Consider the following 72,089-nt stretch of genomic DNA (forward strand, 5'->3'; position numbering starts at 1 on the left):
GTAATGAGGTTATTGAGGATAGAGTTGTGCTTGACCATAGTATATTGTTAATCCCTTTTGTATGTACATGATCTTATGTTATGATGCTTATGTAAACTAACTCAACACAGGTTGTTTTGCCTTTAAGGCTTGATGAGATCCCATAGAGGGACTATGTTATGTATATGTTCAGAGTATGCACAGGTTGAGTTAGTTGGTGACGGTATGTGTGAAGAAAAGTTTTAATTTTTATGTATGTTGTTGATCATGTATGGGATTATACAGGTTTACAGGTTGTATGTTTGGCTTGCTACGGGTCCCGGCGGCCTTAAGTCGACCCGGATCCTAGCGCCGGTAGCGGTCCGATTTTCGGGTCGTTACAGAATGGTATCAGAGCCCTAGGTTCATATGGTCGGACCTAGAGTGTCGGGCTCATAGAGGTTATAGAAGGTCAAGCACAATAGGAAAGATCATGTCCACTAGGATAGGGTGTGGAGTCCTGTCTTGCATGATGATGTGAAATGCCATGATTATATGCATGTGCATTAATGATATGCTATGATATGTGATGTATGTGATGCGGGTTCATGTGTGCTCACATGAACCATATGATGTTAATGTTTGTGCTATGTGTACTGTTTTTCAGAAAACAGGATGAGGGGAACTCGTCGATCAGCAAGATTGACTGGAGTACCACCTGAGGATGAGGGCATGAGCGCCCGTCCTCCAGCATTGCCTAGGGCAATGTCTAGTAGGTCTAACAGAGAAAGAGCAGCAAGAGACCCTAGAAGGTCGTTGGATCTGGGTAGAAGCAGATCAGTCAGAGGAACAGTTCAGGGAGGAGCGTCAGAGGATATGGGGGATGATATGGACGTAGAACAGAGGAGGGATGGCAGTTTGGGAGTCAATATGGCAGAAGAAGGAATGGGAGAGTCCCAAGGAGGCACTCAGGCCTCGGGATTCGTACAGTCACCTCACTACCCACACTTCTCATAACACCCCGGGTATTCGATGGGAGGTACATCGGATTACCCTAGTTTCACCCCTTATCCCACACAGATGCCATACCCACCATACTACCCACCCTACTCTCAGTACCCAATGTATCCACCTCCACCCTACTGTCCAAGTCCAGCAAACCCTACCTCAGAAAATGTTGCACCACCTCCACCACCTGCAGAACCAGCAGCCCCAGTTGTTCAGCCACCTAGATCTAGATCAGCCAGTGGGGGCAAAGTCAAGATGACAGACTATATGAAGCTGGGTGCTCCCCAGTTCGAAACCGGTGATGATCCGTTCGTGTACTTGGAGCGGGTCAAGGCAATTACAGATGAGATTGGGGCTGATGACAGTAGAGCCATTCAAATGGCCGGGTTCACACTCAAGTGCAAGAAGGCACGGGAGTGGTTCAAAAATTATGTGAACCCGAGAGTGGACAGCATGACTTGGGAGGAGTTTTCTAATGAATTTGCAGGATGGGCTTTCCCTGATAGTTCAAGGGAATTGAAGATGATAGAATTCGAGCAGTTGAGGCAAACTGATGACATGAGTGTAGACGAATATACTGACAGGTTTATGGAGTTGCTGCCATTTACTGGGCAGGACCTTAGCACAGACCAGAAGAAGTCGAGGAGGTATATCATGAAGCTCCATCCCAGGTATTCCTCCTTGGTACAGTCAGCAGATAGAGAGAGTTTTCATGCCATAGTAGACATGGCTAGGAGAATGGAGGCTAGTGCCATCGTTCAGGGGACAATTAAGCAGACAGTGGCACAAGCTTCTGGTTCCAAAACTCCGGGTGGGGGAAGGTTAGATCCCTCTACCCTGAGTGCAGCAGCTTCAGGCAGCAAGAGATGGGTTAAGCCCAAGGGTAAGAAGAATAAGTTCTGGAATAAAGTCAAGTCCAGTCTGGGATTTGGGAGTGGCTCAAGCTCTGGCGCGGATAATGTAGTTTGTGCGAGGTGTAGTAGACCACACAAGGGAGTATGTCGGTTTGGGACGAACGCCTGTTTCAGATGTGGTCAGGAGGGGCATATAGCTCGAGACTGTCCAAGAGCGGCCCCAATGGCTCAGTCCCAGCAGACAGCTTCAGGCAGTGTAGCGCAGCCAGCAGCTCCAGCCATGACTCAGGCCAGTGGCAGAGGCAGAGGGAGAGGGGCAGCCTCTTCTTCAGCGGGTTTCAGAGGTGAAGGTCCATCAGCTCCAGCACGGATCTTCACAATGACACAGCAGGAGGCAGACGCATCCAACACCGTGGTGGCAGGTTATCTCGTCATAGGTTGTTCGGATGTTTATGCATTGATGGACCCTGGTGCATCTCATTCTTTTATTGCTCCGAGAGCCGTGGGGAGGTTAGGTCTGATGACTTCTGGGTTAGAGTGTCCTCTCTGGGTCAGTGGACCCAAGTGTGATCCATCAGTGGCAGAGTCAGTCTGTCAGTGTAGTCCAGTTTTTGTTGAGGGGAGATGCATGTCCGCCGACCTAGTGGTTCTAGATTTGACAGATTTTGATGTCATTCTAGGGATGGACTGGTTATCTACCCATGGTGCTACCTTGGACTGCAGGGACAAGGTAGTCAGGTTCAGAGGTCAGGATGGGTCTGAGGTTGTCTTCAGAGGAGACAGGAGGGGTACACCTAGAGGTATGATCTCAGCTCTTCAGGCTCGTAGGTTGCTTAGGAAGGGATGTCAGGGGTATTTGGCTCATGTGAGAGAGCTTAGTAGTCAGGTTAGAGATCCCGCCTCAGTGCCAGTGGTGAGAGAGTTCGCAGATGTGTTCCCAGACGAACTGCCAGGTTTACCACCTGCTAGGGAGATAGAATTCGAGATAGAACTGATGCCTGGAACCCGACCGATCTCTATCCCTCCCTACAGGATGGCGCCAGCAGAATTGAAAGAGTTGAAGGAGCAATTACAGGAGCTGGTAGACAAGGGCTTCATCCGACCGAGTACCTCACCCTGGGGTGCTCCAGTTTTGTTTGTGAGAAAGAAGGATGGATCTCTTAGACTTTGTATCGACTACAGGCAGTTGAACAAAGTCACTACCAAGAACAAGTACCCATTGCCAAGGATCGACGATCTATTCGACCAGCTAGCAGGAGCGGGTTGTTTCTCCAAAATAGATCTGAGGTCCAGGTATCATCAGTTGAGGATTAGGGAAGAGGATGTGCCAAAGACGGCTTTCAGGATCAGATATGGGCATTTTGAGTTCCTTGTAATGCCGTTCGGGTTAACTAACGCCCCTGCAGCATTCATGGATCTCATGAACAGAGTGTTTAGCCAGTACCTGGATCACTTTGTTATTGTCTTCATAGATGATATCTTAGTGTATTCCAGGGATGCAGAGGAGCATGCCCATCATCTGAGGTTGGTTCTACAGACCTTGAGGGAACATGGCTTGTATGCCAAGTTCTCTAAATGTGAGTTCTGGCTGAGGAGCATTTCGTTCTTGGGGCATGTAGTGTCAGAGAATGGGATAGAGGTGGACCCCAAGAAGACAGAGACTGTGGCTAACTGGCCTAGACCCACTTCAGTGACAGAGATCAGGAGTTTCTTGGGTTTGGCAGGTTACTACAGGAGGTTCGTACAGGACGTCTCAAAAATTGCAGCTCCTCTGACCAGACTAACCAGGAATGTAACAGCCCGGAAACCGGTACCCCTCTTGTAACGGCCCCAAACTGCTCGGCACTAGGATCCAGATCGGCTTAAGGCCGCCGGGACCCGTAGTAAGCCTCTAAACATCCTGAACTCTAGGTATAATCCCTTGCATGATCAAGCTTTTTCATAAAACTTAGGTCTTGGTCTCATAAAAACCTTTAAACTTGTTTTCCTTTCCTCAGCTTGACCTATGCATGAAAACATAGAGCCTCATACCAAGAGGGTCGTCAAGCTCTCTTTAAAACATATCCGCTTTGGGTCAAGGGATTGGAACCCTATCTTCCCTCACGGGCCATTCAAAACTCATAACATTAAAACATTTTCTCAAGATCATGCAAAACAAAAAGGGATTAACCCACACTCTAGGCAAAGCACAATTCTATACATCTCATGCTACAACACATGACATATTTATACTTTTCTTACTTGGCTCTATCTCTTTACACATTTCTCTTTCTACTCATTCATATGCTCACAACATGTCCATACATCGTCATCATCATCATCATGTCCACAACTAAACTATACAAGCATGCAAAGCATTCATAGCATTACATAACATATCATCTCTTTAGCAACTTACATCACATACTATCTCTATAAACATATACAATAAGCATCTCTTAAACATAAACATAAACAAAACAAGCTAAGCTATTACAACCAAACATGGCAACCCATGCTTGAACCTCTTCTATCCCATAGCTTACTCTGACTGAACTCTGGCTTGACATACTTTGGCCCTGCAAAACTGGGGGTAAGGGAATGGGGTGAGCTACAAGAGCCCAGTGAGTAGAAACAGAGTAAAACATTTGATTTAGTTCCTCCATTTTTAAGTATATTATTATTCATTTTAATGTTCCACCCTTTTTATGTATTTTATAATAAAGACATTTTATTCAATTCTATTATTCTTCTTATTCATGCATTTATGAGATGCGTCATATCACAATTATATCACAACAAACATCTCACCCCCGCTTGAGTTCACGCTAGCAAATCTCTTCCTCTTGCGGGTGATTTTAGAGGGTTCACGTAACGTCCTTCCCCTCAGGGTTAGACATGACCCCAACATTCCCTCTGTCAAAACTTGGCCCCGAAGGAGCTCTCATGGGGCTTTCCTACATGTACTCGCCCGATTGACAAAGAATCATTGACAGACTTGCGGGCTATTGAGGTCGCCTTGGTCCACCCATCACATCATATACATAGCACATTATGCAATGCGTCACCTTCGTGAAACTAGTGCAATCATCCTATAACATATAAACATGGTGCATGGGCATGGTGAACTAGTGCAAACATCCTATTACATAACATGATGTATGAGTATACTTTAGGCATTAGATTTTCTTAAAGTAAAAGATTAAGTTAGTTCTACTCACCTGAAGCCACTGCTCAACAAATTCTGGGTCAACTAGCACTGAAGCTAGACACCTCTCCTCAGGTCCAATCCTACACAGATGGACTCACATGAGGTACTAAACACATTCTAACAACTCATAAGAAACTCCCCAAAAACCCTTCTAAACATCCCTTAAACATGCATGGAAAACAGCCATGAAAAGGCTGGACAGGCACTTTCGGCGGCACCTTCGGCGGCCGAAAGTCTCCTCCAGAGACGAAACTCGGGTAGGTTCGGCGGCACCTTCGGCGGCCGAACCCTCTCTCCAGAGACGAAAGTCAGGCACTTTCGGCGGCCGAACATTACCTTTTGCGGCCGAAAGTCTGCTTTCAAGCCACAACTCAACTTTCGGGGGCAAGGTTAGGCGGCCAAACCATGCATCCAAAGGCACGTTCGGCGGCCGAAACCACCTTCGGCGGCCGAACCTGGGTTCATCAGAACTCAGCCTTCGTGCACAACCGCCTCCAAAACCTCACAAAACACCCCAAACCTCACCTACTCTCTCCCAAGCATGCATACACACTCCCACAAGCATAGAGAGCAAAGAAACTAGCTTAAACTCCTCAACACATCATCACATAACATACATTAGGCATAAAACCCACAAAAGCCTAAACATGCATATCTACCCATTCTAACATAAAACCTTCATAAAACTTACTTAAAACTTCATGAAAGCTCAAGGGAAACCAAGATCTACACTTACCTCTTGAAGATCGAGGGTTGGTGCGATCCCTAACTCGGAGGTGTGGAGAATCCAAGCTCCAAAAGCTCCAAGCTCCCAAAACTTCTATTTTTGCTTCAAAACTTCAAACCAAGGGTAGATCTTATGAAAACTTGAAGGATTTTAAAAGAGAAGACACACAAGCAACCAAGGGAGGGCAGAAACTCACCTGAGTTCGAGAATGGGGAGAAAACTCGCCCATTTCCGATCTGAGGGCATTTTATAGGTGGCCTGGTCATCAACCTTCGGCAGCCTAACGTGCCCCCTAAACTCATGCATGTTCGGCGGCCGAACCTCACTTTCGGCGGCCGAACCTTGGCTTGCTCCCACAAGACTTTCGGAGGCCAAAGGCGCTCCCGAAGCCTTCACATGTTCGGCGGCCGAACTTCACTTTCGGCGGCCGAACCTGGCAAACGCCTCCTTGGTCTTTCTCTTCAAAAACTCAACTCTTTTCTTTTTAAAACCATAAAACACTTGAAAACATTTTAGAAAACCTTTCCTTTACCCTTGCTCTACCCCCCAAAGAGGATCCGACACCCGAGATTCCACCGGACGGTAGGAATTCCGATGTCTGAACGAGCGGGGTCTTACATTCTTCCCCCCTTACAGAACATTCGTCCCCGAATGTTCAAACAAAAACACACAAACAAACAAAACCTCAAACTTGCACTTGAACGCCACAAGCTTCTGCTGCGCTACTCTGATCCTTCTCTCTTCTTTCTTCACTGATCTTACTCTTCTCTTCTGCTTTCTATTCTACTCTTACTCTTCTCTGCTATACTTTTACCCTCTACAGGTACCATCCCGCAGGGAAAGAGAAATGGTTCTTGTACCAAGTACCACCTCTAAACCAAACTCTACCTTCCAGACCGATGGTAAACCTGACACTAGCCTGGAATCTCTGAACACTCGCTCTATCTATGGCACTAGGGCTGGTTCCTAGACCTGCCTGCTGCCCTCTCAAACTCAACTAAAACTCTCTACTAACCATTCCCATACACTCTACGAGCCTGACAGCTGACATCAAACTTCGAGGCATCCTACACGATCCCCTCTGGAACTTACCTCGGATCCATCTTGAACTGTGATCCTGACTACCTTGCGCTGCAGACGCAGATAGCATTAGCACCACCGGTAGAAAACCAATCCATCCCCCGGCTGACATCCAGACACTCAAGTCTAGGACCTCATGCACGGGTGGAAGGCATCTACCCCCATCGGACACTGGCCTGAATCTCAGCTACAGATGGATCCTACCCGGTCTACTAACCCAAAGAGAACACTCTACACCCAGAAGCTATCAACTCAACCTCTCAAAGGCTCCTAGAGCAACAACAGAAAAGGGAAACACACTAGAGCACAAACACACACATCAGAACATGAACAAGTGAGTGTACCTGGCACCACTGTGTCCGATGTGTCTGCTCCTCTTCCTCGATCACTGGCCTGAGCCACAACACCTGCAGCTCGCTGCTGGGACCACACCCTCCTGGGCGCAGTAGGACAAACACGTGCGAAGTGCCCTTCCTGTCCGCACCTGAAGCATGCCGTTGTCCCAACTCGACAAGGCCCTCTGTGCAACCTTCCGCACCTCAAACATCTTGTAGGACCTTGGCCAGAACTCGAACTATCCTCAGCATCAAGCCTAAACCTCTTCCACAACCTACCCTTTCTAGTCCTGCCCCATTGCTTAGGGGCTCTGGCTCTTCCCCACTTTCTACCTCTCTTGGTAGCTGTACTCAGCATGGAGGGATCAACTTCTCCTGAACTTGACCTCTTAGAATCCTTAGACTTTTCCATACTTTCCTCATCCATGTTCACTTGCAAACTAACATCCCTCCTCTGCACCATAACTTCTCTGCTGACTTCTACAGACCTTTCAGGGTCTCTTGCTCTGTCATCTCCACCTGACCTCGCAAGGGGAAAAGGCTCACTTTCCCACTCAGATGGATCTGACTCCATAGAGCTCCTAGTACCTTGCATCTCAGCTTGTCTGAAACACAACAGGCACACAAGCACACATAAGCATCACATCATATCATGTGGTCCATGACAAACACATGAACTCACAACACATAGCACAAAGGCAAACATAAGCATCACATCACATAGCATGTCATCATATCATATGGTCCATGTGATAAACACATGACCCCTCATGCAACATATATCATGGATGAACCTGTCACCTATAGCCTACAACATAGCAGAACATGCCATGACCAACTGTGCCAAAGGCCACTCTTGGTCGCTCAGCTCATCTCATATCAGTACATATCATGCCATATCGCAGTTAAGGGACTAACAACATCCATAATACAACATAAATGCACATGCATCACACATGGCATCACACATCATCAAGCAAGACAGGACTCCTCATCCTATCCTAGTGGACATGATCTTACTCTTAATCTTTCTTAATGTGCTTGCCCTCCTAACATCTAGCACAACCTCTTTCCGATGTCTGAGCACCTTCGCATCAAAACACCGTACTCTCGAGGAACCTCTGCTCTGATACCAACTGTAACAGCCCGGAAACCGGTACCCCTCTTGTAACGGCCCCAAACTGCTCGGCACTAGGATCCAGATCGGCTTAAGGCCGCCGGGACCCGTAGTAAGCCTCTAAACATCCTGAACTCTAGGTATAATCCCTTGCATGATCAAGCTTTTTCATAAAACTTAGGTCTTGGTCTCATAAAAACCTTTAAACTTGTTTTCCTTTCCTCAGCTTGACCTATGCATGAAAACATAGAGCCTCATACCAAGAGGGTCGTCAAGCTCTCTTTAAAACATATCCGCTTTGGGTCAAGGGATTGGAACCCTATCTTCCCTCACGGGCCATTCAAAACTCATAACATTAAAACATTTTCTCAAGATCATGCAAAACAAAAAGGGATTAACCCACACTCTAGGCAAAGCACAATTCTATACATCTCATGCTACAACACATGACATATTTATACTTTTCTTACTTGGCTCTATCTCTTTACACATTTCTCTTTCTACTCATTCATATGCTCACAACATGTCCATACATCGTCATCATCATCATCATGTCCACAACTAAACTATACAAGCATGCAAAGCATTCATAGCATTACATAACATATCATCTCTTTAGCAACTTACATCACATACTATCTCTATAAACATATACAATAAGCATCTCTTAAACATAAACATAAACAAAACAAGCTAAGCTATTACAACCAAACATGGCAACCCATGCTTGAACCTCTTCTATCCCATAGCTTACTCTGACTGAACTCTGGCTTGACATACTTTGGCCCTGCAAAACTGGGGGTAAGGGAATGGGGTGAGCTACAAGAGCCCAGTGAGTAGAAACAGAGTAAAACATTTGATTTAGTTCCTCCATTTTTAAGTATATTATTATTCATTTTAATGTTCCACCCTTTTTATGTATTTTATAATAAAGACATTTTATTCAATTCTATTATTCTTCTTATTCATGCATTTATGAGATGCGTCATATCACAATTATATCACAACAAACATCTCACCCCCGCTTGAGTTCACGCTAGCAAATCTCTTCCTCTTGCGGGTGATTTTAGAGGGTTCACGTAACGTCCTTCCCCTCAGGGTTAGACATGACCCCAACATTCCCTCTGTCAAAACTTGGCCCCGAAGGAGCTCTCATGGGGCTTTCCTACATGTACTCGCCCGATTGACAAAGACTCATTGACAGACTTGCGGGCTATTGAGGTCGCCTTGGTCCACCCATCACATCATATACATAGCACATTATGCAATGCGTCACCTTCGTGAAACTAGTGCAATCATCCTATAACATATAAACATGGTGCATGGGCATGGTGAACTAGTGCAAACATCCTATTACATAACATGATGTATGAGTATACTTTAGGCATTAGATTTTCTTAAAGTAAAAGATTAAGTTAGTTCTACTCACCTGAAGCCACTGCTCAACAAACTCTGGGTCAACTAGCACTGAAGCTAGACACCTCTCCTCAGGTCCAATCCTACACAGATGGACTCACATGAGGTACTAAACACATTCTAACAACTCATAAGAAACTCCCCAAAAACCCTTCTAAACATCCCTTAAACATGCATGGAAAACAGCCATGAAAAGGCTGGACAGGCACTTTCGGCGGCACCCATTCTAACATGCATATCTACCCATTCTAACATAAAACCTTCATAAAACTTACTTAAAACTTCATGAAAGCTCAAGGGAAACCAAGATCTACACTTACCTCTTGAAGATCGAGGGTTGGTGCGATCCCTAACTCGGAGGTGTGGAGAATCCAAGCTCCAAAAGCTCCAAGCTCCCAAAACTTCTATTTTTGCTTCAAAACTTCAAACCAAGGGTAGATCTTATGAAAACTTGAAGGATTTTAAAAGAGAAGACACACAAGCAACCAAGGGAGGGCAGAAACTCACCTGAGTTCGAGAATAGGGAGAAAACTCGCCCATTTCCGATCTGAGGGCATTTTATAGGTGGCCTGGTCATCAACCTTCGGCAGCCTAACGTGCCCCCTAAACTCATGCATGTTCGGCGGCCGAACCTCACTTTCGGCGGCCGAACCTTGGCTTGCTCCCACAAGACTTTCGGAGGCCAAAGGCGCTCCCGAAGCCTTCACATGTTCGGCGGCCGAACTTCACTTTCGGCGGCCGAACCTGGCAAACGCCTCCTTGGTCTTTCTCTTCAAAAACTCAACTCTTTTCTTTTTAAAACCATAAAACACTTGAAAACATTTTAGAAAACCTTTCCTTTACCCTTGCTCTACCCCCCAAAGAGGATCCGACACCCGAGATTCCACCGGACGGTAGGAATTCCGATGTCTGAACGAGCGGGGTCTTACAAGGAAGAATCAGAAGTTTCTGTGGACCAACCAGTGCGAGGAGAGTTTTGAAGAGCTTAAGAAGAGGTTGACTTCAGCACCAGTTTTAGCCCTGCCATCTAGTGGAGAGGACTTTACAGTCTTTTGTGATGCATCCCGTGTGGGACTGGGTTGTGTGCTTATACAGAATGAGAGGGTGATTGCTTATGCTTCTAGGCAGCTAAAGAAGCATGAGTTGAATTACCCCACACATGACCTTGAGATGGCAGCAGTAATCTTTGCACTCAAGATGTGGAGGCACTACCTCTATGGGGTAAAATGTGAGATCTTCACCGATCATAAAAGCCTGCAGTACATCCTGAGTCAAAGAGATTTGAATTTGAGACAGAGGAGATGGGTAGAGTTGCTGAGTGACTATGATTGCAAGATTCAGTATCATCCGGGTAAGGCGAATGTTGTGGCAGACGCCCTAAGCCGGAAGTCACTAGGCAGTCTATCCCACATCACGGCAGAGAGAAGACCGGTGGTGAAGGAGTTTTACAAGCTCATTGAGGAAGGTCTACAGTTGGAGTTGTCTGGTACAGGCGCCTTAGTTGCTCAGATGAAAGTGACACCTGTGTTTCTGGAGCAAGTGGCTCAGAAACAGCATGAGGACCCAGAGTTAGTAAAAATTGCCAGGACTGTTCAGTCAGGCAAGGTCAGTGAGTTCAGATTCGACAATAAGGGGATCCTCCGATATGGGAGTCGATTGTGTGTACCAGATGACATAGGGCTAAAAGGAGACATTATGAGGGAGGCTCATAATGCAAGATACAGCATTCACCCCGGAGCCACCAAAATGTATCAGGATCTGAAGAAAGTTTATTGGTGGCCAGCTATGAAGAGAGAAGTGGCACAGTTTGTGTCAGCCTGCGAAGTTTGTCAGAGGGTGAAGCTGGAACATCAGAAACCGGCTGGAATGCTTAACCCGCTACCTATTCCAGAGTGGAAATGGGAGAATATAGCTATGGATTTCGTAGTGGGGTTACCGGCGATGTCCAACAGATTGGACTCCATATGGGTGATTGTGGACAGACTCACCAAATCTGCTCACTTCATCCCTGTCAGGAGTGGCTATTCTGTGGACAAGTTGGCGCAGGTGTACGTTGATGAGATAGTCAGACTGCATGGGGTTCCTGTTTCTATTGTGTCAGATAGAGGGCCCCAGTTCACCTCCAGGTTTTGGCGGAGTCTGCAGGATGCCATGGGTACTAGGTTGGATTTCAGCACTGCCTTCCATCCACAGACAGACGGACAGTCAGAGAGGACCATCCAGACCATAGAAGATATGCTGAGAATGTGTGTGCTGGACTTTGGCGGTTCTTGGAGGCAACATCTACCTTTGGTGGAGTTTGCCTACAATAACAGCCATCATGCTAGCATTGGGATGGCCCCATATGAAGCTTTATATGGAAGGAAGTGTAGGTCACCTGTTTGCTGGGAGGAAGTTGGAGAAAAGGCCTTGGCAGGGCCTGAACTAGTAGAGATCACCAGCAGGGTGGTACCCTTAATCAGAGAGAGAATCAAGACAGCTGCAAGCAGACAGAAGAGTTATGCAGACATCCGCAGAAGACTAGTAGAGTTTCAGGAGGGGGATCTGGTATTGCTTAAGGTGTCTCCAATGAAAGGAGTGGTTCGGTTCGGGAAGAAAGGTAAGCTGGCTCCGCGGTACATCGGACCCTTTGAAGTCTTGCAAAGGATTGGGAGTGTATCGTACAAGCTGGACTTACCTGCTTCAATGGAGAGAATCCATCCGGTTTTCCATGTTTCTATGCTGAGAAAATTCGTGTCAGATCCGGGCAAGGTTCTTAATGAACCTGATGTGGAGATCCAAGAGGATCTCACCTATGTTGAGCAGCCAGTACGGATCCTAGACATCCAAATCAGGAAGCTGAGAAACAAGGAAATCCCGATGGTGAAAGTCCTGTGGAACCACCACAAAATAGAAGAATGCACTTGGGAGACACGGGAGTCTATGCTCCGGCAATATCCTCATCTCTTTTAAGGTTAGTCTTTATGTGTTTTATGTATATGTGGTGATGATTATGTGCATGTGCTAGTTGAGGAACATTCGGGGACGAATGTTCTTAAGGGGGGGAGAATGTAATACCCGGCTAGACTCCGGTATCGGAATTCCTACCGTCCGGTGGAATCTCGGATGTCGGAAATCTCTAGAAGGGTAGAATCATGTTTTTGTAAAACGTTTTCATGTTTTTAATGGTTTTAAGTATGAAATTAAATGAGTTTTTGCATGAAGAGTCCTTGGAGGAAAACCCAGGTTCGGCCGCCGAAAGTCAAGTTCGGCCGCCGAACATGCATGCGTTTTGGAGGCACGTTAGGCCCCCGAAAGCATGAGTTAGGGAAGTCCAGGTTCGGCCGCCGAAAGTCAAGTTCGGCCGCCGAACATTGCATGGATGCGGAGGCACTTTCGACCCCCGAACGTGGCCTGGCCAGCCACCTATAAATGGGGCACTTGGCCGAAATGGGCGAGTTTTCTCTCATTTTCGGCCATAGCAAGCTTCCGACCTTCCTCTTGCAAATCTTGTGTTCTTCCTCCAAATCTCTTCCATTTTTCTTGAGTTTTAAACTCAAATTTGCAAGTTTGAGCATTTAAACCAAGTTTTGGAGCTTTGGGAACTCAGGAGCTCATTTTCGTGGATCTCCAAGTTTAGGTCGTCTCCCTCTCGATCTTCAAGAGGTAAGAGCCGATCTTAAGCTCCTTATGTGTTTTAAGTAAGTTTTATGCAAGATCTATGGGTAGAAATGCATGTTAGGTTATATGTTGAGTTTATGGGTTATATTGATGTTTTGAACAATGTGTGTGGATTTTGTGTGTTTGAAGTGTTGTAGATGGGGTATATGCATGTTTGAGGCCCCTAGGAACTTGTATGCATGCTTTGGTTGAAAAATATGCATGTTTGGAAGGTTTGGAGACGAAATGTGCAAAGGGAGCCAAGTTTCTGCCCTTTGGCAGAAACCAGGTTCGGCAGCCGAAGGTACTTTCGGCCGCCGAACATGGCTGGGGAGGCAGGCCTTTCGGCTGCCGAAGTTGCCCCCGAAAAGAGACTTTCGTCTCTGTCTGGCACTTTCGGCCGCCGAAGGTGTCGCCGAACCTACCTGAGTTTCGTCTCTGTCTGGGACTTTCGGCCGCCGAAGGTGCCGCCGAAAGTGCCCTGTTCAGCCATTTCATGCATATTTTCATGTGATGGTTTCATGGTATTTTAGGGGGGGTTTTGGGGGATATATTAGAGTTATGTTTATGTATGTTTGGTCCCTCATTGGAGTCCACCTGTGTAGGTTCGGACCCGAGGAACCAAGGACCCCAGCAGTGAGCCAGCTGCTACAGAGTTTGTCAGAGTCAGCCAGAGGTGAGTGGAACTAAACTTAACCTTTTAAATTAAGAAATGAAATGCTTTTATCATGCTTCATGCATCATGATCATATTATAGGTTGTTGCACTAGAATTCACGAATATGCCGCATTACATTGTTGTGATAGATGTTAGTGGATGGACATTAGGATGATTCATTAGCCTTCTGAATACGAAGTCCTGTGGTGCCCATAATAGGGCCGGGCAATAACTCCGAGTACGAAGTCCTGTGGTGCCCATAATAGGGCCGGGCAATACGAAGTCCTGTGGTGCCCATAATAGGGCCGGGCATGGAGTTGAGGGATTTTTGAATCAGTCCATCCGTGGTGTGATTTGTTTGCGCAGTGACGCATTTCATGATAGCATGTTTTAAATATTCCTTTTTATAGTTCTACTCACTGGGCATCTAGCTCACCCCTCTCCCCTAACCCCCAGGTTTGCAGGTACGGGATAGATAGAGAAGGCAAGAAGAGAAAAAAAGAAAGTCAAATGCATGTAATAGTTAGATTGTGGACATGACAATTGTATTATGATGATATGTAAAAATATTCAGTATGTTATGTAATGAGGTTATTGAGGATAGAGTTGTGCTTGACCATAGTATATTGTTAATCCCTTTTGTATGTACATGATCTTATGTTATGATGCTTATGTAAACTAACTCAACACAGGTTGTTTTGCCTTTAAGGCTTGATGAGATCCCATAGAGGGACTATGTTATGTATATGTTCAGAGTATGCACAGGTTGAGTTAGTTGGTGACAGTATGTGTGAAGAAAAGTTTTAATTTTTATGTATGTTGTTGATCATGTATGGGATTATACAGGTTTACAGGTTGTATGTTTGGCTTGCTACGGGTCCCGGCGGCCTTAAGTCGACCCGGATCCTAGCGCCGGTAGCGGTCCGATTTTCGGGTCGTTACAACCAAGAAGCAGAAGAAGAACAAGTTTTGGAACAAGGTTAAGTCTAGTCTGGGACTAGGGAGTGGCTCAAGCTCTGGCACGGATAATGCAGTTTGTGCAAAGTGTGGTAGGCTACACAGGGGAGTTTGTCGAGCTGGGACAGCAGCCTGCTTTAGATGCGGGCAAGAGGGACACATGGCTCGGGAGTGTCCTAGGGCAGCTTTTGGAGCACAGTCTCAGCAGACAGCTTCTGGCAGTGTGACTCAGCCAGCAGCTCCAGCCATGACTCAGGCCAGTGGCAGAGGCAGAGGGAGAGGGGCAGCCTCTTCTTCAGCGGGTTTCAGAGGTGAAGGTCCATCAGCTCCAGCACGGATCTTCACGATGACTCAACAGGAGGCAGATGCATCTAACACCGTGGTGGCAGGTAATTTAGTCATTGGTTGTTCAGATGTGTATGCCTTGATGGACCCTGGTGCATCTCATTCTTTTATTGCTCCGAGAGCCGTTCAGAGGTTAGGGTTGATGATCTCTGAGTTAGAGTGTCCTCTCTGGGTCATTGGACCCAAGTGTGATCCATCAGTGGCAGAGTCAGTCTGCCAGTGCAGTCCAGTCTTTGTTGAGGGAAGATGCCTTTCCGCCGACCTTGTGGTTCTAGATTTGACAGATTTTGACGTCATTCTAGGGATGGACTGGTTATCTACCCATGGTGCTACCTTGGACTGCAGGGACAAGGTAGTCAGGTTCAAAGTTCAGGATGGGTCAGAGGTTGTCTTCAGGGGAGACAGGAGGGGTACACCTAGAGGTCTGGTATCAGCTCTTCAGGCTCGTAGGTTGCTTAGGAAGGGATGTCAGGGGTATTTGGCTCATGTGAGAGAGCTTAGCAGTTAGGTTAGAGAACCCACCTCGGTGCCAGTAGTTAGAGAGTTTCTAGACGTTTTCCCAGACGAGCTACCAGGTTTACCACCTGCTAGGGAGATAGAGTTCGAGATAGAATTGATGCCTGGAACCCGACCGATCTCTATCCCTCCCTACAGGATGGCTCCAGCTGAGTTGAAAGAATTGAAAGAACAGTTGCAAGAGCTGGTAGACAAGGGCTTCATCAGACCGAGTACCTCACCTTGGGGTGCTCCAGTCTTGTTTGTGAGAAAGAAGGATTGATCCCTTAGACTTTGTATCGACTACAGGCAGTTGAACAAAGTCACTACCAAGAACAAGTACCCTTTGCCAAGGATCGACGACCTATTCGACCAGCTAGCCGGAGCAGGTTGTTTCTCCAAAATAGATCTGAGATCAGGGTACCATCAGCTGAGGATCAGAGATGAGGATGTGCCAAAGACGGCTTTCAGGACCAAATATGGGCATTTTGAGTTCCTTGTAATGCCGTTCGGGTTAACTAACGCCCCTGCAGCATTCATGGACCTCATGAACAAAGTGTTTAGCCAGTACCTGGATCACTTTGTTATTGTCTTCATAGATGATATCTTAGTGTATTCTAGGAATGCAGAGGAGCATGCCCATCATCTGAGGTTGGTTCTACAGACCTTGAGGGAACATGGCTTGTATGCCAAGTTCTCTAAATGTGAGTTCTGGCTGAGGAGCATTTCGTTCTTGGGGCATGTAGTGTCAGAGAATGGGATTGAGGTGGACCCCAAGAAGACAGAAACTGTGGCTAACTGGCCTAGACTCACTTCAGTGACGGAGATCAGGAGTTTCTTGGGTTTGGCAGGTTACTACAGGAGGTTCGTGCAGGACTTCTCGAAAATAGCAGCTCCTCTGACCAGACTAACCAGGAAGAATCAGAAGTTTCTGTGGACCGACCAGTGCGAAGAGAGTTTTGAAGAACTTAAGAAGAGGTTGACTTCAGCACCAGTTTTAGCTCTGCCATCTAGTGATGAGGACTTTACAGTCTTTTGTGATGTGTCCCGTGTGGGACTGGGTTGTGTACTGATGCAGAAAGAGAGGGTGATTGCTTATGCTTCTAGGCAACTGAAGAAGCATGAGTTGAATTACCCCACACATGACCTTGAGATGGCAGCAGTAATCTTTGCACTCAAGATGTGGAGGCACTACCTCTATGGGGTAAAATGTGAGATCTTTACAGATCATAAGAGCCTGCAGTACATCCTGAGTCAAAGAGATTTGAATTTGAGACAGAGGAGATGGGTAGAGCTGCTGAGTGACTATGATTGCAAGATCCAGTATCATCCGGGTAAGGCGAATGTCGTGGCAGACGCCCTAAGCCGGAAGTCACTAGGCAGTCTATCCCACATCACGGCAGAGAGGAGACCAGTGGTGAAGGAGTTTTACAAGCTCATTGATGAAGGTCTACAGTTGGAGTTGTCTGGTAACGGTGCTTTAGTGGCCCAGATGAGAGTGACACCCGTGTTTCTGGAGCAGGTGGCTCAGAAACAGCATGAGGACCCAGAGTTAGTAAAGATTGCCAGGACTGTTCAGTCAGGCAAGGCCAGTGAGTTCAGATTTGACAACAAGGGGATCCTCCGCTATGGGAGTCGACTATGTGTACCAGATGACATAGGGCTAAAAGGAGACATTATGAGAGAGGCTCATAATGCAAGATACAGCGTTCACCCCGGAGCCACCAAGATGTATCAAGATTTGAAGAAGGTCTATTGGTGGCCAGCGATGAAGAAAGAAGTGGCACAGTTTGTGTCAGCCTGCGAAGTATGTCAGAGGGTGAAGCTGGAACATTAGAAGCCGGCTGGAATGCTTAACCCGCTACCTATTCCAGAGTGGAAATGGGAGAATATAGCTATGGACTTCGTAGTGGGGTTACCGGCAGCGTCCAACAGATTGGACTCCATATGGGTGATTGTGGATAGACTCACCAAATCTGCTCACTTCATCCTTGTCAGGAGTGGCTACTCTGTGGACAAGTTGGCGCAGGTATATGTGGATGAAATCGTCAGGCTGCATGGGGTTCCTGTTTCAATAGTGTCGGATAGAGGGCCCCAGTTCACCTCCAGGTTTTGGCGGAGTCTGCAGAATGCCATGGGTACTAGGTTGAATTTCAGTACTGCCTTCCACCCCCAGACGGACGGACAGTCCGAAAGGACCATCCAGACTATCGAATATATGCTTAGAATGTGTGTGCTGGACTTTGGCGGTTCTTGGAGGCCGCATCTACCTTTGGTGGAGTTTGCCTACAATAACAGCCATCATGCTAGCATCAGGATGGCTCCATATGAAGCTTTGTACGGAAGGAAGTGCAGGTCACCTGTTTGCTGGGAGGAAGTTGGAGAAAAGGCCTTGGCAGGGCCCGAGCTAGTAGAGATTACCAGCAGGGTGGTACCCGTAATCAGAGAGAGGATCAAGACTGCTGCAAGCAGACAGAAGAGTTATGCAGACATCCGCAGAAGACAGGTAGAGTTTCAGGAGGGGGATCTGGTATTGCTCAAGGTGTCTCCAATGAAAGGAGTGGTTCGCTTTGGGAAGAAAGGTAAGCTAGCCCCACGATACATCGGACCCTTTGAGATCTTGCAAAAGATTGGGAATGTGTCGTACAAGCTAGATTTGCCTGCTTCAATGGAAAGAATCCATCCGGTTTTCCATGTTTCAATGTTGAGGAAATTTGTGTCAGATCCGGGCAAGGTTCTTAGTGAGCCTGATGTGGAGATCCAAGAGGATCTCACCTATGTTGAACAGCCAGTGCGGATCATAGACACCCAGATCAGAAAGCTAAGGAACAAGGAAATCCCGATGGTGAAGGTCCTTTGGAACCACCACAATTTGGAAGAGTGCACTTAGGAGACACGGGAGTCCATGCTCCAGCAATACCCTTATCTTTTCTAAGGTTAGTTCTTGGTGAGTTCTATGTGTTTTATATGTATGTTATGTGTATGCCATGCTATGTGCTAGTTGAGGGACATTCGGGGACGAATGTTCTTAAGGGGGGGAGAATGTAATACCCGGCTAGACTCCGGTATCGGAATTCCTACCGTCCGGTGGAATTTCAGAAGAGTAAAACCATGTTTTCATGAAATGTTTTAATGTTTTGATGATTTTAAGTAAAGAGGAAATGAGTTTTTGAATAAAAACACCCTTGGAGAAAAACTCAGGTTCGGCCGCCGAAACTCAAAGTTCGGCCGCCGAAACTCAAAGTTCGGCCGCCGAACATGCATGCACTTCGGGAGTGCTTTAGGCCCCCGAAGGCATAAGTGAGGAAAGTCCAGGTTCGGCCGCCGAACCTCAAGTTCGGCCGCCGAACATGGCATGCATGCGGAGGCACTTTCGGCCCCCGAACGTGGCCTGGCCAGCCACTATAAAAGGGTCCCTTAGCCGAAAACGGGCGAGCTTTTTTTCCCATTTTCGGCCAAGGTGAGTCCTTCCGCCATTCCTCACCATCCTTGAGTTCTTTCCTTCAAATCTTTCAAGTTTTTCACTAGTTTTCATCTTGTCTTGAAGATTTTCGAGTTTTTAGCAAGTTTTGGAGCTTTGAGGTTCAAGAACTCAAAATCTCCCACCTTCGAGTTTAGGACGTCTCTCTCTCGATCTTCAAGAGGTAAGAGCCGATCTTAAGCTCATTTTATGTTTAAAGTAAGTTTTATGCAAGATCTATGGGGTAGAATGCATGTTTAGCTCATAGTTAGGTTTTTGAGTTAATGTTATGTTTTGAACAATGTATGTTGGTTTGTGTTGTTGTTGTGTGTTGTAGTTGGGGTTTAAGTTAGTTTGAAGCCCCTAGGAGCCAATGTATGTATATTTGCATGATTTGAATGAGTTATATGCATGTTGGAAGAGTTGGGAGGCAAATGTGCATAAAGGAGCCAAGTTTCTGCCCTTTGGCAGAAACCAGGTTCGGCAGCCGAAGGCACTTTCGGCCGCCGAACATGGCTGGGGAGGCAGGCCTTTCGGCTGCCGAAGTTGCCCCCGAAAAGAGACTTTCGTCTCTGTCTGGGACTTTCAGCCGCCGAAGGTGCCGCCGAACCTGCCTGGGTTTCGGCTCTGGAGGGACTTTCGGCCGCCGAAGGTGCCGCTGAACCTGCCCTGTTCTGCCTTCCTTTGCATGTTTTTGCATGTTTGTTTTGAGGTGTTTTAGGGGGTTTTTGGGGGATGTTTTAGAGTTATGTTCATGTATGTTTGGTCCCTCATTTGAGTCCACCTGTGTAGGTTCAGACCCGAGGAACCGAGGACCCCAGCAGTGAGTCAGTCACTTCAGAGTCAGTAGAGTTTCAGCCAGAGGTGAGTGGAATAATTCTTATGCTTTTAAATAAATAAATCAGTTTTAGCATGATTCACGCATCATGAATGCCATGAGATAATAGGGTGTTGCATTAGACTCACGAATATGTTGCATTGCATATTATGTTTGATGATGTGGATGGATGTTGAGTGATCCATTAGTCCCTCTATGCTATGATGATGATGATACGGTACGGAAGACCAGTGAGGCCCATTCTACGCCCCTGGCACAGTTGGACCATGTTATGTTATGTTATGTAAGAGAAAGACCAGTGAGGCCCATTCTACGCCCCTGGCACAGTTGGTCCATGTAGGGGACTATTGGTGACAAATTCATCCTTGATGTGATTAGCTGTGATGTGATGCATTTCATGTTATCATATGTTTTAAATGTTTTACTATTCTTCTCACTGGGCTCTTGTAGCTCACCCCTCTCCCTTAACCCCCAGGCTTGCAGGTACAGGGTAGTCCAGGAGGTCAGCAAGAGTAAAGAAGTCTTATGTTGTAATAGATAGATAGTGAACATGATAAATTGTAAGATAATGTAAAGCTGAATAGTTATGTTTTGTATATTGATATCGAGGATTAGAAGTTGTGCTTGACCCTATGGATGTTATAATCCCTTTTTATTACATGATCCTAGATATTTACTGATGACTATGTTTAGCCAACTCAACACATGTTATGCCACCCATTGGGGGCATTGATGAGATCCCACAGAGGGGTCAAGATATGATTATGTATATGTTCAGTGCATGCACAGGTTGAGTTTGGCGTATGATAGAATGTATGAAAGTAAAGTTTTAAGTTTTATGTATGTTTGTTGATCATGTATGGGATTAAACAGGTTTTCAGGATGTATGTTTGGCTTGCTACGGGTCCCGACGGCCTTAAGTCGACCCGGATCCTAGCGCCGGTAGCGGTCCGATTTTCGGGTCGTTACAAATATCATAGTTTTCGCATAATGTAGCACCTATTAGCACTTGTGCTACCCCCTTCAAGTGGGACATTCACTTCACCCAGCATAGAGCTTTCCAGCCCCTTCTCTCAAAAGCATTAGATGTCCCCCTAACATTCTATCGAATTCTTTTGCATTGTTCACCGATTGCAACTTTGCTTTGATACCAATGATAGAGCATAAATTAGTCCATTTTATCTTGATATTATTGATGATTATTTATATAATTTCTGCTTAATTTAGTGCTCTTGACATTATTTTGCAGAAAATGGTGAAAAAGGACATTTTGGAGAAAATACCCTTAAAACTGCCTTAAATGGAGCAAAGGAGAGCAAGCCTGCTAAGTTGAAATTAAGTGAAGCTAAATAAGGAAAGTTCTAAATAAGGAAAGTGGCAAAGAAGGAAAGAACATTCAGCCAAAGCAATTTGAAATTCAAATTTCAAATCTCCAAGTAGCCTTTTTCTAATTCAAGAAGCCAAGTCTCAAGTTGCCATATATGAAGACCCAAATAAGGAAAGTATTTTGAAATTCAAATCTTCAAGATTCGTATTCAAATTTTGAATTTCAAAATCCAGCTTACTAAGGAAGCCAAATCCAAAGATCACATGCTTGCCACCTCATGCCTTGCACATTCAAAATTCAAATTGCAAAGGAGGCTCCACCTTCCTTATTAGTACATGGGCAGCAAGGAGAGTGTGAAGGCAAGTCTTAGACACCTTGGGCAGCATCTTAAAGACACTAAGGTAGCAAGCCTTTCCAAAAGACCCACTCTTGCACAAGCCACACATACCCCACGTTTTTCCCTTCTCACATGTGCATGGATGGCACATCTTGGACCAAGGGCATTTTGGGCAGCCTCTTAAAGACTCATGGACAGCCAAGAAACCCTAGGCCAGCATCTTAAAACATATTTAAAGACTCCAAAGAGGCCAACTGACCAGGACTCTTCATCACACCATTCGGCCAAGGCAAGTGAGGCGCACCAAGCTCCATCTCCTCCATTCGGTTCCCCTTTTCATCTTCTCTTCTTGTTTTTGATTTTTGTTTCAGCCATGAGTGGCTGAAACCTTTTATTCTAGTTGAAGATTGGTTGAAACTAAGGTTGTTTTATGGATTGTGAGATCTGAACATAAACTATTTGTCTTTGATTTGTTCAATATTCATACAATTTGGTGCTTGAATCTATGATTACTTTGTTGTTTTGATCAAATTGGCCACTTGATTCTTGATTGCAAGGTAATTGATTGTTAGTTTGGATAATTTTTAGTCCGTAATTGCTGGAATTATTCAAACATAAGAACACTTGGTGTAACAACTAAGGGATTGTATGATCTAGCAACATCTCCATGCTTTTGGGTAGCTAGGATTGGATCTCTCTATTTCTTCATACAATTGACAATTGTTTTGATGCCTAAGGCCCAAGGACGTTCCTTGGCAATTTGTTAATTAGTAATTGATTAGAGGACGTTCCCTAATTGATTTAATCATAAGGAGAGACATGGTGGTGAGAAGCGTTTTCCATCTCCATAACTAATCTATTGAATCAATCAAGAGAACATAAGTTTCAATGATCAATCCGAACAACCAAAGTGGATCCATCTCTTCAACTAAACCTTTCTCATATTGAATTTCTCTTCTATTTAATTACTTGCTTATTTAATTGCTTTCAGTAGTTTGTTAATCAAATCAATCTCAAAACCCCCCTTTTTTACTTTTATTGCACTTTACTTTTATTCCGCTTTCAGTTACTTGCTTTCAGTTTCTCATTCAGTTAAATCTCTTGGTCTCGTTGAGAAAAATAGATAAATTTTCAATTCTCTGTGGATTCGATCCTTTACCACTATCTGCAGTTATAAAATTGTTGATAACCGGAAATGTTATTTTTGACCAGTTTCGACAACCACGAGTCAACCAACTATTATGGGCCCATATATTGACAATCATTTGGGCCTGTGCATTTGAATGTCTTCAAGCCAAGTCAGCCTTAAGAATTACTCGATACTCTGTGAGCATGAATAACCTGATTAGTCAAATATTATACGAGTGAACAACGAAGCCAACATGCAACATTCATTCTGAAGCCTCACAATAGGCACAAGAGAAAAGAACTGAACATGAGAATTCATGAATATGCTATTTATTTTATTACAGGGATAAAATAATAATTATATATTATCATTGACACAATCTTTATAATAATTCTTACCTCCCCTATAGATAAGGGGAAAGTAAAGGAGTGAAGACATAACTCAAGAACTCTATGGGCCTACGGTAACCAACTTGATCCAGCTCTTGCTGGTAGCCAACTGGGCCTAACTCTTTCTGGTGGCCAATTAGTCACTCCCTTTATAGAGCCTTAGGAACAAAATGGCTTGTGGTAGGAAGAGACATCAATATATCTCAAAGGACATACCCCTAAATAAATAATTAAAAGGGATTTATAGATATCTGATATGACCCTTAACTTACTTCTATTTTATATTAATTTATCCCAATATTATTTTATGAAAACTCTATTGTTGAAAAATTACAGTTTTGGTCCCTGGTATTCTAGGACTCTATTATCCTACATTTCTATCATTTTTAATCCAAAAAATTTACTTATAATTTTTAGGATTTCAAATATCTTAATTATATTTTTCTTTTCAATGTATTTATAGATAAGTTATTTTCTCATTATTTAATTTACTTTTTATAATATTATTTTTATTTTTAAAAAAGTGGTAGTTTTATGTACTTCTATTCAGAGTGAACCGTATTTAGTTTAAATTGAATAAACTGACTAAATCGAATTGAATAAAAAATTTAGTTTAATTTATTAGATAATTCGATTTGGTTATATATTTTAAAAAAATTGATTTAATTGATTCAGTTTGATTTTTTAAAAAATATATCGATGGAATCGATATATAATATTTAAGAGGTTTTCTATCGCACTGATTGTATGTTGCCAGATGGTTCGTGGGCATTATTAGAAATGCTCAGATCTGGGTTTGAATCCTTTGATCTGCGTTGCTCCTCTTCCCCTGTGGTCGTTGTTGCTCTACCTCCATTCATTGGTTTAAGAATTTTGAAGAACAATATTTGAACTTTAAGATTATATTTCAGTCCTGACATCATTTGTTTTTTTTATTCAATTTAGTTAAATTTAATTATTTAATTTTTTTATTTCTGTGTTATAATTTGTATGATTTTAATAATCTACTAAATATTAGTTGAAATATTTATGAAAAGTTTGAAATTTTTAAATGAATTTGGGAGAATATTAATGTGGGAGATATTGAATTTATATTTATAATTTTCTTGTTCAATTATTGCAATTTTAATCGGTGAACATATCGTTTATAATTGAATCAAACTGATTTATTTTAATTCGGTTAATTTTATATTTTAATTCATTTTATTAAAATTAAATTTTAATTTTTAATTTTTTATTCGATTTGATTTTAAATTGAAACGACTGATTGTATAATTTTATTTTTATTTATACGATTCAAATTATATATTAAATTATTTAAATTTATAAAAATAATTAAAAACTTTTTTAAAAAAGATTTTTACTAATTAAACTTACTTAATAGCATTTATGAACAATTTAAATTTAAAAAAAAAATTCTAGACAAAAATGAATTTAATAGATTATGAATTAAATTATTTGTTTCTTTTAAAAAAAGTTTTAAATACATATAAAATCAAATATTATTTATATAGATAATAAGTTAAATTATTCAAATTAAAAAAAAAATAAAGTGCATAAATTAATTCAACTTCCAAAACTTTATGGATGTAAATTGTTTATTACTTTGAAAACTTTATCTTTTACAATATTACAAAAAAAAATTTAAAATGAGTGAAACTGAAAATTTTATTGTTGATAAAATTGACTCTTAATTTAAATTTCTAAATCCACCATTGTATAAAATTATAGGGAGAGCATTCGATCATTTTGAAAATATGAAAATATTTATAAGGTAAGGTTTTTTGCATGTAGTATTAAAGATAAAATTGTAGGGAGTGAATTAATAGGTTGATAATAAATAATTCTTCCATCTCCCCCTTAACTCTACAAGACTGCTTTCAAATCAGATTTGGGAAATTTAAACCTCATGTGGAAAGGCATAAAGCCTATTTTACCTCAAGTTAAACCCATGGCCATGGTGAAACTTCTATAACCCATTAGCTTGTACTAACTTGTCATGTTTTGATTTCATTATATTGATAGATATGAATGATAAAAAAAAATAAAAAAGAAAAATCAAGCAAAATCAAAGTAAAATGAAAAAGGAAAATCATGCAAAATCAAAGTAAAACTTATAGACCAGAGCACAATGCAAATGCTACAAAGGAAGGAAAAAGCCCTTTCTTAAGAATAGATATTGTAGAAATTCAAAAGTTGTGGCATTCAAACAAAAGAAACATAGCCCAAAATAAGGGATATCTCATGCTAGAGATTGTTTTCTTCAGACTGGTTGTATTTTTACGGATAACTAATCCTTAACCTTGGCTATTCGCTCTCCTTTGGATGACTTTTCGAAGTTTGGATTAATTGTTTCTGATTGCAAGGATACTATACGATCTCATGATAACATTCATGTTCGTTGGGTACGACGTTCAGAAAATAGAGCCGCCCATTTATTAGCTAGGGAGTCTATTCATCATGGTATATTCAAGATTTGGATTGATATTCCTTATTGTCTCTTGGATTATTATTCTAAGATAAATAAAGTCTTTCTTGATTCAAAAAAAAAAAAATAGAAACAATAAATGCAAACCAATCAGTTTTTTCTTGAATCAAGAAAATTCTAAATATTATAAGCATGATAGCAGTACCTAGAGTTTGACAGATTTCTCCTATAAATTGTTATTGTAGGTAAGATGCACCTTTTTAAAACAATATAAAGTTGAAGAACTTTATCTTAATAAATTAGAGTTGGGGTGATTAAAATAAAATTATTACTTAACCATAGGGATATTGATTTATGGAAATACTGTATAATAGTTGTTTTTTTTTTTTAAGGATGTAATATTACATATCTAATTTTTACTTATTTGTCATTTCATGTATGATTTTATATATATATCCATACTATATGGGAAGAGAGGGCGGAATATTGAAATTTTCGATAATACCCTCAGTTCTTTTATTTACAATGTTTTTAATTATTTTATATTTAATAATTTTATTATTTAAATTAATTTTATAGTTCGATGCAAGTTTCCCTCTGTGGTCCCTTTGTGGTTTGATACTCTCGCCTTTTCCTTCTTCTTAAATCTAACTTTTTCTTTCCCTTTTTTCATGAAAGACGATATTCGTCAATTGACTATCAGTGAAGAAGAAAATGTTATTGTCCCTATTAAGAGCTCCAGAGATATTCCGATCGTCACTTATGATTTCTGTATGGTAAAGATATTTCCACATATAATCCAATCAATTTTTAGAATATGCAGACTTTTTTGGCAGATTTATGGCGGCAATTTTTATTGCATTGAAGGATTTGGTTCCTATTTACAGGCTGAGCATTTTATTTTTGATGGAAACAAAAGTTTTTAGTTATTGTATGGAATTTTTTCGTAATTTTTTACATTTTGATGGTTGCTTCTCAGTCAATAGAGACAAGGATTAGGAGGAGGTTTTTCGTTAATGTGGAAGAGTCATTGGTCTGTTTCTGTGGTTGACTTTTTTTCAAATTTTATTAATCCGGTTGTTCTGAAAGGTAATATTCAATGGAGATTTTCTAGTTATTATGGGTTTTCGGAATTGGAAGGACGACGTCAGTCTTGAAACCTTATTCGAGTTTTATCTCGTAGAAGCTCTCTTTCGTAGTTTTGTTCGGGAGACTTTAATGATTTATACTCGAGACATTATGCTCGAGAGATGAGGAAGAAGGGGGAGTATCTTTGCTAAATTATCTTATACAGGGGTTTAGACAGGCGTTTGAGAAGCATTTTTGCTAAATTATCTTATGCAGGGATTTGATTTTGAATGATTGTAAATTTTTGTTAGACTGTAGAACTGATATTTCTGTTAGATGGGTTCGTCGTAATGCTACTTTAACTGCTCATACTTTGGCTAGAGAATCTATCAGGCAAAATTGTCTCTCTGTTTGGGATCATATCTCTTTTTGTTTGATCAAATTTTATTAATACAATAAGTATGTTTGCTTTAAAAAAAATAGTTAATTAAAATAATTTTAAAAATATATATATAAAATATATTGATATTAAATCTTTTAAATAATGATATAAAGTAGATGATAATTTTATTATTTAAATTAATTTTGAAGTTTGTTAAAAAATTTAAAAGAATTATTTAAATTAATAAAATACAATTAAATTATTTTAAAATTAAAATAACACGTTTAAATATTAGATAATTATTAAATTTATATTTTTTAAGTAGAAATCAAAATATAAAGTTAAATTTAATTAGTGAGAATTAAAAATTTTAATGAAATGAAAATTTTAAAAATAAATGTACTATTATTTAATATTTCAGTTTAATTGATTTTATATTTAAATCTAATAATAAAATATAAAAAAATTTATCAATTGTAATTTTTATAATTTATAAATTAAATTATTTATATTTTAACTTTATATCAACTCTATCATTATTTTTATTAGTTTTTATCAATACACCATTTTTTATATATAATTTGTGATTAGTCAATATAATATCTCTATATGAATTATAAGTTGGAGATCTTATACAAAAAGGAGCAACTACTATCACTTTAAAAAATATACATAAAGAAGTAGTTCTTACAATAAAAAATAGTTTAAGAAAAAAAAAGCTTAAGAAGAAAAAGTTTATGTATTGCTACCACAAAGTCAAGAAGAATACTATTCTAAGAGGTAATATGACACAACTTGTAAAATTTTATTCAACTCATGTTTTTTTATCATTTCATAATTAAAATTTATTTATTTTTATTTTTTAAACTACTCTTAACACACACACAAAAAATAATTTACTATTCTATTAAAAAATTTTAATAAATTTATAGCAATTAACAAACATATATACCCACCAATAACATAATATAAAATAAATTTACATGTACTAAATTTTTCTATAACAAAATAAACATTGGCATTACTAAAAGCGTACTAAACTTAAATAGAATAAAATTAGAAAGAATTAAATAATTTTACATAGCCTTTTTAGAAAAATTATTGTTTAAGGGAGAAATTTATTAATTAGTTGTTTAATTTTGAAAATTATATTAAAATATTTCTCACGTTTTTTAAAATTTATTAGTTAGTTTTTATATTAATTTTAACTGTTAACTATTATAAAAAAGTCTAAAATGTCTAAAAGTCTAAAATGTCTATGATACAGAATGACTGATTAACATATTTTTTAAAAACACGAGAGACCAACTAATAAATTTTTTAAAATTATAGGAATTAAATAATAAAATATTTAACGGTTAAAATGATTAATGACTTACTGATAATTTTTTTAAAACATCAAAAGTATTTTAATATATTTTTTAAAATTAAAAAATTAATTAATAAAATTTTCAATATCATATGAATTAAATAATAATTTTTCTTTTTTTACATAGTTGCATAAACACATTTAATAATTAATAGATAGAGAACTAGTTTTATAGTAATTTATTAAACACATTTGGTATAGAAATTTAGTAAAAAAATATTGTTATGTAAATGTTGTAGAATTCATTTTAAATTTTACTAATTTTATTAGGAATTAACTTTAATTATAATTAATTTTATAAAATTCAGTTTTTAGATTTTAATTTTAATTTTTTTAAGCTAAATAAAAAAAATTATGTAATTCAATTAAATTGAATAAATTTTTAAGGTGTTGATTTGATTTGTCAAATTTAATCTGAAAAAATTCAAATTCTACTCAGACAGTATTAGAGAGGCGGTTTTTTTTTTTTTTTAATGTTTGAAATGGAATGTGATTATTATAAAGAGGCGTTTCTTTTTAAATGCGTTTGAAATTGAAGGTGATTATTATAAAGGCAATTTTCAGAGGCAGTTGTCAATTTAGTCTCTTCTACTGAATATCACGCGATTCTCTCTCCCAATATTTTATGGAAAGTGGAAACACAGAGCCTCAGTTTCCCCTTGTTCTGGAAATACATAAACTCTCTCTTTTTTAAGTTTTTTTCTTCACAATTTTCGTTGATAATTTCTTGTTGTTCTGAATAAACAAACCTCTCCATTGTATGGAAATAATTTCGTAGTTTCAGGCAGGTGATTTCGACAAGGGATCGGTAAGCCTCTGATTTTTCATTCATCTATTTAAGTTTCTGATTTCTCCTTTGATGGTTTCTAAGGCATGGGTCAGATTTTCCTTGATAATTTCTAGTTGTTCTGAATGCACAAACCTCTCCTTGTCTGGAAATTATTTCGTGATTTCTTAGGCAAGTGATTTCGGCTGGTAGTCTGCAAGGGATCACTAAGCCTTTTATTTCTCTTTCATCTATCTAAGTTTCTTGTTTCTACTTTGTTAGTTTCTGAGGCATGGGTTACGTTTCTATGAGGCTTTCTATAGATGTTTTTCTTTAATCCTATTTCATTCTTCTTCAATCTTGTTTAAGACGTCAATTGGGATAGAAATATGGGTTACATTGTAATGGGTTTGATTTTGTTAAAAAGTAATGGGTTCCTCTATTATTCATCCAATTTCAAATAGTTAACTATAACTGAGCTGGTTTACCAAATCTTTAATTTCTCCCATTGAATTGTTAATGAAGGATTTTTTTATACTATACTAAATAAATTAGAGATGTAGAAAACTCTCCCAGATACTTACATCTATTGTCTGGAAAGATCTACCTATAGAAACCTTCAACTGAGAAATTTCAGCCCTAGAAGTGGACCCATTGTCAATAATACATTTTCAAAATCAAAGTTTATAAATATAGGTGTATTTGTGAGATGAAAGTTTATAAATGAAAGCTCAAAGTTCATTAGATTCAAAATCAAAGTAAAATCACATAAGTTGTATTTTTAGATTAAAATTTTACCAACTTAAAAATTAAGTTCAATTATATTTTTAGATTGGTACTTCCTGAAAAATAACAAATGGCTCTGAAATTAGTCCTTTTAGAGAATAACATTTGCATCTGCTGCAGATTGCAGATTCTGCATTCTTCCATTGTGTTCTTTAATTGGTGCTTGTTAATTAGGGTGTTATTAATTTTGAATATCATATAAGGTTCAGGTTTATGCTATAATTCTTCTAACTTTTTAAGGTCATTCAGCCATATTTATTTGATATTGAAATTGAATTTTTACTTGTGGGATTTTCAATGAAGCTAAATTAGAAAAAAAAAAAAAAAATCAAGAATGCATTTTCAATATTCTGAATTACATGTGAGCTTCTATGGGACTGAACCATAGAGTCTGTTCAGGTTCTTCGGCCGTCGGAGATACTAGAAATAATTGGTAATATTAGCATATAGATTTGTGATTGTGCAGAGAAAGATAAAAGTAACATACACATAAATTATGGATTTTGAAAGCGAGAAGAGAAAGCTTACAAGTCCTAACCCATGGCAGAGGGATCCAAAGGAAGCATCAATTAGTAGGTTTTTTTATAAGTTTCTTTGCATTTTATTATACTTGTTTTGCTTCTACTTTCTGACTTTTCTCTTTATGAATTCACTTGTTTTGTCTGCATAGCCTTTGATGATATGAATTACTTAATGAACCATGCTTTGAAGCGTCCCAGTTTGCTGCACTTTTGGTTAAACATAACATATGTTTGGATATGTATACCAAGAGAGCTGTTTTGAAAGCTTCTCCATCTATTGTTGGTCTAATGTCTTATTCAGGTAATCTATTTATTTATTTTTTAATAATTTATGCTTTACTTTTCTGATTGCTTATATTGGGTTTTTTCCTCACGGCTTGCCTATTTTTCCTTTTTTTAATATTTTTTTCTTTTCTAATTATCTTAGTTTGTGCTGTATCCTATACATTTATCTATACAGGAAAGGAGGAGATATTTCAAGGTTCTGGAACTATTATAGAAAGTGATGGTAACAGTGGTGTTATATTAACTTCTGCTAGTTAGGTGTCGTATGGGCAGAAATTCAGTAGCAGATGATGTAAAGGTGGCTTTTTTTTTACCATATTTTCCACTCTTGATCAGTGATACTGCCATTTATGTTCTGTGCAATATGATGCTCTGAGTTTATAACTGTATGCTACTTTTTTTAGGTTGTTGCACACCTATCAAATGGTAATTCATTTGATTGTCAAATCTTGGCATTTGGTTTCCACTATTATATTGCTGCCTTAAAGATCCAGTCAGAGTCAGATGCTCCACTCCCAACTGCATGCTTGGCACATTTGGATGATTCTATCTCAGTTGATCCCAATCAGCTTTACATACCTGAAGAAAAACCTTTTCAGCTTTGCCCACATTCAAAATCATTTAATCTCATCCCTGGGGATACATTAATTGCGCTTGGACGTTATTTTATAAAGCCATATGATGTCATGGCTACTATTGGTGAATTCAGGTAAAGCAATATAGATTAACTCTGCTGTTTAATTTAATTATATGTCGGACATATGCACTTTCTCTATTATGAGCTATTATATAGTGTAAGTGTATTTCCAATATGACTACCTAATTGCTATCTTAATCACTAACATTATTCTTTTTTCTTTTAGTCTCAATCGCTGTGAATATGATTGTAAAGAGCTGTTGAGAGTGAACTGCCAAATCACAAGAGTAATTTCCTCTCCCCCATTTGTCCCTTCCCTCTCTACTTTGCTTTACTTTGTGGGTTTTCCTTTTGCTTATATTCATTTGGTAAGACACATTGAAGTTTGGTTTTACTAAGGTGATAGATCACTTGTCAACATTTGTTGTGAAACTGGTATACATTTTATTTATAATGAATAAGGTCTTGAAGGTGTGAATGAACTTCGAAACTTAATGAGCCAAGTCGTTGAATGGAGCATCAGTTTGTTGTATGAAAGAGTTCAACTTCTTGATTGCCCATGATGATTGGCTCTGATACGAAGTTGTTATGTGCCCTTGAATAGGATCTTGTCACAAGTCGATTAATTGGAAAATTCTCCACTCGCCAGACTGATCTTCCCTTATTTATGTTTCTACTGTTTTTTGAGGAGCCTATTGTAAAATAAATAATTTGAGAACTCATTTGAGAGAATTCTCATTTCTCATAAACTGATGAATAATATTTTCTGAATGTTTTATTCAATGATCTCAAGTGCTTTTTTATAGTGAAGGCTAGCAACTAAAAAATCAAATTAGAGATAGCAAGCTGAATTCTGATCTTATGTGTTGCAACCACTTTGATAAGAATCTATCAAATAGAGGGATAATGCATATCCATAACAAATTTACAATGCAATATAAATGAGATAGCATAGAGTTCATACTTTTCTAGAGATTAGTTGGTCTATCATTCCCATTATCTATGTTGTGTATTTTTTTTGTGGCAAGTGTTCTGTAAGGTGTAATAAATTTATTCCTATTCCATCATATGATTTATATTTTAGATATTATGCCTTTTTAAAGGCGAATTTTACTGTCCTCGGTATAGGGGCAATTTATGTATTCAGTTGATCAAAATCTAACCATTGCTATTCTAATGATTAATGTTGTGGCCTAGGGAACCCCGCCAACCTTGGCTTGGAATGGAAGTTACTAACCTTTATGCAGCTGATGTGGATATTTTAGAGAAGATCGTTCAAAAGTTCCCTAACGTATTTAAGGGGGTCATTGTTGAAGAGGTATCGTCTTGTTTCATGCAACTTGTTTCTATAAGGTTGTGCAACTTGTTTCTAAAGGATCATAGTACTTTGGCTAATACCGTTATCCTCAGTCATAGTTGTATAAAGTTCGAGGGACATGAGGGCGTTGGGGTACCTTAGGCTTAGGTTCAAGGGACCTTTCAGGATTGAGGCACATGTTTATATAAAATTTGCATAAAAGAATAGTTAATTTTCATTCTATGCATAAGCAGCAAATATTGAATCCAAGGCTGATAAAAAAAGATCATCAATGATTCCTTTAGATATAGTGACATTAACAATTTCTAGCTTCTTGCTGGTCAAAAGAAAAAGAAAAATTCTCTATCTTCATCCTTCAAGCTCTATCAGCGCACCATAGTTAATTTAACACTAAAAGAAGATTACTACTGTATTGGGCTTATTTGTTTTGCAAAAAACATATATGAGAAAACATTTTTTGATAAAAGCATTTTGAGAAAATAACTTATTTTCCATTGTTTGGTTGCAATCCTTGAATTAGTTGGATTTTTTCAACTTTTGGAATGTGCCCAACTATAAGATTATTTAAACCTCTTAGAACCTCATTGTTTTCTGTGTAATATTAAAGTATGGGACAAAGACAAAAAGAAAAGGATAAATTATGGTAGTCAATGGTAGTTAGTTGATCAACTGATATGTATTTACATGGCTATTTTTAATGTTATAGGTTACTTTTCTTTTAGGCCTTGTTTGGTACAAATGTGTCTTGTTTGGTCCAAATCTGTCACTTCCTGAGAAGTCACTTCCCAGGACCTAACTTAATTAGGTTGGGGTAGTTCCCAGGACCTAACTTAATTAGGTTGGGGTAGTTCCCAGGACCTAACTTAACTAGGTTGGGGTAGGTAAGTTATTTCCCCCCACCAAGGGAGGAAAAAAACTTTTCATTAACTGCAATACGAAAAGTGGAAATAGTGATGGGAAAAAACTAGTTGGATAAATAAGAAGTGGAAACTTCACGGAGGTTGAGTAGTCAAAGGCCTCTCTCTCCCATAGCCAATACATTCTTTTTGCAAGTTTTTGATTTAGGAATGGTCATATTGACCTATCAATTGAGACTTCATTATTATATCTTTTCTCTGTAATGTTCCTCCACTGCGCCCTTGGATGTTGCCTCATCAATACTTTTTTTTTACTTTACATTAAGCATAGAATTGTGAAAATCAGTTCACGTGCATGTAAAGTGTTAAAAGTTCAGCTTGCCTTCCCAACATTGTTGAATTTAACATATGTCATAATTACCTAGGCAACTACTAGAAGAGTTTTTCAATTTCATTATTTTGTTGTGCATGGTGAAAACGGGGACATAGACGATGACATTATTGAGTGTCATATGATTCATAGCCTTCTCAAATTGAATCTAACTGAAGCAAAAGTTCTTCAGTATTTTGTCTTACCTTGATGCACTCTGTGACCACAATAGTGTTTTAATTTCATCTATATATATAGTTTAGTAAGTGGAAGTTCTAGCATATGATTTACTTATTTGTAGTTTCTGGTTACCATCCTAAATGAAGTTTGACAAATATATTTGTGTATTAGTATTCCCTCTTGAATCTAGCTAACTAATTGCTTATTGTTTTGATTGTTATTTTAACCTATTAATGATTCTTTTCAAGTACTTGATTTGTGGATAAAGTATAAAGCATAGTTCAAACTTTTCCAATGAATATTAAATCAGTGTGTTTACTATGTGCTTATCTTTCCTAATTAATTTATTCTTTCTAATTGGATATTGGATTATTCTACCTATTAACCGTGAATAGGTTATGGCGGGCTCATCTGCTGATTCTGCTGGGATAAGTCCCAATGATGTTATAGTTCAATTTGGAGGAAAAACGGGCTTTTTGCAAATTTAGGGGCGGGAGAAGTTTTATTTGCGGATTTAGGATTCGGAAAATATTAATTGTCAATTTGGGGCGTGGCAGGCGGAAAGAGCGCCTGGCGCCTCTTTGAAAGGTGCCTGGCGCCTCTTTGAAAGGTGCCTGGCGCCTCTTTGAAAGGTGCCTGGCGCCTCTTTGAAAGGTGCCTGGCGCCTCTTTGAAAGGTGCCAGGCCCTGGCGCTTCTCAAAGAAGCGCCAGATGAAGTTTTGGCGCCAAGCGTGGCCTGACGGCCCTGACGCCTCTTTGAGAGATGCCAAGCGTGGGCAGAAGGCCCTGGCGTCTCTCAAAGAAGCGCCAGAGCAAGTCCTGGCGGCCCTAGCGCCTCTCAAATAAGCGTCATGGCAAGTCCTTGTCCCCAACCCATATGAAACCCTCGAAAATATATTATTATTAATAATATATTTATAAATTAAAAATATTATATATTATTATTTTAATATATTATAAATAATAATTTCATATTATGGAATTTGTATATATTAAAACTAAAACTATAATAAATGTACAAACTTTTATTAATGTTTAAATAAAATTAATAATTTATAATGAAAAAAAATGAATTTAGTAATGATATAACTAAATTTAATTTAAAAAATAAGAATAAAATTAATAACAATTAAATTTAATTATACAAAAATTCACATTAATATTCTCCATAATGTCTAACGATGACCATATTAATGACCGCCCGTGCCACAATGTCGTGGTCTCCTCTCATCAGAACGTCTTGTGTTGTACCGACGCCCGTCAAATGATGGCTCCTGTTGAGCCTCTTGAGAATTTCCAACATCATCGTCAGCCATAGATATATTTAAATCAGGAGGTTGAGATCGAGGTCTTGAACTCTCCCCAACAACTAGATCCTGAGTTGCAAAGCTGAAATCTCCTGAATAAGGGGTTGCAGAAAATAACTCAAGAAAATCCGAAGAAAACAAGCTAAGTCGGCTTGAGGGATCATCCAGTGATTGTCGAGGGAATGCTGGAAAAACAGACTGTCGAGGGAATGCTGGAAAAACAGACTCTGATGGAGTATGTGGTTGCGCAGGGGAGAAGAAGTCGAACGACGTGCTAGCTATGCCTTCCTCTGCAGTCTGATCGTAATTGGAAGGAGTTGGAGTAAATGAATGAAAAGGCATAGAAGAAGGCCCTGGTGTCCATCCTATATACTGACTCTTAAAATCGTCTCCATAAGTGGGCATTTGTGAAGATTGGCCCAATTCTGTATATGAGCCGTATGGATGGAATGCAACCGGTGATGGTATTTGCATTACACCAGGGTTTGGCGTAGGCCGTGGAATCTCCGTCTCCCTTGATGGCCTGGTAGTGTGGCGACGATATCGTGGAGGATTCCTGGAGGAGGAGGGTGTGTCATGTACATCATCTGGAAGCGGTTGGGAAGGTGGCGTCGGCTGTTTAGGTGGTATTTGGGAAATGCGATCGAACAAACGAAGTGCATGAAACATTGAATTAACCGCATTTCCAATCTTGTCTACTGTTGGGTGACGAACTTGACTCGCCCATAAGCGGCAGTTTTCCAGATCATCCTCTTGCAAAATGTATTTATTAAGATATCTATCCCAAAAGTTAAGTAATATAAATATTTATATAATTAATACATAAATCATAATGATTCACCCATTATCACAGCGCCGATTGATGCACCCTTTTGAGACACCCACCGATGTGCAATTATTCTGTACCATTCCATATACTGTGAATGGTAATGTAACGGCTGGATCATAGTATTGCTTGCGACAATCCATCGGTGCCTTGATTTCCAGAGCGTAATTCAATGTTGGTTCTCGGTCATCCAGTTGATAGCTGAAGAAGTTAATTTTATTGAATGCATATTATCTGTTTGACGTGGTGGTTGTGGAATGGGTTGAGAAAATCCAAATTGTTTCAGCACCCTGTTAGGTTGATGCCACTCAACAATATGAAAACAAATCAGTGGAACAACTGATCTCCATATTTGTCTACCCTGTAGACAGTAATCTGGCATAGCGTCCACCACAACATCAGAGTATGGCTCCCATATAAACTATGTAGATAAGATAATGTAAAAGGTTAAAATTGGATAATTTGAATTGACATGTAATTAAAAGGTATAGAATGATGACCTCTTCGGCTTTCATGCGGTCAAGTTGGTACCGAAGTTGCACTAGCACATGCGTTGTAACTTCGGTAATACTTCTAGCATTACTCCACCTACACAATTTATAGTTTGGAATTAGTAACAAGATGTTGGATTTGATGGTATAATAGTACACAATTTACAGCACATACCGACTACTAATCGGTGTATCTGGAAGGGGATGTATCTGGGAGATGGTAAGGGCAATTATTTTTATTCTGTCCCATGCCCAAATCTGTAAAATATGCAGTGGCCCGCCAATTTGCTGCACTTGTGGTGATGTTGCTCTGCAAAGCTCTTTATAAAGCCAAGCAAGGCAGGCTGCACCCCAGCTATATTGACCACAGGTGTTGAAATTAGCGAGTAGTGGCAAAAACATTAGATTGACCCTATGAGCAGACCGATCAACAAACAGCGATCCACCTATTAGCCGTAATAGGAAAGCTCGAGCATGCCTCTGAATAGTAACATCATCATCGTACTCTGGAATTTGGTCAAAGTTATTTCTCAACCAGGTGAGTGCAACAGTATTTCCCTTCACAACTTCACGATTCGGGACCAACCCAAGAAATCTTGACATAGCAATTGCCAAGGCTGTCCTGTAGTCCCAGTAACAGCATTGCCATCAATAGGCAATCCAGATATTTGTCCCATATCTTGAAGTGTAACAGTACACTCTTCATGGGGTAACATAAAAGTATGTGTTTCTGGTTTCCATCTCTCAACCAAAGCCGTTATGAGGTGGTGATTTAAGTGGAAGAAGCCTAATCGAACAGCTCCGTAAAATCCACTAGCACAGAGATAAGGGATAAGCCTGTCATCAATATCATGACCGTGTAATACGGTAGAGGATCGTCAGCATGTGATTACACCAGCCTCTTGTGGATCATCCCACACGGCTTGGGACCTATGAGATGCTTGGAGATATAGCAATGAAGTATCACGTGGTTCTGGGTTGATGAATAATCTACTGTCATTTGAGCACTCTTCCTGCAAAGGGTTATTACAACTATCAATTCCTTATGTCAATAATTTTAATTGTTAGACATGAGGATAACATAACAGAAATAAAAGAAAAATGTGAATTTACAAGGCAATTCTTTGTTTTGGTACAAGTGATAATGACATAAACCTTACCTCCTAAACCTTACCTCTTAAACCCTAACATATTACATAATACGATAAATGCATGTAGACATTTCAACAGCATTTTGGTAGACAATGTGGCAAATATTTTGTAAAATCGCCACAATCATTGTCACTATAATCAGACAGGTCATTATTGTGTATGTTGAAATTGCTGGAATATGATAACTGACTATCATCGTATACACTTGGAAATTCACATTGTTCAGCATGATATTTATCCAGCCTCATTTCCATAAGCCTAATTTCCTTAAGTAGTTGATCCTTGAGTTTCTTAACATCTTTACATGTATTTTGCAAGCCATGTCTGTCGATGTAGCTTTTGGAATAGGCAACTCATGGTAGCCACAATAAGCTTCTAATTCGCATCGAATCTCCCACAAACGTTGCCAATCAGGTTGAAGAGCAATTGCCACATTTCCAAAATTAGAAATTTTTGTGGAATGATATCCGACAAATATATGGTTAGCAAAACCTTGTTTCAAACAACTATTAGTTTGTTGATTTGAAAAACATTGCTTGTGACCATACCATGAACAACTGTTTGGATCTATATATTTGTCTATTAAGTGTTATGACTATTATATTTTCTCTTTCCTCTGCTTGATTGGCATGCTGACGACTCACAAAGATCTTTGGAGGATGACATTTTCTGGATGTAACATGCGTATGATCAAATGGTTAAATGTCATAAACAATCAAGGAATCATAACAAATTACAGATATTTGCAGAAAATAGGCCATGTGAAAATCATAAAATTTTATTCACAGTACATGTGTTTTTATTATGTCCTGATTGGCCACATATAGAACAGTGATTTTTTCCGGGAATATTAACTTTTGCAACCCTCCAATCCATTTCATTCTGGATCCTCGATGGCTTTGGTCGCCCTTTTTTCCTAATTCGGTTCTTGTTTGGAATTAGAGGTAATTTCTAATCTGCAGGCCAATAGTCTAAATTACCTAATGGAATGAACATGTCTTCGTAACATTTAAATGACCTTTCGAGAGTGTAGTAGCTATCAACGAATTGCTCATAATCAACAGACCTCGACATGCATGCTGCTATGGCATGTGAACATGGGATACGCATTTCTTGAAATTTATCGCAACTACAGGTCCCTTCTATAAGCTTAACAACTTGTTTTTGACCTGTTTTTGCACTTCGGACTTCGACAACCAAATCATCACGATTAAATGTAGCAACACGATGGCCATTTGCTGACTGTGCATTTTTTTGTATGACTTCACCAATTGACTGGGTGAATCTATAGCCATCTTGTTGCTGCCAAAGAAATTGACTCCTTCGAATATCGAAGTAATGCGCACATTGATAAAATATTTTTTCAACCATTGCTGTAATAGGCAAAGCTCGAAAGCCTTTCAACATTCCATTGACAGACTCAATGGTGTTAGTCGTCATTGATCCATATCGCTTCCCACCATCGTGGGAACGAGTCCACTTCTCCAAAGGAATCTTCACGGCCCATTCAAAGGTCTCGAGATTTACTTTCTTAATTTTATTCATCGCGTCATAGAATTTCCTCCTCTGGTTATGATTAGTTGTTACGGTAAAAATATATTATTGAATATGAATAGGTTATATACAATAAAAATTTAAATTTAAAATAAGTAATCGCAAATAATGTTTTACCAGTCTTTCGCAAACATTCCTTCATTGTTGCATTCTTGAATTTTGTGTTGTAATTGCTCAAAATGTGTCGTATGCAGTATCGATGATGTCCACTTGGTGATTGCCACCAATCCTGTTCCATAGATTTCTTAATTTCAATGTGACGATCAGAAATGACACATAAATCTTCGCGTTCTGTGACATAAGCTCTCAAACAAGACATGAACCATCCCCAATTATCTGAATCCTCCTCCACAATTGCAAAAGCCAATGGAAATATCTGATTATTTTCATCAAGCCCTGTTGCACACAATATACACCCACTATATTTAACGTATAGGAATGTACCGTCAAATAAAATTACTGGTCGACAATGCTTGAATCTTTCAATAGATTGACGATAAGCCCAAAACATGTGATCAAATACACGAGAAGTACGATCCAAACGATCGTTTATGTAATGGGGATCATCTTTAATTACGAAGATTGAACCAGGATTGAAGTGGCACACTGCATTTATGTACTTATGGAGCCTTCCATACGATTCATCCCATCCACCAAAAATTTTCCTAATTGCAAATTGTTTTGCCTTCCATGTCTTTGAATATGTTGGTTCATATCCAATTTTATCTCTAACTTTTGCCTGAAGTGTTTTTATTTTAATGTGTGGTTGTTCTTCTATCATAGGCAAAATAAATTGACATATAAATTTATTATCCAATTGAGGATGGTCTTTTTCAACTATTGGATTAGAACATGTATGCGGCCATCATACGATACAATTCTCCAAACCTCAGATTCCTCCTTCTTTGATGCACGCAGATGCCATTTACAGTTATGTTTTTTATATTTGCATTTAATACTATATGTTTTCGTCTTGGTCTCATCAGAGCAAAACTTATGATGTCTACGCAAATGATACTCCTTTGCTGCTGCTATGATAGCATCTCTGTTCGGAAAAATCATCCCAACGGAAAACTCTTTATTCGGATTCCAAAACATATCAGTCGGTGGCTTTGCGTAAGGGTCTACACGCATTAATTCAAAATCTATTTTTGAAAATGGGGGTGGATGCACAAATTGCAAAATAGGATTAGTATACTGAGGAACAACATTATCATCAGCTGATAATAATTCTTCGTCCTCAATCCAACCACTTTCATACTCGTTAATGTCAGAATCAGATAACCTCTTTGAATCAACATATTCATCATCTTCATCAACAACTTCATTGACAATATTATCAACACTATTCAGGTTAAAGTCTTTAGTACAAAATGGATTTGTTGGACATACTATAATTTCATCTTGCTCTTCAATATTCGGACGCAAAATACAATGTGAATTCTCTAAATCATCAATATAAGAGGGACCGGCACAATCATCTTTCTGATTTCTGTGAATATCTCTAACGACATCGACATAAAAAATTATGCTTTCAGATCCTAGTATACATACGTAATCGAACATCATCTCTACATCGTCATCATTGAGCAGCTGAACTAGTTCAAATTTGTAATCGTTATCACTAATAATTGGTTTCCTATATTCAATCTTGCATATGAATTGATTATGGTCTAACAAATTTGTAGAGCGAACTATTTTCATAAGAAGATCCTCATAAGTCAATCTTCGGTTCATACGGAAGAAATTGTGCTGACCTCCAACATAGGCGTAACCTAATTCGGTTCTAATAACATGTCCATCCCAGTGTACAATGCCATAAGTCGGACAACTCATTTTTGTCAAATTTAGTCCACATTTCAAGCATAACAAATATAGAATAAGTATTTAATTAACGTTAAAATTTAAGTGCAATATAATTATGCATATCTGTTTGTTGTAATCAATGCGATCTAATAGCCTTGGTTTGAAGATTGTCTATCAAACTGCAATATAAATTTTAATTTTATGTTTAGCACCAAATACATAATATCGTTAAAATAAATATTATTAAAATAAATACATTATATCATAAAAATTATCAAATAATAAGAATTATATTACACCACATAAATTGTTAAATAAATATATTAAATAATGTAACTAATCTTCACAAATTATTTAAAATTGAAAGGAGGGTGTATTGAGATTAGGAATAGAAATTGTAAGGGAAGTTGAGTAGAGTGGAGGAGAGTAAGAGTTGGAAAATGAGGTGAGTAAGGGTGGGGCGGGGATATTTATAAATAGAAACTTGGCGCCGCTTTAAATGGCGTCAGGCTTATCGAAGACTGCATCTTGGCGCCACTAGCGCCAGGTTCAGGTCTTCCACCAGTCCCGAGGCGCGTCCGGAAGACGCATCGAAACTTAACCAGCTTGGGACCATTCAAAATAGCGCCAGGTTCAGGTCTTCCACCCGTCCCGAGGTGCCGCGCGACCCGTGACTGATACTCCTGTCCTTGGCGCCACTTAAAGTGGCGCCAGGACTTGGGTGGGAGAGATTCTATGCCATGAAGAGAAGAGACCATAATGGCACCTCTTCATGGTAGAGATACTTTGCATGAATAAAGCATAGCGCCTCTTTAAGTGGCGCCAGGTCCTCTACAACATCCATATTTTATTTTGCTACTTTTAACTTACCTTTTTTCTTTCTTAAATATATTTTTTTTAAATTTATTGATGTTGTATTTTTTATAATTATAATATTTCAAATAAAAATTTCTAGATGACTAAAAATTTAGTTATATCGCAATGTGGCTTATAAAATGAATAGAACACTCAACTTTTTTTTTTCTCCATATTTATCAATATAACAAATATAATTTAATAGAATGACGTTCTTTTATTAAAAATTTAATATTTTACATTTGTAAATTAAATTGTAATTTTCAATATACTTTAAATTGTTTATGCATTTATAATTAATTACAATTAAATTAACTATATTTTTTATTTTAAATTTTATAATTTAAGATCAATTACCTACATATTATATTTTATACGTTTTAATCTAAACCCAATTTTTAAATAATTATTAATTAAAATTTTTACTAATAAATTTACAATAAAAATATTAATATTAAATATATGTAACACAACAAAATAGACATTTATAAAAAAAACGATATTACAAATTTAAAATACTAACTAATTACATAGATTTTAATATATCTATTTATTTTTACATTTTCCGAATTTGCGCCCTTCGCTTGAACGTTTTGCGGATTTAAATGTTCTTCCCATTCTTTGTTCCAAATAATCATACATATTCGCTTGATAACTGGTACGTTAACCTCCTCCTGAAATTAATAAGTCAGTAAGTATATTGATTAAAATATGCATTAAAATTAAATATTAAGCTTAACTAAATACGTACCTCTTAATATTCTATTCTCTCTTTTACAAAATTCTTTTTGCGAAATAGAAAGACTGTATTGGAGACGCATGTAAGGTGCATAATCCAATTTTTCATAAATACGAAAATAATAATTGACTATATCAGAATAATTTTCTATTTTGGCTTTTGAGCAAATAAAACTTAAAATCTTAAAATAATACAACGGAACAGTTTCAATCAAAACATCAACCATTTCTATATTCCGCATGTTATAACTAGAACAAATTGTTTCTTGCAAATAATAATTAAGCCATAAAATATGTTGGAAAAAATTGCTCTGAGAATCTATTTTTAATTTATATATTTCTTTCCACATTCTTTTCACTCTATTTTTAGCAAATTTATCTCGTAAAATTTTTGGAACAACATAAATATAAGCCATAAATCAATTAAAACAGAAAGAGGAAGATGATAAAGAAGTTAAAAAAAAATTCAACAGGAAAGAAATAAGTAAAAGCAGAGATGAAAACAAGCGTAGCAGAGGTGAAAATAAGCAGAGATGAAAACGAGCGTAGCAGATGGGGCATTTATAGGGTGAAGGTGGCGCCTCTTTAAGAGGCGTCAGGATGGGTTGGCGCTTCTTTAAGAGGCGCCAGGGCGATGCGTTTTTCGGGCTTTTTGCAAATTTAAGGGCGGGAGAAGTTTTATTTGCGGATTTGGGGTTCGAAAAATATTAATTGCCAATTTGGGGTTCGTGGCAGGCGAAAAGAGCGCCTGGCGCCTCTTTAAAAAGCACCAGGCTCTGGCGCTTCTCAAAGAAGCGCCAGATGAAGTCTTGGCACCTATCAAAGAGGCGCCAAGCGTGGCCTGACGGTTCGCAGATAGGTCGGTGCTTCTTAAAGAGGCGCCAGCCTCACCCTGGCGCCTCGGGAAGCCTGACATCTCGAAAAAACGCATCGCCACGCCTCTTAAAGAGGCGCCACCTTCACCCTATAAATGCCCCATCTGCTACGCTCGTTTTCATCTCTGCTTGTTTTCACCTCTGCTACGCTTGTTTTCATCTCTGAATTTTTTTTTAACTTCTTTATCCTCTTCCTCTTTCTGTTTTAATTGATTTATGGCTTATATTTATGTTGTTCCAAAAATTTTATGAGGTAAATTTGTTAAAAATAGAGTGAAAAGAATGTGGAAAGAAATATATAAATTAAGAATAGATTCTCGGAGCAATTTTTTCCAACATATTTTGTGGCTTAATTATTATTTGCAAGAAATAATTTGTTCCGGTTATAACATGCGGAATATAGAAATGGTTGATATTTTGATTGAAACTGTTCCGTTGTATTATTTTAAGATTTTAAGTTTTATTTGCTCAAAACCCGAAATAGAAAATTATTTTGATATAGTCGATTATTATTTTTGTATTTATGAAAAATTGGATTATGCATCTTGGATGCGTCTCTAATACAGTCTTCCTATTTCGCAAAAAGAATTCTGTAAAAGAGAGAATAGAAGATTAAGAGGTACGTATTTAGTTAAGCTTAATATTTAATTTTGATGTATATTTTAATCAATATACTTACTGACTTATTAATTTCAGGAGGAGGTTAATGTACTAGTTATCAAGCGAATATGTATGATTATTTGGAACAAAGAATGGGAAGAACATTTAAATCCGCAAAACGTTCAAGCAAAGGGCGCAAATTCGGAAAATGTAAAAATAAATAGATATATTAAAATCTATGTAATTAGTTAGTATTTTAAATTTGTAATATCGTTTTTTTTATAAATGTCTATTTTGTTGTGTTACATATATTTAATATTAATATTTTTATTGTAAATTTATTAGTAAAAATTTTAATTAATAATTATTTAAAAATTGGGTTTAGATTAAAACGTATAAAATATAATATGTAGGTAATTGATCTTAAATTATAAGATTTAAAATAAAAAAATATAGTTAATTTAATTGTAATTAATTGTAAATGCATAAAAAATTTAAAGTATATTAAAAATTACAATTTAATTTACAAATGTAAAATATTAAATTTTTAATAAAAGAACGTTATTCTATTAAATTATATTTGTTATATTGATAAATATGGAGAAAAAAAAAGTTGAGTGTTCTATTAATTTTATAAGCCACATTGCGATATAACTAAATTTTTAGTCATCTAGAAATTTTTATTTGAAATATTATAATTATAAAAAATACATCAATAAATTTTAAAAAATATATTTCAGAAAGAAAAAAAGGGTAAGTTAAAAGTAGCAAAATAAAATATGGATGTAGTAGAGGACCTGGCGCCACTTAAAGAGGCGCTATGCTTTATTCATGGAAGAGTATCTCTGCCATGAAGAGGCGCCACTTATAATGGCGCCATGGTCTCTTCTCTTCATGGCAGAGAATCTCTGCCATGAAGAGATTTAAATTTCTTTTTTACATACTACTTCCACTATTTAATAACTAATTAATATGGTTGGTCCCATATTTTTCAAAAGTTGAATATATTTTTTGACCAATAAAAATTGAAAGCTAGTCTTATAGTAGCTCCAAAACCTACTGGGATAGCAATCACCAAACAGAACAGTGATATCATTGGTCTACTTATTCCAGCTAAGCACAGACAATTGAAAAATCGGAGGATTTTTTTTTTGCCATTAGACGGTAAGGGAAGTCGATTGTAAGATCATTAATTTTTTTAAAAACGTAGTGTCGGCTAAGGGAAGTATTGGCACTATGGAATGTTGTGTGGGAAGAGACGTGTCACAAACAGCAATTGAAGTCATCAACTTCACCATCGTACTTCTCTTCATGGCAGAGATTCTCTGCCACCCAAGTCCTGGCGCCACTTAAAGGTGTATCTGTCGCGTGGCGCCTCGGGACTAGTGGAAGACCTGAACCTGGCGCTGTTTTGAATGGCACCAGGCTGGTTAAGTCCCGATGCGTCTTCTAGACGCGCCCCGGAACTGGTGGAAGACCTGAACCCGGCGCTGTTTTGAATGGTGCCAGGCTGGTTAAGTCCCGAGGCGTCTTCCGGTCTGGGAGACACCTCGGTACTGCTACAAGACCGCATTCTGGCGCCACTTAAAGTGGAGCCAGGATGCGGTCTTCGATAAGCCTGGCGCCATTTAAAGCGGCGCCAGGTTTCTATTTATAAATATCCCCGCCCCGCCCCGCTCCACCCTTACTCACCTCACTTTCCAACTCTTACTCAACTCTTACTCTCCTCCACTCTACTCAACTTCCCTTACAATTTCTATTCCTAATCTCAATACACCCTCCTTTCAATTTTAAAGAATCTGTGAAGGTTAGTTACATTATTTAATATATTTATTTAACAATTTATGTGGTGTAATATAATTCTTATTATTTGATAATTTTTATGATATAATGTATTTATTTTAATAATATTTATTTTAACGATATTATGTATTTGGTGCTAAACATAAAATTAAAATTTATATTGCAATTTGATAGATAATCTTCAAACCAAGGCTATTAGATCGCATTGATTACAACAAACAGGTATGCGTAATTATATTATACTTAAATTTTAACGTTAATTAAATACTTATTCTATATTTGTTATGTTTGAAATGTGGACTAGATTTGACAAAAATGAGCTGTCCGACTTATGGCATTGTACACTGGGATGGACATGTTATTAGAACCAAATTAGGTTACGACTATGTTGGTGGTCAGCACAATTTCTTCCGTATGAAACGAAGGTTGACTTATGAGGATCTTCTTTTGAAAATAGTTCGCTCTACAAATTTGTCAGACCATAATCAATTCATATGCAAGATTGAATATGGGAAACCAATTATTAGTGATAACGATTACAAATTTGAACTAGTTCAGCTGCTCAATGATGATGATGTAGAGATGATGTTCGATTACGTATGTTTATGAGGATCTGAAAGCATAATTTTTTATATCGATGTCGTTAGAGATATTCACAGAAATCAGAAAGATGATTGTGCTGGTCCCTCTTATATTGATGATTTACAGAATTCACACTGTATTTTGTGTCTGAATATTGAAGAGCAAGATGAAATTATAGTATGTCCAACTAATCCATTTTGTACTGAAGACTTTAACCTGAATAGTGTTGATAATATTGTCAATGAAGTTGTTGATGAAGATGATGAATATGTTGATTTAGAGAGGTTATCTGATTCTGACATTAACGAGTATGAAAGTGATTGGATTGAGGACGACGAATTATTATCAGCTGATGATAATGTTGTTCCTCAGTATACTAATCCTATTTTGCCACTTGTGCATCCACCCCCATTTTCAGAAATAGATTTTGAATTAATGCGTGTAGACCTTTACGCAAAGCCACCGACTGGTATGTTTTGGAATCCGAATAAAGAGTTTTCCGTTGGGATGATTTTTCTGAATAAAGATGTTGTCATAGTAGCAGCAAAGGAGTATCATTTGCGTAGACATCATAAGTTTTGCTCTGATGAGACCAAGAAAAAAACATATAGTATTAAATGCAAATATAAAAAACATAACTGTAAATGACATCTGCGTGTATCAATGAAGGAGGGATATGAGGTTTGGAGAATTGTATCGTATGATGGGCTGCATACATGTTCTAATCCAATGGTTGAAAAAGACCATCCTCAATTGGATAATAAATTTATGTCAATTTATTTTGCCTATGATAGAAGAACAGCCACATATTAAAATAAAAATACTTCAGACAGAAGTTAGAGATAAAATTGGATATGAACCAACATATTCAAAGACATGGAAGGCAAAACAATTTGCAATTAGGAAAATTTTTGGTGGATGGGATGAATCGTATGGAAGGCTCCGTAAGTACATGAATGCTGTGTGCCACTTCAATCCTGGTTCAATCTTCGTAATTGAAGATGATCCCCATTACATAAACGATTGTTTGGATCGTACTTCTCGTGTATTTGATCGCATGTTTTTGGCTTATCGTCAATCTATTGAAGGATTCAAGTATTGTCGATCAGTAATTTTTGTTGACAGTACATTCCTATACGGTAAATATAGTGGGTGTATATTGTGTGCAACAGGGCTTGATGGAAATAATCAGATATTTCCATTGGCTTTTGCAATTGTGGAGAAGGAGGATTCAGATAATTGGGGATGGTTCATATCTTGTTTGAGAGCTTATGTCACAGAACGCGAAGATTTATGTGTCATTTCTGATTGTCACATTGGAATTAAGAAATCTATGGAACAAGATTGGTGGCAACCACCAAGTGGACATAATCGATACTGCATACGGCACATTTTGAGCAATTACAACACAAAATTCAAGAATGCAATAATGAAGGAATGTTTGCGAAAGGCTGGTAAAACATCATTTGCGATTACTTATTTTAAATTTAAAATTTTATTGTATATAACCTATTCATATTCAATAATATATTTTTACCGTAACAGCTAATCATAACCAAAGGAGGAAATTCTATGACGCGATGAATAAAATTAAGGAAGTAAATCTCGAGACCTTTGAATGGGTTGTGAAGATTCCTTTGGAGAAGTGGACTCGTTCCCACGATGGTGGGAAGCGATATGGATCAATGACGACTAACACCATTGAGTCTGTCAATGGAATGTTGAAAGGCTTTCGAGCTTTGCCTATTACAACAATGGTTGAAAAAATATTTTATCAATGTGCGCATTATTTTGATACTCGAAGGAGTCAATTTCTTTGGCAGCAACAAGATGGCTATAGATTCACCCAGTCAACTGGTGAAGTTATACAAAAAAATGCACAGTCAGCAAATGGCCATCGTGTTGCTACATTTAATCGTGATGATTTGGTTGTCGAAGTCCGAAGTGCAAAAACAGGTAAAAAACAAGTTGTTAAGCTTATAGAAGGGACCTGTAGTTGCAGTAAATTTCAAGAGATGCGTATCCCATGTTCACATGCCATAGCAACATGCATGTCGAGGTCTGTTGATTATGAGCAATTCGTTGATAGCTACTATACTCTCGAAAGGTCACTTAAATGTTATGAAGATATGTTCATTCCATTAGGTAATTCAGACTATTGGCCTGCAGATTATGAATTACCTCTAATTCCAAACAAGAACCGAATTAGGAAAAAAGGGTGACCAAAGTCATCGAGGATCCAGAATGAAATGGATTGGAGGGTAGCAAAAGTTAATATTCCCGGAAAAAATCATTGTTCTATATGTGGCCAATCGGGACATAATAAAAAGACATGTACTGTGAATAAAATTTTATGATTTTCACATGGCCTATTTTCTGCAAATATCTGTAATAGTCATAACACTCTAATAGACAAATTTATAGTCATAACACTAATAGACAAATTTATAGATCCAAACAGTTGTTCATGGTATGGTCACAAGCGATATTTTTCAAATCAACCAACTAATAGTTGTTTGGAACAAGGTTTTGCTAACCATATATTTGTCGGATATCATTCCACAAAAATTTTTGATTTCGGAAATGCGACAATTGCTCCTCAACCTGATTGGCAACGTTTGTGGGAGATTCGATGCGAATTAGAAGCTTATTGTGGCTACCATGAGTTGCCTATTCCAAAAGCTACATCGACACACATGGCTCGCAATATATGTAAAGATGTTAAGAAACTCAAGGATCAACTACTTAAGGAAATTAGGCTTATGGAAATGAGGCTGGATAAATATCATGCTGAACAAAGTGAATTTCCAAGTGTATACGACGATAGTCAGTTATCATATTCCAGCAATATCAACGTACACGATAATGACTTGTCTGATTATAGTGACAATGATTGTGGCGATTTTACAAAATATGTGCCACATTGTCTACCAAAATGCTGTTGAAATGTCTACATGCATTTATCGTGTTATGTAATATGTTAGGGTTTAGAAGGTAAGGTTTATGTCATTATCACTTGTACCAAAACAAAGAATTGCTTTGTAAATTCACATTATTTTTTTATTTCTGTTATGTTATCCTCATGTCTAGCAATTAACATTATTGACATAATTAATTGATAGTTGTAATAACCCTTTGCAGGAATGGAGTGCTCAAATGACAATAGATTATTCATCAACCCAGGACCACGTGATACTTCATTGCTATATCTCCAAGCATCTCATAGGTCCCAAGTCGTGTGGGATGATCCACAAGAGGCTGGTGTAATCACATGCTGACGATCCTCTACCGTATTACACGGTCATGATATTGATAACAGGCTTATCCCTTATCTCCATGCTAGTGGATTTTACGGAGCTGTTCGATTAGGCTTCTTCCACTTAGATCACCACCTCATAATGGCTTTGGTTGAGAGATGGAGACCAGAAACACATACTTTTATGTTACCCCATGGAGAGTGTACTGTTACACTTCAAGATATGGGACAAATATCTGGATTGCCTATTGATGGCAATGCTGTTACTGGGACTACAGGACAGCCTTGGCAATTGCTATGTCAAGATTTGCTTGGGTTGGTCCCGAATCGTGAAGTTATGAAGGGAAATACTGTTGCACTCACCTGGTTGAGAGATACTGCCATTTATGTTTTGTGCAATATGATGCTCTGAGTTTATAACTGTATGCTACTTTTTTTAGGTTGTTGCACACCTATCAAATGGTAATTCATTTGATTGTCAAATCTTGGCATTTGATTTCCACTATAATATTGCTGCCTTAAAGATCCAGTCAGAGTCAGATGCTCCACTCCCAACTGCATGCTTGGCACATTTGGATGATTCTATCTCAGTTGATCCCAATCAGCTTTACATTCCTGAAGAAAAACCTTTTCAGCTTCTCCCACATTCAAAATCATTTAATCTCATCCCTGGGGATACATTAATTGTGCTTGGACGTTATTTTATAAAGCCATATGATGTCATGGCTACTATTGGTGAATTCAGGTAAAGCAATATAGATTAACTCTGCTGTTTAATTTAATTATATGTCGGACATATGCACTTTCTCTATTATGAGCTATTATATAGTGTAACTGTATTTCCAATATGACTATACCTAATTGCTATCTTAATCACTGACATTATTCTTTTTTCTTTTGGTCTCAATCGCTGTGAATATGATTGTAAAGAGCTGTTGAGGGTGAACTGCCAAATCACAAGAGTAATTTCCTCTCCCCCATTTGTCCCTTCCCTCTCTACTTTGCTTTACTTTGTGGGTTTTCCTTTTGCTTATATTCATTTGGTAAGACACATTGAAGTTTGGTTTTACTAAGGTGATAGATCACTTGTCAACATTTGTTGTGAAACTGGTATACATTTTATTTATAATGAATAAGGTCTTGCGTTTCCGTTGTAACATATATATTTTCTTTTGTAGTGTGGCATTGGGGGCCCATTTATCAACTATTATGGGGAAGTTATAGGAATCTGTTTTCATGATTTGGGTTTTACTCCTTTTTTGCCAATTAATGTAGCTTCCAAATGGTGGGAGCACTACAAGAGATGTGGGTATGCACCAAATCTTTCTAGCTATCATTTTACTGTCAAATGAATAATGCACGTGTCTGTTATGTTTAAATCTCTTTTCTTTTTGTTCTTATCATTTTATTAAAGCAAATAGCAAAAGGTACCTCATGTCTCGCATTTGGAGACATTTCAAAATATTTATAAAAGAGACACAAGGCTTTTTATATAATCATGGTTTTAGATAATGGCTATCATGTTATTTTATGGTGTTATTTATAGTTCTTTGAGGGGTTTGTTACTTATTACCCTGTTATTAAAAGGCATCTTGTGGGTTGCATAGGGAACAACAATTACAAGTGTTAATGACAGTTATTTGGAATTAAGCAACGGTAATGGACATTACCCCCAATGATGCATTTGGTAAAAAAAAGCATGCACACTGTTTTCCTGACGTGTAATATTTTTTTCTTCCCCTTCTAGTTCCTTTTGAGATGCACTTGGCAATTATTTTAAGTTTTCCTTTTAGAACTTGAGGTAATTACTGGTCATGTGTGATAAGTTCCATCAAATCTTAACTCTAATTTATTTTTAATTGATACACTCAAATAGTCTAATGGGGTGCATATATCACCCTTCTTTTAATTAACTACAGAACCTTAAGTTAACCTTCTTCTTTGTCATGATTTCTAAATCACGAGTGTAAACCTGTCTTATTTAGGACTTCTTTGGCCTTAATGCTATATCTAAATGCACTCTGTGGAATTTTGGAAAATTTTCCATGTGTATGGTCAACACTAATGAAAGAACTAAAAGTGGGTAGATGATATCCATTAATATTCAATCTAAACATTTTATGAGATGTTTCTATGGTAAGAAATTTGTTATGTGCCCTTGAATAGGATCTCGTCGTAGGTCGATTAACTAGAAAATCCTCCTCTTGCCGGACTGACTTTTCCTTGTTAATATTTCTACTTTTCTTTGAGTAACCTATTGTGGAATAAATTGAGAACTCGTTTGAAAAAATTTTCAGATCTCATAAACTGATGAATAATATTTTCTAAATGTTTTATTCAATAATCTCAAATGCCTTTTTATAGTGAAAGCTACATTTAGATTGTATCAACATTTGAATTCAAAATACTTACTATTTTCTATTAAAAATTAAAAATTTAACTAAAGATAGCAACTAAAAAATCAAATTAGAGATAACAAGCTAAGATACTGATCTTATTTGTTGCAACCACTTTGATTAGAATCTATTAAATAGAAGGATAATGCGTATCCATAACATTATCCCCTTCTTTGAGAAAAAGCTGACCTCAAGCTTGTCCTCGGTCATCTTATTCAATAATAGGAGACCTTGGATCCTTCAACTCCATCGAAAATAATTTTTTGTATTGATTGTTAACAGAATATGTCTTATCATAGTTATAGCAGAGACCTTTAGCTTGATGTTCAACCATTTTTGTCCTGCTAAGTCTTTTGACAAATGGAGTTGAGGTGCTTTCGACATTTGAAGACGCTCCATTATTGCCAGAAGATGGTGTAGACCCTTGAAATTCAAGACCTGTAAGGTGTCATCATTAAATCAAATTGTTGTTTCTTCTCGAATGTTCGTGCAAAATTCATTGTTGTAACTAAATTAGGAGGGGTTTTAGTTCCACCTTAAGCCGAATAGTCTTCGACAATCTCGCAGTAAAAAAGTCAACTTGTTGGTTGGTTCAAACAATTGTTGCTCTTGCCAATAAGGATTGAAATTAGCGTTGATAAATCTTCTACTGATTCAACTTGCTTCAAATTCACCAACTCCCCCAAGGGATTGCTATGAAAAGGACTACTAAATCGCAAGTTGCAGTTCTCCTTGAACACTTGCCATGTCATTTTAGGTTCTTCTTGTTCAAGTCTATAATACCAAAATTGAGTCTCACCCATAAGATGGAAGGCAACTAGATTGACTTTATCTGTTTAGTTTCGTATATCTAGGCACTACAGAATGATCATTATTTGGTTGGACAATTTTGTTGACCGCTACTCGTTCCATCTTGGTTTTGGTTTGCTCCTCTATTGAAGGTGCGAATGAGCTCCGAAACTTAATGAGCCCCGGCTCTGATACGAAGTGGTTATATGCCCTTGAATAGGATCTCGTCACAAGTCCATTAATTGGAAAATTCTCCTCTCGCCAAACTGATCTTCCCTTATTAATGTTTCTACTTTGCTTTGAGGAGCCAATTGTAAAATAAATAATTTGAGAACTCATTTGAGAGAATTCTCATTTCTCATAAACTGATGAATAATATGATCTCAAGTGTTTTTTTATAGTGAAGGCCAGCAACTAAAAAATCAAATTAGAGATATCAAGCTAAATACTGATCTTATGTGTTGCAACCACTTTGATCAGAATCTATCAAATAGATGGATAATGCATATCCATAACAAATTTACAATGCAATATAAATGAGATAGCATAGAGTTCATATTTTTCTAGAGATTAGTTGGTCTATCATTCCCATTATCTATGTTGTGTATTTTTTTGTGGCAAGTGTTCTGTAAGGTGTAATAAATTTCATCCTATTCCATCATATAATTTATATTTTAGATATTACGCCCTTTTAAAGGCGAATTTTACTGTCCTCGCTATAGGGGCAATTTATGCATTCAGCTGATCAAAATCTAACCATTGCTATTCTAATGATTAATGTTGTGGCCTAGGGAACCCGCCGACCTTGGCTTGGAATGGAAGTTACTAACCTTTATGCAGCTGATGTGAATATTTTAGAGAAGATCATTCAAAAGTTCCCTAACGTATTTAAGGGGGTCATTGTTGAAGAGGTATTGTCTTGTTTCATGCAACTTGTTTCTAAAGGATCGTAGTACTTTGGCTAATACCGTTATCCTCAGTCATAGTTGTATAAAGTTCGAGGGACACGAGGGCTTTGGGGTACCTTAGGCTTAGGTTCAAGGGACCTTTCAGGATTGAGGCACATGTTTATATAAAATTTGCATAAAAGAATAGTTAATTTTCATTCTATGCATAAGCAGCAAATACTGAATCCAAGGCTGATAAAAAAAGATCATCAATGATTCCATTAGATATAGTGGCATTAACAATTTCTAGCTTCTTGCAGGTCAAAAGAAAAAGAAAAATTCTCTATCTTCATCCTTCAAGCTCTATCAGCGCACCATAGTTAATTTAACACTAAAAGAAGATTACTACTGTATTGGGCTTATTTGTTTTGCAAAAAACATATATGAGAAAACATTTTTTGATAAAAGCATTTTGAGAAAATAACTTATTTTCCATTGTTTGGTTGCAATCCTTGAATTAGTTGGATTTTTTCAACTTTTGGAATGTGCCCAACTATAAGATTATTTAAACCTCTTAGAACCTCATTGTTTTCTGTGTAATATTAAAGTATGGGACAAAGACAAAAAGAAAAGGATAAATTATGGTAGTCGATGGTAATTAGTTGATAAACTGATATGTATTTACATGGCTATTTTTAATGTTATGGGTTACTTTTCTTTTAGGCCTTGTTTGGTTCAAATGTGTCTTGTTTGGTCCAAATCTGTCACTTCTTGAGAAGTCACTTCCCAGGACCTAACTTAACTAGGTTGGGGTAGGTAAGCTATTTCCCCCCACCAAGGGAGGAAAAAAACTTTTCATTAACTGCAATACGAAAAGTGGAAATAGTGATGGGAAAAAACTAGTTGCATAAATAAGAAGTGGAAACTTCATGGAGGTTGAGTAGTCAAAGGCCTCTCTCTCCCAGAGCCAATACATTTTTTTTTTGCAAGGTTTTGATTTAGGAATGGTCTTATTGACCTATCAATTGAGACTTCATTATTATCTCTTTTCTCTGTAATGTTCCTCCACTGCGCCCTTGGATGTTGCCTCATCAATACTTTTTGTTTACTTTACATTAAGCATGGAATTGTGAATGTTGAATCCCACATCAGTCGTGGAAAGGGGTAATGTGCCCCTTATATGAGCCATAGGCACTCCTCTCCCTTGAGCTAGCTTTTGGGGTGAATTAGGCCTGGCCCAAATTTAACATGGTATCAGAGCCTCCCCATCTAATGTTGGGCGCCCCATAAATGTGTCACGCACCAGTAAAAAATTCTAGGCGTGAGGGGATATGTTGAATCCCACATCGGTTGTGGAAAGGGGTAATGTGCCCCTTATATGAGCCATAGGCACTCCACCCCTTGAGTTAGCTTTTGGGGTGAGTTAGGTCTGGCCCAAATTTAACAGTGAAAATCAGTTCACGTGCATGTAAAGTGTTAAAAGTTCAGCTTGCCTTCCCAACATTGTTGAATTTAACATATGTCAATCAGTTATTTATTTGAGATAATTACCTAGGGAACTACTAGAAGAGTTTTTCAATTTCATGATTTTGTTGTGCACGGTGAAAACGGGGACATAGATGAAGACATTATTGAGTGTCATATGATTCATAGCCTTCTCAAGTTGAATCTAACTGATGCAGATGTTCTTCAGTATTTTGTCTTACCTTGATGCACTCTGTGACCACAATAGTGTTTTAATTTCATCTATATATATAGTTTAGTAAGTGGAATTTATAACATATGCTTTACTTATTTGTAGTTTCTGGTTACCATCCTAAATGAAGTTTGACAAATATATTTGTTTATTAGTATTCCCTCTTGAATCTAGCTAACTAATTGCTTATTGTTTTGATTGTTATTTTAACCTATTAATCATTCTTTTCAAATGCTTGATTTGTGGATAAAGTATAAAGCATAGTTCAAACTTTTCCAATGAATGTTAAATCAGTGTGTTTACTATGTGCTTATCTTTCCTAATTAATTTATTCTTTCTAATTGGATATTGGATGATTCTACCTATTAACTGTCAATAGGTTATGGCGGGCTCATCTGCTGATTCTGCTGGGATAAGTCCCAATGATGTTATAGTTCAGTTTGGAGGAAAAACAATAAAAAGTTTTTTGGAGGTACAATACTTTTCTAGTTGTCAATTAACAAATACCTGTACTTATATGCAGTAATGAAAATAGGCATTGGTCTTGTTTTTCTTTAATTCCAAATCGGTATCAGTTATTTGAAGCAATGTGGGATAAGGTTGGGGATCCAGTGGAGGTGATTGTGATACCAGCAAGTAATAGTGTTCCTTTGCGTCTTAGTATGGTGGTGGATGAGGCTACATCAAATAATTTGTATAGGTAAACTCCCTTGTGCCTGTTGTTGTCTCAACATGTTTATGGAAAGTAGAACCATGTAATTGCATGGGCATGGTAAATACTATGATGTTGTTCAACTTCATTTTACATTGATGATTCCTTTCTTGGTCAGCTGGCCACTTTGGGAACATGCGAGATGATATTGCGATCCGTGGAAGTCGCAGGTGATAGGTTTTTGATATGTGGTTTATGTTTTTATTGCCATTGTTGTAGTGTAGTCCACGGCTTCATTTTCTGCTTTGTTTTGTAGATGATGATGGTGATGGCAGATAAGATAATGAGCTTATTAATGTATTGCCACAACATTCTGAGATTTAATAAAAAGTTTGATCAAAGGATATTTTTTTTTTTATTAGGGAATGCAAGATACCTTACAAAATACATCACACTTATATGGCGTTTTATGCAATAAACTAAAATAACAATTACGAAGAGAAAAACAATAGCCTCATGAAAATTAATTCTTATTTTTTTAAAGCACAATCATATTATCCACATTAACGTGAGATTCAGTATTTAATTAAAAAATTTTAATTAACTAATTAATTTTTCATTTTTAATCCTTAAAGTTGAATCAAACTTAATATATTAAAATTTAGTTCATAGTTGATATGATTTTAAGATATAATTATCTAATTTTCCTCCTCCTCCTTCAATATTAAATAACAGTAAATTTATTTTTTTATTGTTATTTTTAATCAATCATAACTCTTTCTTCTTGTTTTCATTTTATTGCTCTGATACCAAACTGTCACAGGGGTCTAAGTCGAAACACACGCAGCGGAACAATCACTTAGAAACCTGCTAGGCAACCAAGAGATCCCACTTGGCTCAGCTGCACAATCTCACAAAGTGAGGTTCGAAAGGCACAAAATCTCAACCAACAAAGTGCAAGACAACAATATTTACAGGAAATAACTTTCCCAACCTTTCATTCACTAAAAGGAAATAATACAAGAGATAACTCTCACAAAACTCTTTCCACAGAGTTCCAGCAATCTCTCTTTTGCTCTCTCTTCCAGCCTCCCCATATTTACATTTGTATGGGTATATATAGGAAATAGGAATAGCTTACAAAAAGTTGTGGTTGACACCCCCAACCACTAAGGAGAGAAATCCGCCCACTGTCACAGGGGTCTAAGTCGAAACACACGCAGCGGAACAATCATTTAGAAACCTGCTAGGCAACCAAGAGATCCCACTTGGCTCAGCCACACAATCTCACAAAGTGAGGTTCGAAAGGCACAAAATCTCAACCAACAAAGTGCAAGACAACAATATTTACAGGAAATAACTTTCCCAACCTTTCATTCACTAAAAGGAAATAATACAAGAGATAACTCTCACAAAAGTCTTCCCACAGAGTTCCAGCAATCTCTCTTTTGCTCTCTCTTCCAGCCTCCCCATATTTACATTTGTATGGGTATACATAGGAAACATCAATAGCTTACAAGAAGTTGTGGTTGACACCCCCAACCACTAAGGAGAGAAATCCGCCCACTGTCACAGGGGTCTAAGTCGAAACACACGTAGCGGAACAATCATTTAGAAACCTGCTAGGCAACCAAGAGATCCCACTTGGCTCAGCCACACAATCTCACAAAGTGAGGTTCGAAAGGCACAAAATCTCAACCAACAAAGTGCAAGACAACAGTATTTACAGGAAATAACTTTCCCAACCTTTCATTCACTAAAAGGAAATAATACAAGAGATAACTCTCACAAAACTCTTCCCACAGAGTTCCAGCAATCTCTCTTTTGCTCTCTCTTCCAGCCTCCCCATATTTACATTTGTATGGGTATATATAGGAAACATCAATAGCTTACAAGAAGTTGTGGTTGACACCCCCAACCACTAAGGAGAGAAATTTGCCCACTGTCACAGGGGTCTAAGTCGAAACACACGCAGCGGAACAATCATTTAGAAACCTGCTAGGCAACCAAGAGATCCCACTTGGCTCAGCCACACAATCTCACAAAGTGAGGTTCGAAAGGCACAAAATCTCAACCAACAAAGTGCAAGACAACAGTATTTACAGGAAATAACTTTCCCAACCTTTCATTCACTAAAAGGAAATAATACAAGAGATAACTCTCACAAAACTCTTCCCACAGAGTTCCAACAATCTCTCTTTTGCTCTCTCTTCCAGCCTCCCCATATTTACATTTGTATGGGTATATATAGGAAACAGCAATAGCTTACAAGAAGTTGTGGTTGACGCCCCCAACCACTAAGGAGAGAAATCCGCCCACTACACATCATGGGATCATGGCATCATGGGATCATGAGATCATGAGATCATGGGATCATGGAAGTTATATAACTACCCTCTACTCATCATGGAAGTTATATAACTACCCACTACTGAACATGGAAGTTATAACTACCCATTATGGGAGAACATGCCCCACTTCAGCATCCACTTCCCCACATTTGTAGGCCACTCCTTTGCATTCAGCAACTTCCATCCCTATATAATGGACTGAACTGACACCCAAAGTCCAGCCTTTGCACCCAGCAGTCCTCTAGTCTGCCCAAGCACACAGCCTTGCCAATAAGTGCGCCCCTGCACACTCCCAGTTGTGGTGAAATCAAGGCCCAACTTCACCCCAACTCAAGCCAACCGGCTCAAGGGTCTAACAAACCACCCCCACCAGAAGGAGCCAACGTCCTCGTTGGTAGGGCCCGCAAATAATCCTCTATTTGCTCCTCAAATTGCCACAAGGTCGTATCCCTCTCCCAAGTAGCCTCTGAGACTGGCTTGTCTTTCCACTGAATAAGGAACCCCGTTCTCCTATTCTTTTTGCTTTGCCCCAGTGTTCTATGATCCAAAATTTCCCCAATCTGATCGTCGAACTGTTTCCTCACAACCGACGGAGCTCTCTTCGCTTGGCTCCTTGAAGATTCAGCGACATCTTCGTGAAACTTCTTAAGGAAATTAACATGGAAAGTTGGATGAACTTTCAATCTTTCGGGCAATTTCAGCTTATAGGCAACATTGCCCACCTTGGCCACAACTTCAAAGGGCCCATCGTACTTAGGGATCAATCCCCTATGCACGGTTTTACTGCTTATCTTCTTCCAAATCTGCGGAGTCAACTTCAGCAACACCTTATCACCAGTATTGAACTCCACGTCCCTCCTTCTCCTATCTGCATATTTCTTCATTCTCCTCGAGGCTTTCCTCAGGCTGTCACCAGCTTTCTCCAGTAACTCCTGTCTGCTCTTGGCGAACTTATATGCAGCAGGACACTTGCCACCAGCCCCCTGTTTGGCCATCTCCACAGGAGTGTTGGGCTGATGCCCCAGAACAAGTTCAAATGGACTCGCTTCTGTGGAAGAAGATTTGTGCAAATTGTAACAAAATTGTGCACTATCCAGCAGTTCCAACCAGTTTCTTTGGCTTGCACTCACATAGTGCCTAAGGTACTCCTCAAGCAACCCATTGATTCTCTCAGTCTGCCCATCAGTTTGGGGATGATTGGCAGTGGAGAATTTCAACTCCGTCCCCTTCATGTTAAATAGAGCAGTCCAGAATCGTCCAGTGAACCGTGCATCTCGGTCACTCACAATGTCCCTTGGCAAGCCAAAGTACTTCACAACATTTTTGTAAAACAAGTCAGCAGCAACATCGGATGGACAGGCAGAAGGGGCAGGAATAAACACCGCGTACTTGGAGAACCGGTCTACCACAACCATAACAGAAGACATGTCACTCACCTTAGGAAATCCCCCAATGAAGTCCATAGACACGGACTCCTAAGGTTTTTCTGCAATGGCCAACGGTTGAAGCAAACCAGCCTGCTTCTGGTGCTCACTCTTGTCTTGTTGACAAACTAGACAAGTGCGAACGTAACCCACAACATCCTCCTCCATTTTCGGCCAGAAGTAGTTCCTACCAAGGAGAGCCATCATCCTCCTCACCCCTGGATGCCCAACCCACTAAGGGTCATGTGTCTCCCTAAGAATCTCCCTTCTTAGGCCCCCAACACTAGGAACGAACAATCTGCCACCTGAAGCCATCAAGAAATCATCTTCCAGATAATATCTTCTCACAACTCCATCCTTAACCTGCTGAACCAGCTTTTTGTAACCAACATCCTCCATGCCATGGCTACAAATCCTGTCCATCATGTCAGACTGGACACGAGTAGTGTTATACAATGCAACCACTACCTCTTTTCTGCTTAAGGCGTCAGCAACCTGATTGTGCCTACCTGGCTTGTGCTCCCACACAAAATCATATTCAGCCAGAAACTCCTGCCAACGAGCCTGCTTAGGAGATAGCTTCTTCTAAGTCTTGAAGAAAGTGTTAGCAACGTTGTCAGTTTTAACAACAAACTTCATACCCAGCAAGGACACTCTCCACACATGGAGACAATGGATAACAGCAACCATCTCCTTCTCATAGGCAGAATATTTCTGCTCAGCTTCATTTAGCTTCCTGCTCTCAAAGGCAACAGGATGTCCCTCCTGGACCAGCACCCCTCCAATAGCCTTATCAGAAGCGTCAGTATGCACTTCAAATGGTGCATAAAAATCAGGCAACTTCAGCACAGGTTTTGAAGATATAGCAGCTTTCAGCTTCTCAAAAGCACTTTGGCAATGACTCCCCCATTGCCATTTCTCATTCTTCCGCAGAAGATCTGTCAACGGTGCAGCTTTCTTGGAGTACCCAGCAACAAACTTCCTGTAATAGTTCGCCAGCCCAAGAAATGACCGCAACTCCGAGACTCCAGTTGGTACAGGCCACTCTACAATGGCATCTACCTTCCTCAGGTCCATCCTCACCCTTCCCTGGCTTACAAGATGACCTAGGAACATGACTTCCTGTCTTGCGAACTCGCATTTCTCCATTTTGATGTACAATTTGTACATCCTCAGCCTTTCCAACACCAACCCTAGGTGATACAAGTGCTCATCCAAGTTCCTACTATAGATAACTATATCATCTAAGTACACTACCACAAAATCATCAAGAAAATCATACAGGACATCATTCATGAGATTACAAAATGTGGCAGGAGCATTTGTCAATCCAAAAGGCATAACCAAAAATTCATAAGCCCCATAGCGAGTGACACACGTAGTCTTCGCTTCATCTCCCTCAGCAATCCGAACCTGCCAATACCCAGCCCGTAGGTCCAGCTTTGTAAACCAGCAAGCACCACTCAATCTGTCCATCAGATCCTGGATAAGAGGCACAGGATATTTGTTCTTTATCGTCACTTTGTTCAAAGCACGATAATCTACACACATCCGCAAACTACCATTTTGCTTTCTCTAGAACAAAACTGGCGCACCATATGGCGCTTTGGAAGGTTGAATGTACCCTGCTTCTAGCAACTCATTCAATTGCTTCCTTAGTTCAGCAAGCTCAAGAGGAGACATCTGATAAGGAGCACGTGCAGGAGGTTGAGATCCTGGCACCAATTCTATCTTGTGATCAATTGCTCTTCTAGGAGGCAACTCCTTTGGCAACTCAGGAGGCATCACATCTGCAAATTACCTCAGCAACTTAGCAACTTGATCTGGGACTTCCACAGTCCTGTCGGGCTTGACATCTAGCAAGGCAGCAAGGAAGGTCTCCTCACCTCTCCTCAACCCGTTCTCAACCTGTGTAGCACTCAGCATACAATTTACCTTGCTAATATCATTACATTCATCCTTAGGAATAAATTTTCCTTAGACAAAACAGGTTTGCAACTCATCTAAAATGAGCAACCCACTCAAATGAGGAACCACAGCAACTTTAGCCCGCCTAAAGAAATCATTCCCCAAAATCAAATCAAAATCATCTAAAGGAACAACCAAGAAATTTACATTTCCAACCCAATAAGGCATTCAATGGTGCCTGAAGTGCTAAGGAATTAGAGAATTTCCTTTGGGACATGGAACAGTATTTTGCTGCTGCCAGGATCCCTGATGTGGAACAAGTTACAATCACCAGCACGTACTTGTCAGGGGATGCCAAGTTGTGGTGGCGAACCCGTATGTCCGACGATGCCAGTACTGGCAAGCCGAGGATTGACTAATGGGAGAGATTAAAGAAGGAAATGAAGGATCAGTTCCTACCTTGCAATGCCTCTTGGGTTGCAAAGGACTCTTTAAAGCGGCTGAAACAATCGGGTACGGTAAGGGATTATGTCAAGGAATTTAGTTCTTTGATGCTGGATATCCAAAATATGTCAGAGGAGGACAAACTGTTCAATTTTCTGTCTGGTCTTCAACCATGGGCACAAGTGGAATTAAGAAGGCAAAACGTGAAGGATTTGCCTAGTGCCTTTGCTGCTGCTGATGGCTTAGTGGATTTCAAGCTTAACAAAGATGCTAGCCCGAGTAAGGGAAAGGGCAAAGGGTTGGAGAAGAAAAGCGACAAGAAGAATAGTGGTAACAAAGGGAAGGCTGATGGTCAGAGTTCGGGGAGCAAGTTCTTGAAGGGAAACCAGGGGTGTTTCATATGCGATGGACCCCATTGTGCAAGGGATTGCCCGAAGAGGGAGAAGCTGACTGCTCTTGTGGCTGAAGATGACCATGCTCCTGTAGTTGCTGACTCTGGGAATTCTGCTGTCATGAATCCAATGCATTTGGTGAATGCTATGAATGCTATTTCAGAGGTGAGTCCTTTGAAAGGATTATTGTATGTGAACATAAAATTGAATAGTGAAGAAGTACTGGCTATGACTGATACTGGTGCTTCACATAACTTTCTGGCTGAAAGGATGGCCAAAAGTTTGGGCTTGGAAGTGACCAAGAGCTCCAACCGCATTAAGGCAGTAAATTCGGCGGCTAGGGATGTGATTGGCATGGCTGCTAATGTTGCTTGTACTGTTGGGAATTGGGTTGGAAATGTAAATTTCTTGGTTATTCCTTTAGATGATTTTGATTTGATTCTAGGGAATGATTTCTTTAGGCGGGCTAAAGTTGCTGTTGTTCCTCATTTGAGTGGGTTGCTCATTTTAGATGAGTTGCAAACCTGTTTTGTCTAAGGAAAATTTATTCCTAAGGATGAATGTAATGATATTAGCAAGGTAAATTGTATGCTGAGTGCTACACAGGTTGAGAACGGGTTGAGGAGAGGTGAGGAGATCTTCCTTGCTGCCTTGCTAGATGTCAAGCCCGACAGGACTGTGGAAGTCCCTGATCAAGTTGCTGAGTTGCTGAGGCAATTTGCAGATGTGATGCCTCCTGAGTTGCCTCCTAGAAGAACAATTGATCACAAGATAGAATTGGTGCCAGGATCTCAACCTCCTGCACGTGCTCCTTATCGGATGTCTCCTCTTGAGCTTGCTGAACTAAGGAAGCAGTTGAATGAGTTGCTGGAAGCAGGGTACATTCAACCTTCCAAAGCGCCATATGGTGCGCCAGTTTTGTTCTTGAGAAAGCAAAATGGTAGTTTGCGGATGTGTGTAGATTATCGTGCTTTGAACAAAGTGACGATAAAGAACAAATATCCTGTGCCTCTTATCCAGGATCTGATGGACAGATTGAGTGGTGCTTGCTGGTTTACAAAGCTGGACCTACGGGCTGGGTATTGGCAGGTTCGGATTGCTGAGGGAGATGAAGCGAAGACTACGTGTGCCACTCGCTATGGGGCTTATGAATTTTTGGTTATGCCTTTTGGATTGAAAAATGCTCCTGCCATATTTTGTAATCTCATGAATGATGTCCTGTATGATTTTCTTGATGATTTTGTGGTAGTGTACTTAGATGATATAGTTATCTATAGTAGGAACTTGGAGGAGCACTTGTATCACCTAGGGTTGGTGTTGGAAAGGCTGAGGATGTACAGATTGTACATCAAAATGGAGAAATGCGAGTTCGCAAGACAGGAAGTCATGTTCCTGGGTCATCTTGTAAGCCAGGGAAGGGTGAGGATGGACCCGAGGAAGGTAGATGCCATTGTAGAGTGGCCTGTACCAACTGGAGTCTCGGAGTTGCGGTCATTTCTTGGGCTGGCGAACTATTACAGGAAGTTTGTGGCTGGGTACTCCAAGAAAGCTGCACCGTTGACAGATCTTCTGCGGAAGAATGAGAAATGGCAATGGGGGAGTCATTGCCAAAGTGCTTTTGAGAAGCTGAAAGCTGCTATATCTTCAGAACCTGTGCTGAAGTTGCCTGATTTTTATGCACTATTTGAAGTGCATACTGACGCTTCTGATAAGGCTATTGGAGGGGTGCTAGTCCAGGAGGGACATCCCGTTGCCTTTGAGAGCAGGAAGCTAAATGAAGCTGAGCAGAAATATTCTGCCCATGAGAAGGAGATGGTTGCTGTTATCCATTGTCTCCATGTGTGGAGAGTGTACTTGCTGGGTATGAAGTTTGTTGTTAAAACTGACAACGTTGCTAACACCTTCTTCAAGACTTAGAAGAAGCTATCTCCCAAGTAGGCTCGTTGGCAGGAGTTTCTGGCTGAATATGATTTTGTGTGGGAGCACAAGCCAAGTAGGCACAATCAGGTTGCTGACGCCTTAAGCAGAAAAGAGGTAGTGGTTGCATTGTATAACACTACTCGTGTCCAGTCTGACATGATGGACAGGATTCGTAGCCATGGCATGGAGGATGTTGGTTACAAAAAGCTGGTTCAGCAGGTTAAGGATGGAGTTATGAGAAGATATTATCTGGAAGATGATTTCTTGATGGCTTCAGGTGGCAGATTGTTCGTTCCTAGTGTTGGTGGCCTAAGAAGGGAGATTCTTAGGGAGACACATGACCCTCAGTGGGCTGGGCATCCGGGGGTGAGGAGGATGATGGCTCTCCTTGGTAGGAACTATTTCTGGCCGAAAATGGAGGAGGATGTTGTGGGTTACGTTCGCACTTGTCTAGTTTGTCAACAAGACAAGAGTGAGCACTAGAAGCAGGCTGGTTTGCTTCAACCGTTGGCCATTGCAGAAAAACCTTGGGAGTCAGTGTCTATGGAGTTTGTTAGACCCTTGAGCTGGTTGGCTTGAGTTGGGGTGAAGTTGGGCCTTGATTTCACCACAACTGGGAGTGTGCAGGGGCGCACTTATTGGCAAGGTTGTGTGCTTGGGCAGACTGGAGGACTGCTGGGTGCAAAGGCTGGACTTTGGGTGTCAGTTCAGTCCATTATATAGGGATGGAAGTTGCTGAATGCAAAGGAGTGGCCTACAAATGTGGGGAAGTGGATGCTGAAGTGGGGCATGTTCTCCCATAATGCATAGTGGGGAAGTGGATGCTGAAGTGGGGCATGTTCTCCCATAATGGGTAGTTATAACTTCCATGTTCAGTAGTGGGTAGTTATATAACTTCCATGATGAGTAGTGGGTAGTTGTATAACTTCCATGATCCCATGATCTCATGATCCCATGATGCCATGATCCCATGATATGTAGTGGGCGGATTTCTCTCCTTAGTGGCTGGGGGTGTCAACCACAACTTCCTCCTCCTCCTCCTCTTCCATGTTTAGTAGTGGGTAGTTATATAACTTCCATGATGAGTAGTGGGTAGTTATATAACTTCCATGATGAGTAGTGGGTAGTTATATAACTTCCATGATCCCATGATCTCATGATCCCATGATGCCATGATCCCATGATATGTAGTGGGCGGATTTCTCTCCTTAGTGGCTGGGGCTGGGGGTGTCAACCACAACTTCCTCCTCCTCCTCCCATGATCCCATGATCTCATGATCTCATGATGCCATGATCCCATGATATGTAGTGGGCGGATTTCTCTCCTTAGTGGCTGGGGCTGGGGGTGTCAACCACAACTTCCTCCTCCTAAGACACCTGTGCATTTAAATGAGTTATGCCAATATAACTATCTTGGTGAAGATAATATGCTATTTTAGCCTTATGTGGAAGAATTATTTAATTATAACACATTAATTTATATGAACTTTATAAATGAAAAAAAAAGAGAGAAAGAAGTGATGATAACCTGTAGATTGTGCTATTTTACGGTTAAAAGAGTAGGAATATCTTGACTATTTTATCACATCCATCTTTATAGGTTAGGGACCAAGTGTGACATACTAAATAAATGATAATTATCTAAAAATTATTATATAAAGAAAATAAAATGTTAGGGAGGTATAATTTGTGTAGGTTCATTTTGAGTAATCAAATAACTATTACAAGCTAAACAGTTACTCCACGCACTTTTAAAGCCTTGTTTAGTAATAAGTTTTAAGAGAGTATTTATTGTTTTAACCTAATCAAATCACTAGCAATTGACATTTAAAAAGTTGAAGGGGTGGATATTAAAATTTTAATAGTTTTAATTATTCGTCAACCGGCTACTAATAAAACAGTTAACAAAAAAATTAGCCGTTGAAGAGGGTCTAAGTCTCGTGGATAAAAACACATTAGGCCTTTTAATTATAGAGTAGAAGTTTAGGTTATACAATTTCAGTAAGTATGCATTAAAAACAAATAAAAAAAAAGTCTTCAACAAGTATTATTTGCTTTTACTTTATTTTATGTAAAAAAAAAATGTTTATAACTACAAAAGTCTAGCAACATAGAGCTAATTAAATAATATCAAGGTTCAGTAGTTAATCACTAATTCTTTCAAGTAGCACTTAATAATTCATCCATCAACTATCCAAATTAAACCAAATTCTTCATAATTAATGATCAAATAATGAATAACTTTGTGTTTGGATAAGAAAATTTGGAACTATAGAAATATGATATTTAAATTTGATAAAAAATACATATTTTGTTCAATTTATTTAGGTGAGGATTTAAAATGATCCATCAAAAAATGTCATTTCAATGGTCATAATTTATTAAGAATCCATGCTAAAATTAAATATAAAAATAAATATTCAAATACAAGTGATTAAACTAAAAAAACTCTCTTTTTTCCTTTCACATTGGAATTGGATATTTGATAGACAAAAAACTAAACAACCTTTTTTTGGAATATATAATAATATCAATATTGTATATAATATAATATAAGAATCCAACATATAAAATAGAAAATCCAAACCGTAAAAAGTAATAACAACAAAAACAAGCTAATAGGAACATAAGATTTGTGAGAATACTTCCATACTATCAGCGTTGAACAAACTTTGTTAGCAAATGTGGTCTATTCAATATCAAACCTTCAAAAACAATTTGCATATATTTAAATATACAATGGGCATCGAATACTGAAAATTCAAATATTGTACCACAAAATAAATCCAACTAAATAGGAGGAACATCACTACAAGGTCCACAAACAGTCTAAAACAATTAATTTATTTTCAATATTTATTCATGTATTTTCTTTACTTTTTTCCTGACTTTTGAGCCTGTTTGTCTATCATATATGAAGAAAATAAAAGGAAAACTTTAATGGACAAAATTTAATAAACTTCAAGAAAAATTTTGATGCATATAGTTAATGACAACATGTATCACCTGCTAATTACAAAGATAATCTCAACTTATAAACCTTCAAAAACAATTTGCATACATCTCAATATAAAATGGGCATCAAATACTGAAAATTCACATATTGTACTACAAAATACATCCAGCCAAATAGGATGAATATCACTATAACATCCACAAAGAGCTTAAAACAAATAATTTATTTTCAATATCTATTCATGTATCTTCTTTACTTCTTTCCTGACTTTTGAGCATGTTTGTCTATCATATATCTTTATGTAAATAAACATTACAAAAATGTATAAAGAGAATAAACCTTCAAGAACAATTTGCATACTTCTCAATATAAAAATGAGCATCGAATACTGAAAATTCACATAATGTACCACAAAATACATCCAGCCAAATAGGAGGAACATCACTACAAGGTCCACAAACAGCTTAAAACAATCAATTTAATTTCAATATTTATTCATGTATTTTCTTTACTTCTTTCCTAACTTTTAAGCCTGTTTGACTATCATATATCTTTATGTAAATAAACATTACAAAAATATATGAAGAGAATAAAAGGAAAACTTTAATGGACAAAATTTAATAAACTTCAATAAAAATTTTGATGCATGCAGTGAATGACATGTATCACTTGCCAATTACAAAGATAATGTCAACTTATAAACCTTCAAAAACAATTTGCATACATCTCAATATAAAATGGACATCGAATATTGAAAAATCACATATTGTACTACAAAATACATCCAGCCAAACAGGAGGAACATCACTACAAGGTCCACAAAGAGCTTCAAACAAATAATTTATTTTCAATATTTATTTATGATTCTTCTTTACTTCTTTCATGACTTTTGAGCCTGTTTGTCTATCATATATTATATGTAAATAAATATTACAAAAATATATGAAGAGAAAAAAAAGAAAACTTTAATAGACAAAATTTAATAAACTTGAAGAGAAAGTTTGATGCATGCAATGAATAACTACATGTATCACCTGCAAATTACAAAGATGATCTTAACTTATAAACCTTCAAAAACAATTTGCATACATCTTAATATAAAATGAGCATTGAATACTGAAAATTCATATATTGTACCATAAAATACATCCAGCCAAACAGGGGAAACATCACTACAAGGTCCACAAATAACTTAAAATAATCAATTTATTTTCAATATCTATTCATATATCTTCTTTACTTCTTTCCTGACTTTTAAGCCTGTTTGTCTATCATATATTTTTATGTAAATAAACATTACAAAAATATATGAAGAGAATAAAAAGAAAATTTTAATGGAAAAAATTTAATAAACTTGAAGAGAAATTTTGATACATGCAGTGAATGACAATATGTATCACCTGCCAATTACAAAGATGATCTCAACTTATAAACCTTCAAACACAATTTGCATATATCTCAATATAAAATGGGTATCGAATACTGAAAATTCACATATTGTACCACAAAATACATCCAGCCAAACAGGAGGAACATCACTACAAGGTCCACAAAGAGCTTCAAACAAATAATTTATTTTCAATATCTATTCATGTATCTTCTTTACTTTTTCCTGATTTTTAAGCCTGTTTGTCTATCATATATCTTTATGTAAATAAACATTACAAAAATATATGAAGAGAATAAAAAGAAAACTTTAATGTACAAAATTTAATAAACTTGAAGAGAAATTTTGATACATGCAGTGAATGACAATATGTATCACCTGCCAATTACAAAGATGATCTCAACTTATAAACCTTCAAAAACAATTTGCATACATCTCAATATAAAATGGGCATCGAATACTGAAAATTCACATATTGTATTACAAAATACATCCAGCCAAACAGGAGGAACATCACTACAAGGTCCACAAAGAGCTTCAAACAAATAATTTATTTTCAATATCTATTCATGTATCTTCTTTACTTCTTTTCTGATTTTTAAGCCTGTTTGTCTATCATATATCTTTATGTAAATAAACATTACAAAAATATATGAAGAGAATAAAAAGAAAACTTTAATGGACAAAATTTAATAAACTTGAAGAGAAATTTTGATGCATGAATGACAACATGTATCACCTGCCAATTACAAAGATGATCTCAACTTATAAACCTTCAAAAATAATTTGCATACATCTCAATATAAAATAGGCACCGAATACTGAAAATTCACATCTTGTACCACAAAATACATCTAGCCAAACAGGAGGAACATCACTACAAGGTCCACAAAGAGCTTCAAATAAATAATTTATTTTCAATATCTATTCATGTATCTTCTTTACTTCTTTCCTGACTTTTGAGCCTGTTTGTCTATCATATATCATATGTAAATAAAGATTACAAAAATATGTGAAGAGAATAAAAAGAAAACTTTAATGGACAAAATTTAATAAACTTGAAGAGAAATTTTGATGTAATGACTACATGTATCACCTGCCAATTACAAAGATGATCTCAACTTATAGATCTTCAAAAACAATTTGCATACATCTCAATATAAAATGGGTATCGAATACTGAAAATTCACATATTGTACCATAAAATACATTCAGCTAAATAGGAGGAACATCACTACAAGGTCCACCAATAGCTTAAAACAATCAATTTATTTTCAATATCTATTCATTATTCTTCTTTTCTTCTTTTCTTACTTTTGAGCCTGTCTGTCTATCATATATCTATATATAAATAAACATTACAAAAATATATAAAGAGAATAAAAGGAAAACTTTAATGGACAAAATTTAATAAATTTCAAGAGAAATTTTGATGCATGCAGTGAATGACAACATATATCACCGGCTAATTACAATGATGATCTCAACTTTTAAACCTTCAAAAACAATTTGCATACATCTTAATATAAAATGGGCATCGAAGACTGAACATTCACATATTGTACCAAAAAATACATTCAGCCAAACAGGAGGAACATCACTACAAGGTCCATAAACAGCTTAAAACAATCATTTTTTTTTTCAATCTAGACTGAGCACAAAGTAAAGTGTATTATGAATCAATTAAAAAAGTGCAAGGTTGATAAATCATAAATGTGTGAAATGAGAAGAGAAGACCGTTGAACTTAAAATGAAGTGGTGGAAAGATAAAAAGAATATAACTCACTATCACCTCAAGCTTTAGTTGAGTTCCCTTTAAGCCTCTTTGAGCCTCCCTGAATACAAATAACAAGTTAAATCAAATAAAATCCATAACAAAAGCTAATAATTAATTAAGGACAATGATAATAACAAACCTCACTGCTGCAAATTTGGATTTCTTTTCTTTTAATTGCTTGATGTTCTTCTCTTTCTCGTATAACTTGTCTCAACAAACTAACATGTATAACAATATCATACCCACCAAATCCCAATGTAATCATCTCCACGATGGCTCATTTAGTATAAAAAATCGGACCGCCTGAACAACCCTCACTAGAATTAAGCCCAAAAATTTGTATCAAGGGAACTAAAGGATGGAGATTTTTTTCAAAAGTCTTTTCTCTTTCAACATTAGCTCTAGATTCTTGAAACACTTCTGAATTAAAAATATGTCCCATAATTCTATAACGAGATGTGAATTGCAATGCGGTTGACAAATAAGTTTGACGTTTTTGATTGTCCAATGGAAAAACTATATCATCCACACATTGAAATGCAACCATACCATCCAAAAAGGAGCCTACTAAACTACCAGGATGCCTTATATGGATCAACCTCTGACCCGCATTTAGTGACCCATCTCTTGCAAAAATTCCATAGCTAGAGTTATTGAAACCTTTAATTTCTAACAATGTAATATCCCATTTGGGTTTCTGATCAAGTATCTCAACCTCGAAAAGGAAATGCGTTTCATCTAGCCTACGGGCAGAAATAATATGTTTATGACCATTTTGAAGAAGATGGGCACATGTGATAGCTAAACCATTCTTATCAATGCTGAAACAAGTTCCAAATGTTTTCATGACTTGATGCTTAACAAAAGACCAAATCCTAAGTACCCATATAATTTTTTTCAAATTCTCATGGAAATCACGCAGCTCAAGTGGAGTTAGGGTAGAATTTACATTAACAGTGGGTCTATTAAACACTTTTTTCCAAATCCTATAGCAGAAGTAGTATGCCTAATGAGTGAAATATTAGAAAGAGTAGGCCATG

At 38.0% G+C, this 72,089-nt stretch overlaps 1 protein-coding gene and 1 long non-coding RNA gene across 2 annotated transcripts; both read left to right on the forward strand.

The window, feature by feature from the left end:
• Positions 1 to 29,038: 29,038 nt before the first annotated feature.
• Positions 29,039 to 56,907, forward strand: LOC110612551 (putative protease Do-like 14). Its single transcript, XM_043955586.1, is given in 15 exon segments — positions 29,039 to 29,313; positions 30,524 to 30,629; positions 30,728 to 30,879; positions 31,039 to 31,161; positions 31,268 to 31,572; positions 31,727 to 31,787; positions 50,511 to 50,815; positions 50,900 to 50,906; positions 51,003 to 51,032; positions 51,249 to 51,379; positions 54,047 to 54,056; positions 54,059 to 54,166; positions 56,218 to 56,310; positions 56,414 to 56,538; positions 56,669 to 56,907. Coding segments are annotated over 12 exon segments (1,236 nt in total). The 5' UTR covers positions 29,039 to 29,313; positions 30,524 to 30,629; positions 30,728 to 30,879; positions 31,039 to 31,128; the 3' UTR covers positions 56,697 to 56,907.
• Positions 32,825 to 34,694, forward strand: LOC122723554. Its single transcript, XR_006350522.1, has 2 exons — positions 32,825 to 33,623; positions 33,657 to 34,694. It is a non-coding gene; the product is annotated as an uncharacterized LOC122723554 (long non-coding RNA).
• Positions 56,908 to 72,089: the final 15,182 nt, after the last annotated feature.

This window comes from Manihot esculenta, chromosome 4 (assembly GCF_001659605.2).
Source record: "Manihot esculenta cultivar AM560-2 chromosome 4, M.esculenta_v8, whole genome shotgun sequence".
In the NCBI taxonomy this organism is placed as follows: domain Eukaryota; kingdom Viridiplantae; phylum Streptophyta; class Magnoliopsida; order Malpighiales; family Euphorbiaceae; genus Manihot; species Manihot esculenta.